The sequence below is a fragment of the Lonchura striata genome, chromosome 1A (assembly GCF_050655825.1).
Source record: "Lonchura striata isolate lonStrDom1 chromosome 1A, ASM5065582v1, whole genome shotgun sequence".
Classification (NCBI taxonomy): domain Eukaryota; kingdom Metazoa; phylum Chordata; class Aves; order Passeriformes; family Estrildidae; genus Lonchura; species Lonchura striata.
Window position 1 is genome coordinate 48,712,612 of NC_140741.1, and position 51,384 is coordinate 48,763,995.

The 51,384-nt window shown below is 37.3% G+C and overlaps 1 protein-coding gene across 10 annotated transcripts; it reads right to left on the bottom strand.

Annotated features, from left to right (window-relative positions):
- Window positions 1-8,311: 8,311 nt before the first annotated feature.
- On the bottom strand, window positions 8,312-49,728 carry ZFC3H1 (zinc finger C3H1-type containing). 10 transcript variants are annotated; one of them, XM_085569820.1, is made up of 35 exons: window positions 49,108-49,728; window positions 44,420-44,839; window positions 40,793-40,851; window positions 40,334-40,529; window positions 39,921-40,147; window positions 38,193-38,316; window positions 36,537-36,634; window positions 35,396-35,599; window positions 34,587-34,751; window positions 32,890-33,027; window positions 32,377-32,495; window positions 31,900-32,046; window positions 30,674-30,980; window positions 30,462-30,593; window positions 29,309-29,857; window positions 29,117-29,226; window positions 27,782-27,913; window positions 26,795-26,916; window positions 26,152-26,253; window positions 25,680-25,796; window positions 24,626-24,809; window positions 22,727-22,913; window positions 22,131-22,322; window positions 19,991-20,228; window positions 18,733-18,838; window positions 18,453-18,651; window positions 17,887-17,981; window positions 16,889-16,999; window positions 14,585-14,689; window positions 14,331-14,496; window positions 13,563-13,663; window positions 12,379-12,480; window positions 11,746-11,785; window positions 9,289-9,351; window positions 8,312-9,163 (listed from the first exon to the last, which is right to left on the bottom strand). In XM_085569820.1, exons 1-35 carry the CDS (start codon window positions 49,688-49,690, stop codon window positions 9,050-9,052), a joined length of 6,054 nt encoding a protein of 2,017 aa, XP_085425946.1. In that variant the 5' UTR covers window positions 49,691-49,728; the 3' UTR covers window positions 8,312-9,049. The 10 variants fall into 10 exon arrangements, 8 of the variants coding, with proteins under 8 accessions (XP_085425946.1, XP_085425945.1, XP_021384642.3 ...); XM_085569819.1 differs by having other exon boundaries at window positions 40,334-40,532; XM_021528967.3 differs by having other exon boundaries at window positions 30,806-30,980; window positions 40,793-40,857.
- Window positions 49,729-51,384: the final 1,656 nt, after the last annotated feature.

Below are 51,384 nucleotides of genomic sequence, written 5' to 3' on the forward strand. Positions count from 1 at the left end.
TTTAGTATTCTATCAGTGTGTCCAGCAGAACTGGATGCAGTATATCCAATGAAACTAGGTGTTTTTCTTGACTTTGCTTAAAGACTTTCCTGTCCACTCCATTGTCCAGTTGCCTGCAATCTAGGAAACACAAAACCCAGTGCTGGATTAGGCCCAGTCATCAAGCCTCATCAGTGTGTGCTTTGTAACTGGGTTAAGGCTTCTTCTATGGATGATAGTGCAGCCATTTCTACATCATACAGGTGAGGACTTCCACTACATCAAAAATCAGTGTTCAGTACATGGAGTGAGCTCAGGTCCTGGCATCATACCTGCATGTTCTGTGCCCCTCTAAGTGCTAGCTGAGAAAGCCAGGCTGAAACAGTTTTTACTGCTCATTTCCACAAAAGCTTTTCATTACATAAAGCCTCTGCACTGCTTAGTAGAATTGGGCAGAAAAAGAGGCAGAAAGACACACAGAAAAATAATCAATCTTAACCTTTGATCTCAGTTCATCTGATAAAGCCCTGGCACAAGACCTTAAAAAATAACTCAATATAGAACTCTGGAAGGATTATGCTGAACAAATGATAAAAGCACATGCTTTATTTTCATTGGCACTTTACAGACCCTGACCCTCTCATATGCTGATTTCAGACAAAAACACTTACTTTTTGCCTCCCAGATGAATTTCACTGATCATTTTCCTATCATATAATTATAAAGGCACATACATTATACATTGTGTGGCATCCAGAAATCCATCAGATTATGCTGAGGCTTTACAGCCAGAAAACATATGGAAGCAGGAGCTCCTACTTACAGAGTCAAAACTACTCCACTGAGCTGGTGCACAAGCACCACATGCTAGTCCTCCTTGGCATTTCTCAGCTGAAGCAAACAGATGCTCTTTAAAACCAAGTTCTTTGCAGTCTGAACAGGATTGTTACCCATAATTCAGTCTTTGGCGTTATCCAAGTCCCTTACATTTGGCTTCTGAAAACACAGCATTGTAGTCCTGCTACAGAACTTGGTCTTGCTATGCACCATCTCCTGCCTCCATCACGCAACCCTCTGCACAGACTGCATGGCAGTCTTTACACATAGCCTCAGCTATTTTCTTTTGTGCTAATAGGTTTTTTTAACCATGTAGTTTGTCCTCTGAGAGAGTCTTAGTTGATCCTCTCTCAATCACTTTAGAAATGACAGTATCATACCTGTAATTGTACAGTTTGGAGCCACAGCCCTTTTGAAAGCATTTTTCAGTCTTCTTGGTATGTCAGGTGATGTAAAGAATGTACTGCCACTCTTTCCTGCTGAACCGACAAGATTATTTGAAGTTTGACTTTTCTTGACTGTACAGAGTTTTGAATAATGTAACTCATGGTGTTAATCTTTCTACTCAAATCCATCCAATCTATCCTGGCAGAGAAAGGTGCCTTAAGGTCCCTTCTAGAAGACAAAGGAAATTCACAGAATGTTTCAATGTCCTGATTTTGGCTGGGGTAGTTAATTTCCTTCCTAGTAGTTGTGTTTTGGATGTAGTATGAGAGTAATGTTGGTAACACACTGGTGTTTTGGCTGTTGCCATGTAATGCTTATAAAAAGTCAAGGACTTTTCAGCTTCTCATGGTCAGCCAGGACAGCTGACCCAAACTGGTCAAATGGATATTCCAGACCCTATGGTGTCATGCTGAACAATAGAACTGTAACTGGTCAGGGTAAGGGAATCCCTGCTCAAGGATGGGCTAGGCATCAATCAGTGGGTGATGAGCAACTACACTGTACATCACTAGGAGCTTGGGTGGGGGGTTTTGGGGCAAGTGGGTTATTTTTGTTTTCTCCCTTTTAATTACAACTGTCATTGTAATTGTTAGCATATTATTTTTTATTTTAATTATTAAAGTTTGTGTGTTCCTAAACTTCAACTGTTCTTACACCAACCCATGCATTTTACCTCTTCCTGATTCTCCTCTCCTTTGCACCAGGGAGGGAGGGGGTGTGAGTGAGCAGGTGTGTGGTACTGAGTTGCTGGCGAGTGTTAATCCATGACAGTCCATTTTTTTTGGTGCCTGACATGGGGCAATGAAGAGTTGAGATAACAACAAATATAATTATAGCATGTCAGAACAAACCTGTTATAAACATTCATTATTAAGTCACTGATCACAATGTTGATTTACTTGCTCCCAGAGCTGTTATGCTTGCTATCTGAATTGCATCATGTTGTACTTTAATGCTGGTGTATGATATGACAGAATTGCTGGTTATGAAACTAATCCGTTATTTGTACTCGGCTCTGCTGTCATCTATGTACTTTGTGAGCCGTCCATTGGAAACTATACTATGTATCTCCTACCTTTTCTCCTCAAGAGAGCCAATCCATGGGAGAGACATCTCCACTCACCTTCCCTTCTCCTCCAGGTTAGTTACTACAGCTCTTGCAAATTTCAAATATCCTTGGGATATTCAAACCAGCACAGTTTTATTCCTATGTCTCCTCTGACTGTGTTCCAGGTCTTGTTGAACAACTACTTAAGAAAACCACCCAGAGATCTGCACTGAGATTGGACGGGTGTGTGGGACAATGTGGGCAAGTGCCTAGGACAGTGGATACCTCCAGCATTTTGGAACTTCTCCCTGAACAAGTGCAGGATCCAGAAAAACTAGAAAAATACTTGGAAAAAGGATGTCCTCAGCCTGGCAATCCAGAGAGACACAAATGACTGCAACATGCTGGGTCCTGGCCTACTGAGCCCAGCTCAACACTATTCAGGATCCTCAAAGGAAAAGAATCTCCCTGGATTTGACGACAAAGTGACAGGCACTGCAGCTGCTCCAACCCTGGCCCCAGGCCCTGCAGCTGACCCAGAGCACCAAGCCCTGCCAGAATCAGTCACCCTTTCTCACCAGAAGAAATGCATACAAGAGAGCTTGTTTAGCAAAGGAGAACAAAGCAGCACCATCACAAGAGCAGGAGGAAGAGGTGGAACAAGAGGGAACCACTCAATCCCTATCCCTGAGAGAGCTGTGGGATATGCAAAAAGATTTCAGCCATCACCCAGGTGAGCAGGTGATCACCTGACTGCTTGGATGCTGGGGAACAGGGCTAGGAGCCTGGAATTAGAGGCTAGGGAGACCAAGCAGCTGGGATCACCTTCTAAACTCTGGAACACCTGCAATGTATTGATGATGTCATCACATAAGGCACTAAGCCACAGAATATTTTGAGAATGGAAGGACAACACTAAAAACTATTATTAAACATTCTTATCTCAACCCATGGAATTTACCTTCTTTTCCATTTTTCTGCCCAAAACAACGGGGAATGGAGCAGTATTAGCAAATGGCTGTGTGGTACTTGGTTGCTGATTAGGGTTAAACTACAACACAGAGGGCGAAGAAAGCCTCAGGAAGGAAAGGTGAGAGCTGATGTGATTACAGAAAGTAGGTGCTGAAAATATATGGGCTATTTCCACATCACAAAAAATCACAACTAAAACTTTTTCTTGCAAGCTAGTAGAAGCAGTTCTGTCTTCCTACTCATGCTGTATTAACCCTGGTCAATACAAGAGAAAACATCACTGCCCTCAAGACCCATTCTTCAAAGTTCCTCAATCACCTTTCCTCAGCCAGTTTTCTCAAACTGACCAGAAAACCTAACTCCAAGCGTCACAAATGAAAGCCAGATTGACAGCCATGAAAATGAATAGAGAGAAATCAATAAGGATTATTATCTCATGGAGGAGTTTCTCACAGATCACCTGTGGCCATCGCATGCTGTGGCAGCACTGAGAAATTACTCAAATCATTACCTTTCCCACAGATAAAGAGTTTTTCCCAGCTGACTCAGAAGCAAGTCACTCACATAATTTCACTGTATTTTCTGTGGTACTTTCTGCTAGATCAAAACTTCCTGACTGCACTGAAAGGCTTCTTCCCGTTTAATCTTTGTCAACATTTTACTGAGCCATCACACAGTCACTGCTGCCAGTACCCCAGGTGCAGTAGTGCAGACTTTATGGTGGCACTTTATGCTCCTATTAACAGAGAACAAACAGACATATTGGTAATTCATTGCTAACAGCTTTACAAAGTTTAAGTTTCAGTTACAGGCCATACTCTGCTTTATCTGCTACTCTGGTGGGACAATAACAAATAGTTGTATGCAATAAAAGAGAAAAGCAGCAGTTAACGTTTATATCCTCTTTTAAGCTAAATTTTGATCTTGGGCTCCTTGCAAACATTAAGCCACCTTACAGATAAAGATAAGCTGACACTCCTGCTCTGGTCTGGGAAACAAACTTTTTCTGCTCTCACCTCCTTTTTGACTGCTCCTTAAAACGCATGCTTCCCAGTCTCAGATGAAATAGCAGTCACATAAGGACACAGTGTAGACTCCCCAGGTAAGATGCAGCTCACTGCCCTGTAATTCCGAATGACATGTAACGGGATGAGAACTGAAATCACCCATTGAGGAGGAAAGGGCTCAGTCAAGGTCTGACCAGCACAAGGAGAGATTCAGGCTCCCCAGGAAAGGGGTGGAAGCGTTCAAGAAAATGAATGGACCTGGCACTGGTTTAGTGGGCATGACAGTATGACGGCAAAGGTTGAACTTGATTTTACAGATCTTTTCCAACCTTAACAATTCAATGTGAGCTCTCTGGAGCCTCACAGAACATTTATAGCAAAATCCAATAGAAAACGGAACCAAGGAAAAGCACCCTATCTTTCATTATCAACACAATCTTACCTTGGTTATATTGTGAAATTGGATCCAAGCATCCAGTTAGACACAGTATACATGTAGGACAGCAGCACAGGCCAGTGAATGTATGGGGGTTTGGGCTGAACTGGGCTCTTCTGGGAAGCTGCAGGATGTGGAAGTGCTCACAGCCCCTTTTCACATGGCTCATCTGAAGATTATGTGAATTTATGTTTGGTGGGATATTGTCACTATGCAAAATTAGCTACCCCTTTGAGTAGTAGTCACTGAGTAGAAGTACAGGTGCACAAGGAATACATCTGAAGGATTTTGAAAGCAAGCCTGTCCTACACCTTCCCCTCTCAGAGATGAAGCAATGTCTCACCTGCTGCACAAGAGCAACATAACCTCCTTAGTCTTCTCAATTTAAACCATCCATTTTTCTGTTTCTGACAATCACCTTAACAAAAATTTACATTAAATGAATTTTTTAAAACCCTAAAATATAACTTTCATCCAGAATTAATGAAGTCAGGCAGGAAGTCTCTATCAGTAACTGCAATAAGTGCACTGACTATATAAAACAAAAGGTGCAGTGGGGGAACACCTCAATAAAAACTTTAAAGACACTATGAAGTCCATAGGTAGTTCTTCAGCTCCTGTATATTCTAAGGATAGTATTTACAAACTCAGACAAGGGCAAAATATCACAAGCTCACAGCTCTGCCACAGCCAGCGATGGTCAGAAAGGACCAACACCACTGGCCTGGCCCTGTGCTTTTTGCCTTTGACTAAGAACTAGGGAGGAAGGTGAGGTTGATAATATAAAGGTGGTGAAAACACACAGATTTATGTACACCAGGAACATGACAGCATCACAAAATCACTGAAGCTGGAAGGGATCTCCGGAAATCACCTGCTCCATACCCCCACTCAAGCAGGGACATCTAGAGCCAGTTGTCCAGAACCACAGCCAGGCAGCTTTTTAATGTTCCCACTATCTCTCTGGCCACCTGTGCCAATGTTCAGTCACTTTCACAGTTAAAAACTGTCTCCTGACATTCACCCAAAACCTCCCACATTTCAGTTTATGTCAAATGGTTCTAGCCCTGCCACTGGGCACCGCTAAGAAGAGCTTAAGAGCTTGGTTCTTTACATCCGCCTTTTGTACACATTGGCAAGCTCTTCGCAAGATGTCCAGGCTAAAAAGTCCCAGCTCCTGCAGCCTTCCTACCTATGTAGCATGTTCATCCATTATTTATCTGTGTGGCCACTCAGTGGGCTCTCTTCAGTAACTCCAAACCGCTTTTGAACTAGGAAGACAGACTAGGATGCATGGCTGCAGGAATGGCTTTGCCAGTGCAGATGAGAAAAATCACCTGCCTGGACCTGCTGGCCATGTTTTACCTAATGGAGTACAGGAGAGGGGTAATGGCCTTTGCCACAGCTGAATATATGTAAGAGCACCAGCTGTCCCATGGGAACTAGCAAGCACTAAAATAACCAATACTGAATGAAATCAGTAGATTCAATGTAGATCTACATGAAGATAAACAAAACAAATACTAATTTCCATTTATTCTTCCTAATAAATGCAGCTGAATGTTTTGCTCATACTGATGTGCCTTTGCAAGAGCCAGAAAATTAAAAATATATTGGGAGTAGTTTGGTCCAGTACTATTTAAGATCTACACTTTATTTCCAGAGACTTAAATACCAAGCAATCAATCCAACCTTCATAAAGTAGCTGTTCTGAGCACAGAACAAGTAGCAGCATAACTTTAGTGTACAAATTACTGTGCTTTCCCCTTATTTTCCCTCTTAAACAGCTAGTAGTTTTGCTTGATTGACTGGAATTATCCTTTATTTACAGATCTTCACCACCATTGCCTTTAATCAGGAATTGCTTGTAGAACAGAAGTTCTTAGGAAAGATCACTGATTTGAAAGACTAGTATGTAGATGAAATGAATACCCTTGGCAAATTTAACACTTCCTGGTAAATAATTAATGAAGTTTTGCAAATGATAACTAGAAATCCCGTAGCTTCTGGAACAGAAAGCCCTGTTACTAGAATATCAGAGCCTGGATAGGATTCTATGCTAAGTGCAGATCTGTGGAAGTACTAATTCTTTCCCAGAACTTCTACATTACCCAGCAGTGCATTTTTCTTCTTTGTTAAAAAAAAAAAAAACAAAAAAGGTTGGCACTGCTCTGAAGACCACACAGCTTCTTCATACTTTTTCATTTCAGTTTCTAAATTAACAATTCCTATTACAATTAGTCACTTTTATATATACATCAAGCAAGATTGGGTCAAAAGGCCACATGCATCAACCGTAAGTATTTTAATCAGAACAATATGGATTAAGACCAATGGAGATCATTGGCTTCCCCTTCCCTACCTCAAGTACTCTGAGAAGCCATTAAGGCAGAGTATACATGATCAATCCCTGTTGAAAATGTAAAGCTTAATGTCTCCTTTATAAAGATCTTTTGCTATAAAGTCACTATACAGTAAGGCAAGAAAGGTCACAAAATAACAGCCCTATTGAGACTAAGGTAAGGGTTGCACAGAGCAGCATTACAAGTGCTCTAGCCCTTGACATCTTTTCCATTTTTAACAGTGGAATAGACAAAATGCTATCCTGCTAAAAAAAAAAAAAAAAAAAAACTGCTGCAGAAAAAAATCAACTGCTTATCTGGAAAATTTTAAAGACAAACTATGAAAAAATATTTAGCTAATCTATGTAAGACAGCATTCATCAAACTTAAGGAGATTTTCAGTAGAAAAATTGAATACCTCATTTGTGTGGAGTGTGCCACACTATATAAAGTGTGAAAAAAAAAAAAAAAAAACAGGACACCACCCTACTCCATTAAAGAACAGGTTTGAGTCAGTTTTTGAATACTGGTTGTGTAGTCTGCAGGAAAACTTGGCCATTAAACTGAGTACTTGAAGTTTTATACTTAAGCATGAATTATAAAATTAAGTATGAGCTGTTTAAAAGGACTTAAGGTGCAGAAACACTCTCCATTCACCTGGACAAAAACTAGTACTTCCCATTTTTTCCTCCTTTAAGAGAGCTGTTTCATGTTCAGCTTCAGATAAAGTAAGGTGTTTGGCAGTTACTGGAAACAATATGTCAAACCACTTTGCCTCATTCTCTACCATGAAGAGACTACTTTGCCTCATTCTCTACTCCTTTACTGGCATCTTAATGAAACACCTATGTAACAGGTACTACAGCCACCTTTTGATACGACTTGGCACATATTTCATCTCTCTCTACAGTGTACATCTGTCAACTTCAGAAAGTGGGTCTCATTTCATTAAGGGCAAAAGAGAATATAAAATGTGTTTTCCTTTAGTGAAGTGGTATTATTAATAGGAATAGTTGTATAGTTGTTATGGGACAAACAACTGTATACCTGAGGCAAGGGGATAAAAACCCCCAAGGGGGACAGTTATTCTATATCTGCAATGGGCAGCTCAACCACATTTGCTTATCTCTTGATCAAAATAACAAAAGACAGGTATTTTTTTTAAGGTCAGCTTGTATTGAAAATATCTCTGTAAAAACACCTGTAATAGTGCAAGGTAGTACCAAAACAAAACAGATAAATATTTTTCTTTAAACTGTTAAACTTTATTATAAATTAAAATTTCTTTACAAAAAATTGCACATAATTGACCACTCTTAGGCTCTGATGCACTGGCATTTTGCAAAAGTTTCTTTAATCTTCAAGTTTAATAGTCTCTGCCATGAGTCCAATGCAGAAAAGGGCAGTAAGCAACCCTCTTAGAGCCTTCAAGTGCAAGAAGCATACTTGTGGCCACGGCAGTTACACTTTCCTTAAGAGCGGCTGCTTTTGTTTTAAATCCTGTAATGAAAAAGTCTCAAAAAAGGTTTAAAAAAGGAAAAAACCCAAAATGGACTAGTTGCTTTTTACTGTAAACACAGCCCAGTAAATTAATCCCAAACACAGATCTCTCAGGCATCAGCGAGAGTGTCAAGTGAATCAGGAACAGCAAAACAAAGAAAACAGTAAATAAAATGAAAACATAAAAAAATAAAGTCTGTCATTTTGATTAACTATACTTACGTAGATGACGTTATGAGAATCTGGCAGGGCCCAGAAGCAAGGCCAGACAGGGAGTTCATGTTTCCAGAGGAAGGTCATGTTAATTGTTTCCACGTTCAAGGAAAGCAGACTGGAGACTTGATATGCTCAGCAATACTCATCTGCCTTACATAGATCTTAGGGCATGGATCAGCCTGAAGAATCATTCAACTGATTTTGGCATTTTATAGGACTTATGGCTGACCATACCCAGCGTTCAGAGATTCTTGTTTTCTGTTCTCTAAGTGTTTAAATTTAAAAGCTCATCTAGGCTGACTCCAACCTCTTGGCACTTGGAAACTAGTTTTCTCAGGTTATCAGTTTTACCTCCTCCTGATGCTTCAAACAAGAGTTGCTGAAAGAGATGGGGAAGCAGATATAAGATTTAGCCAGAGCCTGAGCATCACCACATCTATGGATATGGGATATGCAGAGAATTTATATGAAACCTCAAATTTAATCATAAGGAGAAAACATTACATCTTTCCACAGTGTTGCACATAGAGGTAACTTCTGAAGGGCTCTCTGATATAAATGATGGACCTGTAAAACAAAGGCAAGTATTAAAAGTCAGCACAATTTCATGCAGTCAAAATGAATTATCTGAAGCACAAAAATCTCTTGCAATAATTTTTAAAATGGTTTTGAAGTCAAGCATTCAACTGGTACTAAAAGCAAAGGCAGGTTTATGTCTGACCTTAATTCTGACCCTTGTATGAATGTGATTAGTTACATGAGGACCTGCTATTTTTCTTCACAAGATTCTTGCCTCATTCATTGCACAGGATGGAACATATTCAGGGAATGAAGCAGCTTACTAAGTATTTCTTTCACCACTCAATACATAGTCTTAAGTCTTGTTTATTGCATATCATCACAATCCTACAATGAAAATAACTGTTTCATGGGCTTTTTGCCTTCAGCAACTATCTATGCTTCAACAATTAGTGCAAGTCTCTGCAACTCTCAAAAAAAAAAATCGTTTTACTATTTTATGGTTCAAAACAGGGGACCAAAATATTTAATACTAGTACTTACTCAAGTGTCCTTCAACTACTGGTATCTTAAGTCCCAACTTCAGAGTCACTAGGGGAGGTATTTGTTGGCATTTTAAATATTTGTACATATTTTCATATTCTTTTAACAAACCTTTACATGACCTCTGAAGGAAATAAATGACAGGTTCTCCAGAAACAGGAAATCCAGAATCTGTATCACAATTCCATTTTAAACCAATATCCTACTTGTTTACTAGAAAATCCACTTATCTGGAACAATCACTGATTTGTATAAACAGTTTTAAGTGCTCACTACATCTTAGACCAAGACCCCCACAAATCCCAACTGCACTGTGTGACTACTTAAGTCATTTTACCATATACAGTATAATAAGTGAGGTGGTTGCAGAAGAAAACCACAAGATTTCTTCTGGGTGTAATCCAGCTACAGTGTTTCACATATACCTTCATTTTAATTGGTTCATTTATTTTAAGGGCCCTCTTTTTATGCATTTGACATATATTTTTCTAACCAAACAAATCAGAGCTCTTTTCAGTTACCAGTCTTACTACAGGCAGTGTTTTAAGATGTAGTCCATCTAATACAATGACTGAAGCAGGGATCTGTGACTAATTATAGATTACACCAAACCATCAACACAGAGACAGAATTAAGGTTGAATAGGCAATCCAGCCTTTGATATCTCCTGACTTTGAGCTATTTGATCTAACAAACAAAGTAATTCTGCTTAGGGGATGTTCTTAAACATTCTAGGAGACCATAGAAAAGAAAAGAAAACATTTCATATACAAGTCTAACAACAGCCATGCTACCCTTTATATATCAGTTACTGCTTTAATACTGATTCAGAAGACCTCTGACAAAAAAGAAGGATGCCAAGAATAAGTCACTACAAGGTGACACAAAACCAGATACAGCAGAGAAGTAGCTCAAATACCACAACCAAAAGATGAATCACAAATCCAGAGCTTCATGACAGCCCCCACCCTCAAATACACAGCATCTTTTCACAGGTGGAAGAGTATTTTGAAGGTGACAGCAACAATACCAGGAATATTTGAAAAGTGATGCAGTTGCTGTGCCAAAAAACCTCTTTTGTGTTTCTACACAGTGATATTTCCCTACTCTAAGTACTAATAAATAAACTTACTATTTTGGAAAAAAGGGAACTGAACTCTTGTGTGTGGTCAGGAACTATGGAAACTCTTTTCATACACTAGTTTGGCAGACCCACCCTTCCGAACTACTTCACAGAATCGAAGAATGGTTCAGGTTGGAAGGGATCTTACAGATCCTCTAGATAAACCCCTTGCCATGGGCAGAGACATCTTCCACTCAACTATACCATGTTGCTCAAAACCCCACCCAGTCTGGCCTAGAAACCTCATCCCTGGAAGCAATCTACAACTTCTCTGGGCAACCTGTTCATGTCTCACCACCTCAAAATAATGCTGGTTTTTCTAATATCCAGCTAAACCTCCTCCCAGTTTGAAGCTATTTCCTCTCACCCTAGTATGACATGCCCTTACAAAAAGTTTCTCTCCAGCTCTCTTGTCCACTTCTAAAGACAGTCATTAGCATCTTCCAGCATAAGTCTTGCTTTCCTCTGCTAGAACTTAAAATACAACAAAATCCTCCAGGTAACAAACAAAATAATAAAAAAAAAGAATACAGCCTTCCCAGGCTGGGAAAGACACACAGAAAGAGCATGCACTCATTATATAATCCATTCTAACTCAATTGTCAAAAACATTTCTCACACTTGAGGCACATGTTTTGGTGTCTATAAACAAAGAGTATTTCAACTAACTAGAAATCTTGGATTTATGAGACTACCATTGCTTTGGATAAAGCCAAGAAATAAGAAGTGTTTCAGAATTTCATAATTACTCATTTTAGTACACTGTGTTGACTTACTTCTCTTTGTCCCATTAGAAAGCATTCGGCAGCAATGGCTCTGAGGAAAAGAAATATATAAAAACATTTATTCTTGAATTATTTTAAATGCCATTAATGGCAGAATACTGACTGTGGAATGGAATTACTAATTCCTTGAGAAGAAACTAACTTCCAATGAGGTTAATCTATTGTGAAAAGATAAAAATTACCATTTTTTAAAAACAACCTTACATGAGCAAGACATTTCAGTGGTTCCCCATTATGAACAAACACTGAAGAAAAAGATCAGTTCAGCATCACTGGATAATGGAGAATACTGCTATTGTGATATATAAAGGGGAGGGGTAGAGAGGGGGAGACAGAAGTCAATAGTTGAATTTTAAAAGGCAACTTGTAAATACATAATTCATATTTATCTGCATAATATCAATTCACTTATGTTTGCCCAAGAGGGAAATTTCATTTCTCATTTTAAAGAAGTGACAGTATCTCTGTCTGCGGTAATGAAGTTACTCTCAAAATAATAAACTAATGAAAGAGAAGCTTCAAGTACAAGCCCAATTAGAAGGACATTTCAGATTTACCTTTGTGAAGTAAACCTTACAAACAAAAGCAATAGCTATGAAAACAGATGTATGACTGTTGCATTACATTTTCCAGATGGCCAGGCATGTTGGGATATTATATGTAAACATCTTGGCTTGTAGTTTCAGAATCTGAATATTGCTCTCCTCCCAGTATCGCAGAAGCAGTCTGTAAAAGGCATTCATGAGAAAGGACCAGTGCTCTAATCACTTGGAACAGAAAAGCTATCCAAAGATACAAACACATTACACAAAATATATTATACCTAATCTGACTCAAGAGTTTCAAGTAGGAAAAAGCCCAAGCCACCATATACAATATTGATTTGATCATGCTCTCAGAACAAAACAAGATACACTTTTAGAGAATAACTAAGTGTGAAATCAGAGATAAAACATGATCTTGTCATATTACGAGTGGATTCACTTTTAGCATGCACAAGGTAACTGCACATTTGAAAAGAGACAAATTAGTTTGATAGTAATGGGGCTAGGAATAACAATCAATCAGTTCTGCTCACCCATTTCATGCAGTATCAACACTGTCTAAGGGAGCTGCATGTTCCATCTAGACAGAATCGCAACTTGGTTTAAAATGAAGCTATTCAACTTCATGTGCCAAAGGCAGGTGTGTCACACTCTCCCCATGCCCACAACCACACCTAAGCCTTGCTTTGAGTTCCTTGTTGATGATGAACGGTGTTTTGGGACTTCTCAGTATTACTGAAATATTCATGCATTCAGTCCACCTGAACACAGTGAAACATGGAGTCTACTCCTGGCAGAACACATTCTGAAACACTGTTGAAGAGCCAGTGTAATGCTTACATTAACTGGTTGTTTCCAATCAGATTTTCTTTAAAATATGTCAAATTAAGCCTTAAGATAGCACACTTATAGACTAGTATATCCATTATCTGTTCTGAAGCTATACATGTAATGGATCATCAAGTAGCAACAAGATTTTAATATATATCTCATGTTTCTCTACCCACTTGAAATTTTGACCATTTGAAGTCATCATGTACAATGCAGAGTTAATTTCTGTATACTTATAACCTGTCTGTAGATAGAACAGAACATGGTCAAATCTAAGATTGAGATGACGTCAGAAGGCACAATATGCCTCAAGCAACATGCAATAATAGAGGAAGTTTTACTTCTGTAGTATAAAGCAAATCATGCATATCTTGCACAAAAAAACAATAGTTATGTTAACTGCTTGCCTTAATTAAAAGTATTTACACATACCTCAGTGCAAGTCCAGGATTAGTAGGCATGGTAGAACAAAACCGTTCCAAAGTTTTGGAATGTTGAGATTTTGGAATGCAGCTCAAATAAAAAAGAATTACCTGTAGAATTTGAATTATAAACATTAATCCACTTTGTAGTCTTATTTTGCTAAGAATAATGGTATGAAAACTATGAACACTATGACTAAAATGAGTTGCCACCTTCAAACCATATCCCTCAAGAGTACATAAATCAATTTGTATAATATGAATTCAGTGTCAAGTTGCTAGCACCACCTATTTCAGTCCTTCTAGCCTGCATTTAGTGCGTAAAGATAAATGCAATGCTTGCTAGCAAAATGGGACCCAAGACTTTTCTAAGCTTTATTCTGTCCAAGTGCTCAACTTTTTCCTCCTATTTCTTCTGTTTCTCAACCATTATAATTTCTATGATCAGAACTGCTTCCATCTGCCAGTGGTATAGCTCTACAGAATCCTCTTGTGTGACCATATCTTCCTTCCCTTATATATTTTCTCTTTTATCTGTAAAAAGATAATTTTTCATTACCATGTCAAAGTTTCTGTTTGCATTACAGGACCTTTCTTTAAAAAGGTACTGCTAGATACTTTTCTGTTCAAAACACTACTACACTCAGACACTTCCTTCTTTTTTTAGCTCTCTGTGTACACATACCAGTGCTGTACCTGAACAAATAGATTACAGGTACCCACTAACAGGTCATCAGCCTCTTTGTTTAACTAAAACTGCTCACAGACACATTTTTACCTTATTATGAAACTCATAATTGGTCCAATAATCAGCAGTACTAAATGGAATTGGATATTGTGTGGGGACTGTCACCAGACATCTGTTCACTAGATCAGTAAAAAGCTTGAATTCTTGTACTTTGTTGCTGGATTCAACAACTTTGCTATTGAGAAAAACAAGGTAACTGGAAGAAAAAAAAAAGAAAAAAGATGGTTCTGGTAGTGTTCATTTAATAGTTGAGATTAATTAGCTTTCTCCCCTTAAGAACTTACTCCAACCAAATGTTCTGAACAGTTTCTTGCTGCATCACTGCCCCCAGAGCTGCTTCAAAAGCATCCAGTGCTTCACCAACACTTGCATGAAGTGACTGGCACAAGCTGTTTAAAATAAAAAGATAAAAACTATTGCGTGTCATAATGAATACATGTAATTACACATTCAGAGAAATACACAATTAAGAATTTCTCATTCCCAGATGTAACAAAAAACCAGCGTTTTCAGTTTAACTATATCATGGATTAATTTATCAGTTAATTTATTAGAATGGGTAAGTCCCAAAAGCAAGTAACAAGGAATAATAAAACAACCATGAAGTTCGAATGCAACTCTTAAAAGTAAATATTACTTTTAAGTAAAAATTGTCTTCTACTCTTGTAAAGTACCCTTCACTAATACTAGTAGGAATGCTCTAATTGCTACAGAATGGAGACAAGTTTTGAGTTTCCACTGCCAGAACAATACATTTTGAAGTCCAATTAAAACCACTTGAGAAATAGTATCAGTCTCTGGCAACAAAGTTAGTATTTTGAAACAAATATTACCAGGATCTGGGGTAGAAACATACTGATTGTGTCAGAGGAGAAAAAAACTTGACAAGAAAGGTCAAAGCCCCCCTGTAATTTTCTTCAACAGTTTTTCAAAGAAACATTCAGACCAACACACAAAGACAGGAGCAGACACATTCTTAGATCCAGACACGGTGAAAATTCTCTATTTCAAAGTGTAACATGAGAATGAAAAAAAGACTTGCAGGAAGTAATCGGGGGCAGTGGGAATCTAACAACCTCATAAAGAAGGAGTATGCAGAAATATATAAAGATATGGCTGACCTTGCTACTGAGCTCTCCTGACTAAAGTTACATAATGAGTGGGTGATTCTACTGCTTTCCCCAGGAATTAAATAAATCACCTACTTGCTACTCTTTCTAAAATAGTGTGTGTATACATTTGTGTATAAAAACACATAGGTGTGCACACACAAATAATCTTTCCAAGTAAAACATTGTTTCAAGACCTTTAAGGCTTTGTGGATTTCAATTATTTTAAATTGGTAAAAGTGAACTTTCATGTCTTTTGTCCTCCATACCTGAAGAAAGGTAATGTAGATACACAGGCCTAAGTACCTAGACACTTAACTGCAGCAAAACTCAAACAGAGAAACACTCTATTAGCTCTGAAAGTAATTTAGGTCCTTATTTCAAGAACAGTTATTTTCCCTCCTAGAAGCAGGTGCTAAAATACAGGAGAATCTGAGCTTAAGTAAGTGTACCTTAAGAATAAATGGTGACCTCAAGTGTCTTAGTACCAATACTTCTACTGTGTAAGTGCCGAACCCAAAACTGAACTTTTCAAGAAGTATTTTGTTAAATTCTAAAGTATTTAAGCTGATAGTAATAGACAACACAAAAAAAATCCCATAATCTTTAAAAATAAGGTTTCATTCAAATTTTCTTGAAAACCATACATTTTACTTGTAAGTTGTCCGCCAATTAAAAACAATAAGCAATAGTGTTGAAGATGTTCTGAGGATTCTCACTCAGTATGTGAAGCAATACTATCCTTGCCATTTTACTTATCTGAAAAGCCAAATAGCTGCTTGTGAGGACTGACAAACCCAGACCATGAAATGGTAAACTTCTTAACCAGTGTAAGCCAGCACCTCAGTAACCACAGTTAAGTAACTAGCGTAAGTTACAGACCGATAATAATGTGGTGTCTGGCAATCCTGTATACTGCTGCTATGAATAGGAATGATGGAAGAAATAGGAAAAAAAAAACAAAATAAAAAAGACTGTGTATACATGACAAAGACATGTTCCTTTACAACCTCTTCTGGAGGAATATGTCACCCTCCTGCATTACTTTACTGTGGAGCTTCTCCATGAATAGCAGAACAGTAAGTCAGAGCTGGGGAGATCAGGACTAAAGAGAATGGAAACTTCTATAAAGAAAAGCTATTGTAACATAAAGACAAGAAAAATACTACTAGCAGCAGCAACCTAAACCAAAAGTAAAACAAAAAGCATTTTGAGATGAACACGCCTATTACCACTCCTATAGGTCAGCATTCCTCAAAGATTTCTCAAGTGGAAAACTTAAGTTGACATGCAACTCAGTTTCATAAAATTATCTCCATTGTGCAGCAGGCCAGTAGGTTCTCTTAAGGACTGGCCAATCATTTATTCAGAGAATCCAAAGTGACACACCCTTAGGCAAATAATGAATACTCTGCTTTTGAAAATGCTATTTAGTCAGACACAATAGCTGTTTCTCAGAAATTCCTGGGAAAATCTCACCAGTAGATCTGCCATAGATATGGGATTTGCTGGTTAATAACATCATCTGTAAGATGTTCTTTATAGAGAGGTGATGTAAATTCAATTGGCATTGGAAAATTCAAGAGATATCTACAAGAGAAAAAAGTAGTAGTAAACAAGAATAACCTTCTACATGGAAGAATCCTACCTAGGTGTAACATTCAGTTAAGAAGTCCAGTTCATGAAAACTACTAAAAAAATGCACTTCTCCTAGATTTCAGTTTAATTCTACCCAGATAAAATCTGTACAATAAGCATTTCACAGAAATATAGAATTAATAAAGAAGGCATTCACTCTTTCATTATGTAGAAAGTTAAATGTTGCCTTATATGACAGACTCTGCCCTTCATAACATGCATCAAGTATGCAAACAAACGTAAGCAAGAATAAAATCTAACACCTAACTTAGAGATAAAAACATTTCAAAAGCTCATCTCAATAAGCTTTAGCATGGAAGGCTTTGGCTTTGAAGACCTTCACAGGCATCTGTTTTGACCACAGGGAACTTGCAGACTTCAAAACTTCTGTGTTTCAACTAGGTGCTAAAATTCCAGGGGAAAATCATCAGGCTACATATGAAACCTGTCTTTTCAACAACAATCTAATAAATAATATGCTGGACCTCTTGATGGAGGCCTTTCTCAAGTGCCTAAACAGTTTATTTTAGATATGTAATTTTATGATCCTAGCTTATAAATAAAACCAACTTTGGCATATATATATATATATATATGATTGATTTTCATTAACCAAATCCAGATATTCAACATTTTTGTTGTTTTATTTTTGGATACTCATGGCTTTATAAATTAGTGTCTATGCAAAAACAAGTGTAAACCTTATACCAAATCACTATTCACTGAAGTTCTGGCAAAACATGCCATGCTAAACAACAAGAGTTCAAAAGTTCTAGATTATCACGTAATTCAAGAAAATGCCAAGATGGCCAAAACTTAAAATCTTATTCTCAACATACCTTAAGAGATCCATGGGACCATGCTCTTGGCATGTATTCTCAAAGAAAGCTGCCACAAAATCTTGCAACAGTGGAAGAATACTGCTTGACCTTTCCTGTTTTGTAGTTCGGGGTTTGTTATTTTTTAATGAAAAAAAAAAAAAAAAATCAACCTGAATATGGTATGACTAATATAAGCAAAATAAGTAACAAGTGGTGTGTCTATCTCTGCAATGCTCCATTGTCTTCATTTTCTCACAAATGAAGTTTAAATGAGGCAGTCAGCATTAGAAAGAAGCTGAAAAAATATTACAGGTGTACTTTTAATTTCTGTTATTCTTGCTTAAGGATATTACACTGAATTAGAACAACACAAACTATAAATCTATGATTTTATGTAATTGCTAAGATTATCTTTGATCATGTCACTTGTCTTGCCAATTATACTTCTCCTACTTATAGGAAGGTGTACTAGACATTACAAAAATATCCTTAATTTGAATCAATTTTATTAGATTTTTAAACAACAAACTTGAAACTTTGCAGAGCTAGCAGAGCAGCAAGTAAATTTTGAAGTGGAACATTACCTGTGAAACAAGAAATTTACACAATCGATAAAAAATTTCCGCATTCTGAGGATTCTTCTCAAAAGCTCCAATCCACACTTTGTGGGCATTTTCACTCTGCTTCATCTGCAAATACAAGGTGGCCAAACTCTCCAAGAGCTGACAGTTGTTAGGGCAGAGCTCCAATAAAGACCTACAAAGTTGTGCAGCAGACTCCCACCTTAAAAAAAAAGTAAACATTAAGTTTAACAAAAAAAAAAGTGTCGAGTACTTAAGTTAAGAATGTCTTGCAACAACTTACCTTTCAAGAAGTTTCAGCAAAGCTATCATGTTCCTATAGAGAGGAAAGCAGGTAGCTATTCTTTTGTCAGCCTCAAGGCTTTCATCAGTGCATGTTTTGACTGCATCTTCAAAACGAAAGTAAAAAACAAAGCCTTTACATGTCAGTGTCAAAATTATGTGAAGCCTTAACATAATAAAATGTCTCCTTGAACATAAGGAAAACATATAAGTATGATGCTTCTGAGAGTGCTGTTTCTGCAAATTATTAGTAACAGACAATCAACTTTGGAAAAGCTCTCCTTACTGATCACCACAGTGCAAAGACAAAGCTTTCAGTTTCATCTCTTACTCATTTTAGAAACAGGAAATATCCTACCAATGAAACATTAAAGCAATGTTACAGGCAGAAGTATATCCCTAGATTTAAAACCACATTCCAGGATTTTCAGCATAGCTGCTGAAAGCTATTGAGGCAAAAGCTAATGTAGGATATTCTTTTTCTCCTCAGCATAATAAAAAGTCATCCAACAATGAACATCCCATTCCCATAGCTAGACTGCCTTCACTCACACAGCTGGGCTACTCCATAAATTTTTGACTATTTCAACACTGCATTACCACCAGCAGCATAGGTATTTTCTCAGTGGCAACTAAATACTGCTGCTGGCTAACCACTAAATACTGATATTTATAAATACTATATAACAGTATTTGTCTGCTACTATGAAGTCTATGTCTGGCAGCACCACCATAAGCTAAAAACTCAATTTCTTCTACTATCTTCGTTTTTCATTTTAAAAAAATTATTCAATTTACTTACACTGTGAATTTAAGATAAACACATGTATTTCCTTAAAAGAGGCAGAACAATGCACTAATATTCCAGGAAAGTAGATTCCCAATAAACATATTCTACTGAGGGGAAAAAGGGTAAGAAAGAATGACAGCTGAAGCTTGGCTTGATGCTTGCATAAGCCAAGAAAACAAGCAATGTCATACAATCACAAGCAACTGACTAGTCTTTTTCTCTGAACTATCATATTCTACCAAGATAAAGCCATGGGTTGAAACCACAGATTAAAAACTCAGTGTTGCTTAAGGAACCAAGAACATGGATTTTCCTCACTATTCTGTTCAAGTCAAAATACAATATTCACTGGATTAATTCAATGGCTTAACACAGTCATGAGCACTGACTTGAAATTCCGAAGTTGAATAATACTTCTTGAATTATGACATGTGAAGAATGTAGTAAATATTTACCACCTTAATCTTACCTTCAAACATAGCTAAAAGTGTATCAGGATCAGTCTTCACATCTTGAACTGTCTGCCATGGTATTAAAAACGGCTCTTTGTGCACAATCCTTGAAGGACTGACATTAGCTGGATCATAGAACTTGACTGGGAGAACACCAAATTCAATTAGATGTATGTAAGCCAGCCAAGCCAAGCAACGGTCACTTGCAGTAAGGTGTTCTGCTATTATCTTTTCATTTGCTGATTTTAAAGCATTCTGTAAAGGTTGAAAGAAATACATTGTATTTCAGCCAAAGTCTTTAAGATTTAAGAATGGGAAAAGAAAACAGGAAGAGTAGGCTTTAATATTCTCAAAACTTTTCCAGAGAGAAGGGAAGAACTAGCTCTTTATATCAATCAGAATCATATTCAGCTTATGTGAATGCGTGGCTATTCAAATTACACAGAGTTTCTAGTAAAGGTTCAGAAAAAATGCAAAAGATTGTTATTGCAAAAAGTGAAGAGACACTTTGAAAACATGCATCTCTCAACCTGTGTTCATTCCATTTTCCTGCTTAATTTTCCTATTACTTCCAGTTCCATAGAAGTAATACAGCAGCTCTAGATACAACTCCATCTACCACCTGGATTCAACTTGCTATATCCTACTAGGTTTTGTGCATTTGGAGTTGTTTGTTTGGCTTGGGGTTTTTCTTTATTAAATTCTAGTTATAAATTACTAAGTTACACCAATTCGAGTCTACTGAAAAGGCCAGCATCACTGGACATGTTTTTAAAAATGTTTTTAAATGTTTTAAAAACCCTTACTGAGAACAAGGATACTACTTCAAATTTTCTACTAGTCATAAACAAAGATAGAATAGTCCAGTTAAACTAGCAGTTCCCAAATAAAATAAGAGTATGCAATTAAAGTTTAAATAAATTCTTTCTAAATACAACAGAACCTCATGACTAGCAATGTGTCAACATTATTCTGGACAAACACAGTATGATCAAAGAATGCATTTTTCAAGAGAATAAATATACTTGCAAATTTATGCAAAATTCAGCAGAACACATGTCCTGAAGTTGATGAAAACTGGTGTTTCAAAAGCATTTCACTTACTAATTGAAAAATAAGTCCACAAAATACTTGAAAAAAATTGCTGTCAAGTTTTCCAATACACACTGCTATTTACTCTGATGTAGCAGTTACTTCAAAATTATTTTCTCTGCAATACAATTAAAAAATCTCTTGCCAAGCCATTATTTTGAACTACGTATTTCAGATTAATTTGGGGAAAAAAAGTTTGACGTTGTGACTGTGCTTTGCAGAAAGGTAAGGGTAACCGGTGTTATTCTCCCTGGATTTCCATGTTGATTTGACACAGTTTTTTCTCCAGAGCTCTGCTCTTTTTATTCATTTGGAACTATATTTCCCAGTACATCTGGGGAAAGCCAGCACAGCATTGTGCTGTCTTATTCCAACTGGAGCCAGACAAAAGCCTGAGGTTCTCAAACTCTGAGGACAGTGACAGGCTGCAACAAGCAACAGCTGGCACCTGCTAGCAGGAATGAAACAACCTGCAACTGAAAGGACTTTGGGAGAGGGTGATGTCCATTTCCCACTCTCAGCCACCATTTTTATCATCTACGCAAGAGTTAACAGTCACCTAAATTACTCCTACAGACATAGCTCTGGCCTGACACAATTCAATTACTTCAGAGCTGATAGGAGCAATAAAATCTAATTTAACAGTCTCCAGATTTGAGAGTAGAGCAACACTATTAGATAACTACTATGCTCTTTCCCAAGAACTATTGGCTTGATAACTTCTGTAGCAATGTTGAATACCTGAGGCAATACTCTCAGACCTTTCACTGCAAAAATCTGATTTTTGTTTTACAAGAAACCAAAAAATAAAGTATCTCCCTGGGATTTATGTTGAGATTTAGTAGTCTAGGCTATTAGCTACACAAACAAAAAAAGTAGGCAACAAAACCCCAAAGGTATATCCAGCTTTTACAATAGCATCATAGCTCAATGCAGAAGCCTGTACTTGTTGAAGAAATTCTCCTAAAGGAAGGCACAGTTCCACTAAAGTCAAACTGCCACAGTCACACACATTAAAAAGGTGAAGCAATGAAAACACTCCTGGGGTGATAACTTGGAAGTTACCTGCAGCAGAACAAGAGCATTCTGATGTCTTCCTGTAAACAGGCTTAAATGAACCCTGTAAAGGAGAGTCTCTAGCAACTGAAAGGACACAAGATTTGGGTTTTCTCCTCCTCCTGTCACTTCCATTAGGAACTGCAGCATCCTCCCACATACGTAGTCTTTTCCATCGAAGGAATTCTCCAAATTCAAAAACTAGAGAGAAATAAATAATAGTAACAATCACAATACAAGTAAAGCTTCTAGATTAAGGTTTAAAAATCACACAGATCACAAACTTCAAGTAATACCTTTTACTATCTTATCACACCAAATTTTCATATTAAACCTCAAAAGATACCACTTTCAAGATGTACAAGAACACCCCAGTTTTGCAATCAATGTAACACAATGATTCTAAATAACTTCTACAACCAGAGGAAAACTGATAATTTCTGCATATAACCTGCAAGAATTTGAATAGCTTCATTTTCAAATTTAGCATTTTCAAAAACCTACAGTGCTTTTCATTTGACACTTTCCCTGTCACACATGCTGACTTCATAGAGCAGAAAGCACACACAAGAACATTTAATTTATACTTTGAAATTTTTACTTACTGTCCACCAGATTTGATAAGAGGGAGCATATTCCACTGCTGTTTCACACATTTCCTGTATCTCCTCCTTGGTTCCTCTTTTTGAGAAAAGTCTGAGGTAATGACACCAAATTTCAGGATTTTCTTTGTTGTTCTCCAGGGCTCGAGCCAAAACATTTAGAGTAGAATCTAAACACTCAGATGACGAGCTGTAAAAATTATATATTGAAAAAGGACTCACATAAATTGTGTTGGTATTATGACTTCCACAGTATCAAATATGAAAATAGATACTTTTAATTAGAATGGAAGTCACATACAGTATATTTTCTTACACGCTTTCCTTTACTATCAAGGTCTCAAAGCTTTAGCAAGTTTCAGAGATTATGACGTACAATTATCATAGTGCACAGAAATAAGTATTCTATGAAGAGTGACAATTCAAGTAAGAGTCCAAATTAAATGAAAATTGGTAAGATTGATCCGTAAGCAAAGTTCTCAAGCTGCAAGGATATAATGGCATTTACAGCACACAAGCTAAAGAACTTAAGTAGATTATTTTAGAGGCGCAGTAAAGTTACACTTTTATTAAATATTTGATTTACTTTCTACAGTCATTAAATATAAGCCTTTATTTCAGCATATCATACAGGTTCTGACTCTAAAACATTAAAAAAATGGAAATTTTATTTTTTGACATAAAAAATCATGAGATGATACCCACCAAGTAATATAAAATTAGCTGAAATAACTAACTATACTGCAAACCACAGAGCCGAGCTTTAATTCATAAATACATCTTCCATAAAACCACAGAATGCTTCTGAGGTCCCACTTATTCTGAAACATCTTTAGAAATTATTTTGCATGGACATTTATGAGAAGAAGTATACAAGTCTCAAAAAAACCCTAACAGAAGGTCTCCCAGTCCCACTTTCACTTAACTAGAACAGCCAAATTTCTTCAGACTACTAAGGAAGTAGGAATGGGAGAGGTGGCTGTTTTAAGAAAAGTATGCATATCTTCCACTAGGTTCTCTTTTCTTGATTGTTTCCCAAGTACACTTATATTTAGAAGGCATGCTCTTCTCATGCTGCTACTTGCTGGTAATAGTCTGATTAGTGGCCTTTCCAGCTCTACCCCTTCTATTGTTTAGGCACCTAGTGATACAGTTAAACTGATTTCTTCCTACATTTTTCACTATCCACAGTTTAAACAAGGCTTTTAAAGTAGAGCTGCTCTCTCCATTCCCCTTACTTCCTGCTACAGTTGCTCAACTGTACCTCACTATTAAAACTGAAGTCAATCATAATGGATGAAACCATCAAGACAGAATTCCTATTCAAATGATCTGATTGCCAATAGAAACATGGTAGCCTGCAGAATAATTTTAAAAAAGAGAAGCTAGAGAAACTCAGCAAACTAAAGTTAAAATAAAAAAAAAAATCACAAAATGAGAAACCAAGTACTCAACTGGATGATTTCTACAGGGATAAAACCAACTATCAGACCTGTACTTATAAGACAGATGGCTGATGAAACTAATTTCAGACATCATTCCAACTGTTCACGCTGTAGAGAACAATGATTTGAGTTCATTGGCCCACTTTTACTGCTGGAAGTACAACACTCCACTGTAGTCTTACACAGAACACTTTTCAAACATGAACAAATTACTTCTCCCACATCACTTTCCATCAACTTCCATTCCAAAAAAGAATCTACCCAAAGAAACCACCAATGTAATTTATTACTCATATACTGTACTAAATACAGCAGGAAATATAACCTATTTTTTAACCTGCTTTAAAGCAATGAATTATTTGTGGCATAGTTGAAGAAAGTTTTTTACCATCAAATAGGAAACTTGATCATAGCAGCAAGGCCAAATGTAGCAAGGTCTCAAATGTAGCAGACATACCTTTCATTTTGATTCAAGTATTTATATGCAAGTTTAATCCAAAGCTGTACATCACAGGGATTTTCTTGGACACTTGCTTCCAAGTTGGAAATGTCATCAGTCTCACTTGTAAAATACCGAACATCATCTGGAGTCACCACAGTATCAAGCACTGGAACTCTTTTCTTATGTTCTGTGGGATGGGCTGTAAGTAATATGTAACTTGTTTTTAAATAGAATTTCCTTTTTAAAACAATAGTGATAGGTAACTCTCACAAGAGGTGGCATTTATATATTCCAATTATACCCATTGATCACAACTAAATAGCATTATCTCAGCATACTTCAAACTGTATTGTCTCTAGAGAACTGGTTATATTTCAAATGTGAAGGAATGAAAGAATTAGCAGGAAAGGCTGCCTTGATCAACAGACACCAACTAAGGCAGTTTATCAGGCAGCATTAGGAAAAATTTATCTCAATTCTGAGTCTCAAAATGCTTTTTAGAGATTCGATAACAAATCCTAAAGCTCCTATTTGCAAGAGTCACATGTTAAATGCTATCAGGTTACTGATTCTCTAGCAGCTTCCAAGTTTCAAATGCTGCTTAACCACAGCTTTTTTTTTAACTCCTGACTGCACACCAAATAAAAATTCTGTACAAACTTAAGGTAACTGAATACTGATGCTTTGCTATTTAAAGTTCAGCAGGAAGGGGAAGGAGAAAGCAGGGCTGTTGAAGGAAATTTTTTTTAAATCTTAATGGTCTATGGCAAAGCCTGAAACATTCTAGGGAAATGGTTCCTTATGCTCTTTCTTTAAGAACAGGTAATTAGAAATCCCACCCTAATTTCCAGTCACATTAAAGGAAAAATCTACTAGAATTACAAGTGTAGGTCAAACTTTACCCAAAAACTTATGCAAAATAAAGTCTGCATACAGGAAGTATAAAATCAAGGAAACTATTAAAAGCACTGGTTTCCTCAAAAAGCACTTTAAAAATCAAGTGTTAGAAAGATGTAGGTGGCTTTTTTCCTCTAGTATTCATTTAAAGGGTGCCACACATCCAGATTACCATATTTAATAGGTCCAACAAATTGTTCCTCTTCACTGCTGCTACTATCTAACGGAGGTTTTCTCCAGTACTTTGGTCTCCATTTCCTTTTCTCTTTCCAAGTTGTATGTGGAGGTGCTGTAAACAAAGTAGTAAAAATTATTTCACTTTTCTGTATTCAAGAGTAAAATATTTTTCCTAATAAGGATTTTAGGTAAAAAGATTCTGTGAGTTCAACAGAAGTATATAAATTTCACTACTACTTATTTAAAATTTGTTGGAGTTCCATTTGTAGAATTTATTTACGCAATGAAGCACAACTATTGTATTATTGCCTTAAGCTCTGATGACTTTAATTTACCATAATCAGAATTTATAACACTGAGATAAATAAATTATATAAAAATATATTCTTGGTTTACAAAATCATAAAGGTACTTAAATAGTTTTTACACATTTATATATATTGCACTTAATCTACCAAGCTACTTACTGTGACTTTTACTCTCGTTAACGTTGCTGGCCAGAAGAACTGCCATTTGATCCACTGACATACGATCTCTGTTTATACCAAAAAGTTTTTCAACATATTTTTCTGAAACAAGAATATGCGCAGCTTAGGTAAGCATATAGATTAAAACAGTTAAGTAACTTAACAGCAATTTAATACAATCTATGATAAATTTATGAAATATGACTGCTTTAAGAGGCATGGTAACTTAACACACTAGCACAAAGAAATGAAAAATAAGCAAGTTCTCTTTGGCAACTTTCCTATATGGCAAAGTCATTGTTATAAGATTCCAGCTCTGCTGAAACAGGTCAGTCCAGTAGTTACAGGAAGAACTGAGGAAGGAGAGAGGTAAAGACTCCATGCTCACTGCTCCCCAACACCCTGAATCCTAGCAATACTTTTCTTTTTTAATGTAATGTTCCTCAGACCAGTGATACTTTTCTTTCTGTAAGACACCAAGGTAACTACCCACTACAAAGACTGAAATAGACAATGAAAGAAATATTATATAGCTGTATCTTATATACTGTTTCACATCAAAGTCCGTGCACCAAGAGCTTTTAATGAAACACATTCTCTTTAGAAATTAATTTTTAGATACAAAAGAGACAAAATACTCAACCTGTGGCAGTGCTGATTTCCTCATCAGTGCTTTTTTCTGAACAGCCTATCAGTTCTAAATTGTAAGACAGAATATCCTGAAAGAGCTGCTTACGGCTAAGAGTGCAATCTTTCATGTGCTGCCTAAAACAAATAAATAAGCAATTAATACATTTATCGTAACAAATATTAAGAAATTTTAGTATGCTCTAGGGTAAGGCATAAAGAAAACAATAACCACAAAAAAAGTATTGTTTGCTCTGAAAGTTGGTTAAATGTATCTGGGCTTTTTCTAAAGTTATGCCTACAGCACAGTATTTAGAACTTTCCAGTTCAAGTAACATAATTATGAGAATTAGATATCACTTTGTATCTTAACGAGTCAAACAATGGTCTGATGACAGTAGCTAAAAGCTGATCCAGAATAAAGTTCACTCCTATTTTACCAAAAGTTAGGCTTCCATATTGAGTTAATTCCTAACCAATTAATATCCACTTTTAAATACACTGCAGAAGACTGGCAAACAAATTATTTTTAAATACAGTTTAACACCAGCCTTTAAGGAAACAAACTTAGCTAGCACTTTTCCAGGAAATTAGAATTACACTACAATATTACTGTTTTTTCACTTAATCATTTATTTGGTATATGCCTTTCATATCAAGTGTGCTTAACAGTATCACTATGTGAGGTCCTACAAGGTTATGCTGAAGTTGTATATAACCAGATCCATTTCAATTACTAGAAAAATGTTAAATATTCTCTATAAGGCCATACTATTTTTTTTAAATTTACATCTAAAGAGCCTCCTCTTTCTTCATGGTTTAGTTGAAAGGAGATTTTCTTCCAACTAAGTATCTGTAATAGAGTATTAAAAATAACCTTGTCTAGAACTTGCACATAGGATCACATATCCAGATCTTGCAAAGAAAAGAAAACCGTACTTATTTCAGACTCAAGGTACCTAGAGGAGAGGTTTAATTTAAGCCACAAAAATTAAGAACTTACCACTGACAGTCATCATCATTACATGTGCCTGTTAAATCAAAGCGGCAGAAACACTGTTTTGGCTCAATCATATTGCTATACGTTATTGAACTGAGGTACAGCTTTTCCTTGGTACGAAAATAAGGACTAAACCTAAAATGAAACAGCAAATTATTGCCATAAAGTACACCAGGCAAGATATCAGTTTTCTGAAAAAAGTAATTAAAAAACTCTCTCAGTATTAAATCTCATTATTTCCAAAACCCTGCTAACTAACCAAAAACATCATTAACCTACAGGCTAAAAACAAGATAAAAACAAGAGCGAGAAGAAGGGAACAATGAAATACTTCTCAACCTAATTAAGTTTTCCTCTAGCATTCTTATCTCCTTTAGGTACAGAATTTCATTAATATGAAAACAGGAGTGTAGCAAAAACCCAGCATGGAAATCAAGCTACTCGAAGTGCATTTCAGTAGTTTATAGAAAATCTCATGCTCTAATCAGTATTAAGACCAACATCAAATAGAAGTGGTAAAGAGAACTGTTAAAGATTACCTTGAAGAAACAGTAGGAAAAAAATAAATGTATCAGCCTTAGAATGCATAAACAAACAAAACCAGCCTTAGTCTAGCAGACTAACACTTGTTTTAATTTTTTAGCTGAAGTTTGACTACAACAATTTTGGGATTCCTAGCTCCTTCAGGAATTGACATCATAAGCTACAAGCTAAAATGAATACTCCTGTGAAGATGGCATCCTCCATCTTCTACTACTTAAGTCCTGAAGCACATGGATACAACTTCTCCAGTTTAAATTCAACTTTTGTTGTCTAAAATTTGATGTATAGGAACAAAGTTCTCTTTAGTCAAAAGACAAATGTGCCAAATTGATTACACTTGCAGATATTACTGTCAAGATGAATCACTGTGATTATGCCTCTTTCCACTGAGGAGGAGTCCAAAAATAGATGATTGAGCCAATTTTGACTCAGATTATGTATATCCTAGCCAAGTACAAAGAAATAAAGCTTCTTGGATTTACACTGCTTTGTACTAGATCTAAAAAGTGGTAAAGTGGATTTTTATTTTAGTTGCATCAAACAACATGCAATACAATGTAAAAGCAGCATATTGCACAAAACCAAGGGACATGTGCACAGCAGAAAAAAAACTGAATAAAAACATTAGATTTGCTAAACCAGGCAATACTATTTAGGGATAGTCAAGTTTCTCACTAAGTCTTGTCTTTCTGTACACGCCTGGGTTTCAAGGAAGACTGAAACCCAGAAGGCACTGAAGAACATATGAACAAGAATACATAAGTACAAGTCAAAGAGCTGCTACAGCCTTCACACCTGTAGGATTTAAACAGTAGAAGAGGACTACGATACGGTCCAAATGGAAATGGTTTCAGTTCAGCTTGTTTACTTTGTGATGTAAGAAAATCCACGTCCACTGGAATTTCCTAGGAAACAGATAAACAGATATATAGCAGTTGTGATACCAACTAGTAACAACAGCTTCACGTTTAACTGTAGAACATTTACCTGACCACACAAGAGATCTTCCTTAGGCACAATAAAGGCAGTACTTTTCATTAGCAGTTCTTTCAAGCTGTCAGCTTTAGCATAAAGTTTTTTCAGTTCATCAATATTCAACCCAAGGAACAGCTCAGGCTCCTCAGAAGCCTTTTTAGAAAATTTGTTTATAGTTTCTTGTTTTGGAGTGTCCATGTGTTTGAGATTTGGCTTAGTAAAAGAATTCGATTCTCTGAAAGATCTCCTTCGTTCTCTGTTTGAATCAGACAAAACTTCATCATCAAAGTAATTTTCTTCACTGTCCAAAGTCAATTTGTCCTGTGTAAGATCATGAAGTGATGGCTGAGGTAATGCAAATTCAGATTCCTCTTCTACATGAGGTGTAGTATTTGATTGTTCCTTGGTTTGAAGTGCGCGGGCCTCCTTCAACTTCTGAATCTTCAGAGCATATTCATACTCTAGTTGTTGCAGTCGTTTTTTCTCTAGTGCAATCAATTCTGCTGAAGGTTTTTTTGGACTTGATGCAGGGGAGGTATCCAATTTCAAAATTTTGCTTGGCTAAAAAGAAAAAAAAATCCCTTTATTTTAATTTTCCTCATCTACTGATCTATCAACAATAAGAAAAAACATAGGCAAAGTACTTAATTCAGTTTATAAAAATGATTTTAAACTCTTGCCTGAAGATTTCAACAAACAGTAGAAAAACACAAAAAGTTTGCCACAATTCAAGTGGCAGACTTGCAGGTTTTGCAATAAAAATTACCCTATATCATATACAGGGAGGGCTTGCACAGAAGTTCTGGCCCCAGTTAGAAGCTGAGCTATAAAGCAAGTACATAGTGATGTTGGGAGTAGGAGGACTAAAATTTAGAAAAATATTTTAGCCTTGTTTTTCAAACAGTATCAGATCCACTCTGCAGCAACTTAGCTTGATAGTTTAACAAAATCATTTATGTCTACAGACAGTATTTTCTTTTTTCACAGCCATATGGCTCCTCTTATTACTTATCTATGAATGCCATTCCCCGAGCATAGAAATGCAGGTTTTGAAGAGTTTCCCTACATTGTCTCTGAAATGTCTTCCTGAAATTCCATTTGAACGTTGTTAATTAAAATTTATACTCTTTCCCAAGTAGTTTGGTTTAAAAGCATGCTGACTTACACCGAGATGATCCTGCTCTAGCTTTCGTTTCCCAATTTCTTTACTTGCTACTGCTTTTGCTCGAGCAAGTTCTTCCCCGTATTTTAATGCCAGAGCTTTTTTTACTGTAACTCGTTGTTGAACTTTATGTATCTGAAAAAATAAAAATAAAAACTAAATGCTACAGCAAGATGTAAATTTACAGATATGACCAGATAATAAAATATAATTACATGGAATAAATGAGATCTAACTAGATGGGAATTAGTAAGTAACTCAAAGAAAAGCCTACTGCCTCCAAAAATCAGGCATCCCACTTCAAGATTTCCAGCTCTAGGAAACAAACATTTCAGAGTGCCAATTACATGTTCCTGAATCCTCCTGAGAAATGCCTTGTTAGCATTCAAGATCTTCTCTGTTGCCTGTAGCTGTTCAGCCAGTTTGTTAATTTTATTTTCAGCAATTCGAACATTCTCTCTCTTCTTGGCCTGCTGTTGCAATAAATTTTTCAAGACAGACTCATCCTTTATCAACAGCATTCTGAAACAGAAAAGGAATGTACACAATTTGTTCCAAAGGTAAACTGCTTAGAGCAACCACTGCTCCTCTAAGCCCCCAGTTATTTAAGAACACAGCTCTCCTCACTTACAAAAAGACTACAAATTAAGCTTCTCCAGATAGTCCTAACATCCATAAGACAATAAATAATGCCAATATATACAGCACATTTTAGCATCCCAAGTTCAGCATGTAAGTATAACAGAAAAAAGCATTCTAGTTACAAGGACAGGCAAAGCAAGAAAATGCTCTATCTTTAAGTCTGCTTTTAGTATAATGACAACCAAAACACACATTCTTGCTTTCTGTTAAGTAACAACCTAGTTTCATCTTAGGGCACATACACACACTACCAGATTACAAGACATAATATTATGGCACAACAATAGAGTAGACAAATTACAAAAAGCTATTCATCAAAGGAAGATAAACACTTAGGTAGATGGGCATGGATAAAGAGAGGACACAAGACTGTTCTTCAGTTCATGACTGACCACAACCCAGTTTGTTCACAAGACAATACAGAAATAATCAAGTGGCAAAAGAAGCTGAGAAGAGAATGCAAAGCACTTTACTTTCAATTACTTCGTAATTGGAAATTAGGGTGAGAAACATGAAAGAGGCATGCCACAAGAGAAAAGCCGTATTAGGTGGCAGAAGTCATATTCTTGTCACAACATAAATACAGCTGAAAACACTTAGTATGACAAATCACACTTAAAAGTTATCAAACATGACACTGGCACTACAACACAATTCCTTTTGCACAGCAAGAGAATTAAAGGCTGAATAGTTCAAGACAACAGGAAAAATTGTTGTTCTTTAAATGCTAAGCATTTGAAAATATTTACTCTTCATAATGTTAAGCAAAATGTAGGACTAAGGACAGTGAAACGCATACCTGTTTTTCTTCAGCTTTGCTTCTGCTTCTGTGACTTGTTTGGTTACTACTGCTAGTCTCCCAATTCCATCAACTTCACCATCAGAATTTGCAGGGGACAAATTGTTCTTCACTGGATCAGACTTAATTAAGCGCTGTTTCTCACGACTGAAACAAATGTTAAAAACAAAGCTGTTCAGTAGCTTCAACATTCATTTTCATGTATACTCACAAGAGTTTTAAAATCTTTGAAAAGAGCAGCAGGACAAGATTTTAAGTTAAAAGAAAAAGTACTTTCCACAACTGCAGTTACTCTTAAGTCAGTTCAAATCCCAGGATTTTCTTGACCTCTGTCATGTTACCAAAAAAGTGCATGGGGGGAAAAACCTGAAGTTGATGGCAAGTATTTTAAACTCAGATCTTCCTTCAGGTTACAAAAGTAGACTAGTTAGTAAATGGCTAAAACACATTTTATATTAATAATTAAACTAAGGTTACCTGGCAATCTCTTCTTTTAGAAGTCTGTATTCTATTTTCTTATCTTCTGGCAGAGCCTCTGGAGTTCTCATTGGATCATTCTCTTTTTCTGATTTTGGAGGGGCTTTGATTTTTGATGCCTGTTACAATTAGACTCAAGTCAGTACCAGTCACACTAGTTAAAAATACAGCTATCAAGTAGTATTTATAAGAGGAATTTCAGCACTAACTTAAAGTTGTTCAAGGCTAGTAAGATCTTTTAAGCCACTATGGTTTTGCCTAACGATGCATTGAATTTTAATTTTAAAAAATCAAACCAAAATACATTAAAGTTCTATCTTCAGGATGCCATCTTCAACAAAAAAAAAATGTATTAGCTTGTGCAATCCAAGTTACAGTATAGTTCTCCAGTCAGGACTAACATACTCTTACCCCCTTCTGGTGCAATTCAGTATTTCTTGAATTAATTCTAAAGTTTAAATTCCATATATAAAGAAAAATCATTAAAATTATGAAAAATTTTACAGCATTTACCTCAACATTTCTCCTTGCTTCTTTTATCATAGATTCTAGTCCTCCAAACACACTGCTACTTGAGTTAGAGGGCTCTCCATCAGACTCACTGTCATCTGAGTCATTTAATGTAACCACAACAGACTTGTGTTTTGGAAGCTGGGGTGAGAATGTAAAGTTTTACAGTAAGAAGACAAAGTTAGAGACATAGGTGTAACACAGGACATACTTACAAGAACAGAAAAAGAAAGTTAACTCCTTTTGTTATTATACACACCAATCCCACATTGTAATAAAAAAATAAGCATTTGTACATCTCCATGAGACAGTAATATTACACAAAATCTTGATATTTTAACATGAAAGGTACTCCAACATTTTCAACCTACTCCCAAGTATCTGTAGCACATTTATTGGTTCATGGTCATAGCATACAAATGTCAAACATCTAACTCCTATACTTTATTAATTAATTTAATTGCAAATAAAATTATCATTTGTCATTTGCAAGGAATTTTTTAAAATAACTGAGAGGTAACAGCCAATCAAATCTGCATTAGAATTGGTGTGGCAGGCATGCGGAAACTCCCTCATCTTTCTGCTACAGTTGCAATGTCTCTTGTCCCACAGATGTACTTGGCTCATCTTACAGTGAGCTGCTCAGGCAGTTTAATTGGTAGAACATCAACAGAAAATAATGAATACAGGAAATCATAATCACCTTTTGCCAACACAAATTTAAAAAGCTCACTGAAGATCAGGTAACTGGCAATTAATTCCAGCACAAAGAAAAATGCAGAAACAAGCAGACAACATAGATTTTCCTAAGCTGTAACCCCAGAGCATTTGAGGTTAAAAGGAACTTATATCACATTTCCAGGACTGCTTTTCTGATCTCCCACTATAGATCTGGACAACTATAGCTATATGTTGCCCTTTACCTCAGAACAGAACCTTGTCAAAGCTGTAAGTGTCTTTTAAAGCATTAACCCCATCAAAAAACCACCATTTTTTTTAAATTAAAAATACTCAGATTTCCACAATCAGCTCTTTTAGATACTCTGTGCAATTCTCAAGATATGGGTTCTATCTACTATTTCTGCATCAATTTTTCACCACAATAGGAGAGGCAGGTGAAATTCCAGTTTATATTGGTGCAAGGCACTGGCTCTCCTCACAAATACTCTCTTCCAGCCACGCTGAGACATACCAACTCTGACATACACACCATTCACTGAAAAAATTCAACTTCTCCTGGAAGGAAAAGTACTTTTTCCCCCACAAAAGTTAGTTTTCTAACCAAGTTAGCACATTAAGTAAGTTCAGCAGTGGGACTGATGCTCCAGACCCTACTTTAAAGGAAGAAAGATACCAACTGGCCAGGTACAGGAGGAAGAGCAAGACTGCCCCTGTTTTGGCAATAGTGTCTATGCTAGTCTGGATTAGAAAATAACTGAACTATATTTACAATTTCTTAGTTCACTGTATGATGGCATATTTTGATGTTCTACTCAGCAATAAATTCTTGCCCGAGTGTCAAGGTCTTTCTAGAAGAGCATATGGTTTGTCAAGGTGACTAATAATTCAAATGCTTAACTGAAGCTTCACTCTTCTGGGCTGTATCACTAAAAAACCTAAGTCTAAGTCTGCTCTTCACTTAAACTGAGCTCAGTTTCCATTCACAGTCTTATTAGTAGGAATCACCAGTATTTCCTTACTGTGATCACTGCTCGTGGAAGCCTTGGTACTCTAACAAACTTTGTACTTTGCACCCGTGGCTGAGACACAGTATTAATACTGACAGCAGACAGATTACTTCTTGGCACAGGCTGCAAGTTCTCTGGAACAGGAGGGGAAGGTGGACCACTGTTACTTGATGTTTCCTAAAAAAGAGAACAAAAACATGATCTTAAAAATACACACCATACATTACTATCTTAAAAAGCGTGAGTATAATAAATGAGACTGTTTTATGCATGTCTCAGAACTTGAAAATGTGATTTAGGCAGACTATTGAAATGGATTAGACAAATGTTGCAATTCTGCAGTAATATCAAAAAGGCACAGAAGAACAGGCCAGCTATTCACAGGTCAACTGCAGAAGACCCTATAAGTAAGGTCAAAACCAATCTATTTTTTTCAAAACCACAAGCTTAGCTTCTCACTCCAAGAAAACCCTCAAAACAACAACAAAAACCAGTGAACCTCTTCCAACTCCTTTTCCTAGGAGGCTGAAACAAAGTTACTTGTCTTACTTTCTAACAGAAAACTTCAAAAGTAATAAACATTTTCTGGCAGAAAACCCCCATTCCTTTGACTTACTCCATTTTCAGTACCTTGAAGTTTCCTAATTCCTTCAGAAATAACAGCAAAGGTACAATTTACAATTCCAGAGTGGCTCTTGTTGATTTTTAAGTCTCCAGAAATGCAACATAATACCCCTGTAAGCATCACTTACAGCAGGTTGCATTGAAATTCTAGTCAAGATTGCCATCTAGAGGCTTACATTCAAAAAACAATAGAGTACCTCAGCTCTGAAAGCACGCTTGTTGGCTAGAGACTTGAGTAATTCTTCTCTTAAGAGCATCTCCTCCTCCTCTTCCTCATCAGCAAATGGAGGTTTTGGTGGTTGTTCAGGCTCTTCAGGGGGAAGAGGGGGAAGGGGTGGAGGTGGCTCAAGAGAAACACAAGGAATACCCTCCATATAAAGATGGCTCAAAGACTGTACAGGCTGAGGGAAAAAAAAAACAAAGGTTTGAAATGTGAAAGTTACTACTCTTTTATGATTACTTAGAAGAGGTTGAGACCTAGATTATTCCGTGGTTTAAAAGTAACCTAAACTGTGTCAGTTTAATTAACACTCAAATTACATTTACATCCCTGTCAAAGGCTGTGACTGAACAGGAGGTTTTTTCTCACAGAGGTTAATGGAAGCAATAGTTAGATTTGGATAGTGGAAGCTATGGAGACATACAAACTAAATGTAAGTGATAATCTCAACCAGAGGTACTCCAGCCAGAGAAATATAGTTGACTAGCAGTCTTTAAACAGTTTTATGAAACTATACCTTAGCTAACAAAATTACAACTTCCCTTAGTCAAAAGTTCAGAAGCTGTCATGAGAGGAAATCGTGCCTTTCTATTGCTTGAGTAACAATCATTCAGTGAAAAAAACTGGTAATGAAAAAAGCTCTGCACTAATTGAACTTCCATGTGGACTCTTAGGTGAGAAGACAGAAAACAGTCAAAAGGCACAAAGTTTGAAGGACTGATGAGCTGTACGTCGTGGCTTTTCACCCCTCTAGGTAACAAGTCAGAGATCAAGCTTATCTACCTACATATGTGGCCTAGAGTCAAGGAGCAAAGTTGCCTTGTGCTAGCAGTTCCAATTCGCTCTTTTTCTTTATATGCTTCAGACAATTTTTGTTTTCTGTATGAAAAAGCACAGCTCTAACAATGAAGAGAATTTCAATTCAATAGCTCCATTAACCAACAACTGCATCAGCCAAGAGGCAGCTGAAATAAAGTTTTTAAAAAGCAACCACAAGTCTAACAGACAGTTCAAGAGAATCATTAAACAGAGTACAACACCAAAACCAGAATCTAAATTTAATCCCAGCTTTAGCATTAGAAATCAGACACAAAATGCAAATTATCAAGGATACTTACTGGAATTGGAGGAGGTAGTGGCAAGGAAATTGGTGGTACTGGAGGTGGAAAATATCCTACTGGACACTCAAAGAAAGGATGCTGCACTGGGGAAGAAGCTGTAATTAAAATACTGAATGTAAGATATCTGACAGGTATTTATTAAACAATAATGATGCTTTATGCTTCAACTGATTTAATGTAGCAGAAAGAGACAAATGTTTTTATGATACACTAATTTCAAAGTTAACACCAGACAGCACAGTGCTTTTTTTTTCACATGTATATATATTTTTAAAAAGAGTAGTTACATTTTCTTTTCCTGATTTACATACAAAATATAAGTACAGCTAACCAGTACTGCTAAGGTAATGCAGCCCTCAAACTGAATTTAATTTGCAAGACTATACTTTTTCAAACAAGATCTCAGTAGCCTGATTAAAGGGTATCAAAAACACAACACAAAGTAGGACAGAAGCAGACCCAAAGCACTGCTGATAAATTCTGAATCATTAAACAAGAAATTGAGATGCTTTATCAAAAGAGATTTGTGTAGCTTACATATACAAAACAGTAGGTAGAGAATTTTAACAAAATTTATATGAAAGGCTGATAAAAAAGGAGAAAAAATGAAAAAAATAAAAGACAAGAGGGTGGAAGATGAAAAGCAAGAGAAAAAAGTAGCTGATCAAGTAGCATGTTTAATGAAGTTTTCTCAACTCCCCATATGTTGAGATGGAACACAGAAGCACAACTATCTTAAATGCACCTCAGACTCAAGTCAATAACTCATTTAGGCTGGAAGAGACTTCTGGATGATGTAGGACCCAGCACAAGTGCCCAAAGCAGGACTGCCCTCAAAGTCAGGCTGTCCAGTTCTAGGCATATAGGATGATGGAGAGTCCACAACATTTAAATCTCCTCTAGTGTTTGACCACCTTCTATCTAAGCAGAATTTGTTTTGTTACAGTTTAAGTGTTGCTACTTGTCCTTCTGTGGCCATTTGACTGATGAGTTTGGCTCTGTCTTGTCTGCAACTGCCCACTAAATAGTTGAAGACAAGAGTAAAATCCTTCCTTAGCTTTCTCAACACCAGTGCAGCTTTCTCAGCCTCTTTCTGTAAGCCAAGTGCTGCAGTCTTCCAATGAACTCTATGAAAAACAAGCCTGAAACAGTTTTCCTTAGTCAAAAAGTTCCTCTGCTGGACTCATTCTAGAATGTCACTCTCTTCTGCTGTGAAACCTGAAAACTGGCAATCTCACCTGTGATTAACCAGCCACTAACCCCCAACAGTCAGTGCCACAATCCAGGCTGTGGCTTGCCTGTCAACCAAAGACATACTGCCGACCCACACATCACCCAATGTCCACTGGGACCCTCAGGCCCTTTTTTTGCAAAGCTGATGTCTGTCCAGTTAACACCCTGCACAGCTGATTAGGAATATACAAGCAAAAACCCATAGTACTGCAATGAGAAATATATACCCTGAAGACCTTAAAAATACCACTACAGCAGAGATTGAAAGAGTCAGCATTAACACAATTAGCTCATCTTAATATGTTAGTTCTATAATTCCAACAGCTCAAAACACTTCCTTTTCTAAAACAGTGGCTTAATTTCCTACATCTTACTTATTTTTACCAACGACCATGTAAGAAAACTGTAACTAAGCCTTACCTGGTGAGTTAGTTTCACTGTCTGTATCCATAGCAACTTCATCATAATTATCATACTGATATATGCCTCCCGCACTCTCTGTAGACTGCTTATCCAAAGACCATCTCAAGTCTGTATCTGATGACTAAACACAAAAAAGTATTTTATTTACCTGGTCTTACATCATTATTTCAAAGTAAACCACTATAAAATAAATTCTGGAAAAAGGCCCTTAAATTTTTTTCTTCATTCTAATAGATTTATAAATACAATTTACTTATTTTGTACAAGAAAAAGAAACTGAATATTATGTTGTAATCAAATCCACTGCAGGTAGCAACTAGACAAATCAGCGGGCAGTTTTAAAACTGTATGGCTTCCAGGATAATGGAGTGGGGGGTGTTATGATACATGGAAACAATTTTTAAATACCTTTTAGGTCATTATATATCTGGTAAATGTTCATGGTTATATATTTCTGAAAAATTGCAAGTGAATTAAATACTTTGTTATTTCTGGTACTCTGCCATGGCAACTACCAAGAATGCTTCAACTACCCTCGCTAGAAACAACTCCCGGGTGAAGAATCTTTATTGTCCCAGAAGGAGCCACATGCCACACTGAGACAAACCCAGAGACTGTCAACTCGTAAATCAGATTGTTGAACTCCTAACACTGTATGGATGCCAATCAATGTCCAGGACTGAAAATATGCAGAGTACCTCGGACTAAAAATATGCAAAACACCCAAGTATGACTTCTCACACTCTTTAACTTGTATCTTTCAGAAGCATACAGAAGACATTTTGGTAGCTTCTAAAATATCGACTGTTTACAGTCAAACATTTTTAGTCTCCGTTTTCCACTCAATATTACTATGAATATGATTCTTCTACAACATGACCTCAAACAGGGAGCCTCAATCCCCTTAGATGCTGTTTCCTCATACAGCATTAGTAGCTCCAAGCTACTTGAAGCATCCACCTGCAGTGGCTGTATTGCTTCCAGGCTGACAGAATTAATGCTATATAAACAGTATTTTTTTTCTGTAATGTACCAATGTTTTAGAGACAGACATTAATTAGTCAAGTGCCTTTTGTTAATCTCAATATGAGAGAATAAGAACAGCCACAAGGATAGCATGATGACCACTGCAGTAAGCCTATTACTTCATCAATTTGACACTATGTGAGGTTAAACTAATTACCTTTTGTCTTGGCATATCTTATGCCTCAACAAAATAGATTAAATACTACATTGAAAAAATACTACAAAGCAACCAAGCCCTCCAAGGGCATTTTGAGAGAAGCAACCCACTGAAGTTGTATACACAGACAGAAAAAGTTTGAAAATGTGGAGAAGAAAATCTTAATCTACCAGAAGAAAGCTATAGAAGTTTCACTGATTGCTTAGTGTTAAATTACAGGCTGCTCTTTGTTTACCATGTTCAAAATGTCTTTAGAAGAAAAATGCTTTGTCATTGACTTGCAAAGGTTTAACTCATAGAAAACTGATTTTCCAAATCCAAAAGGAAATGCTTATGTAGCATGGGATTAAAAGACTGTAAACACTGAAGTACACTGAGCTTTTCTTTCATTGCTGTATTTTGATTATGCTAAGGATGGGGGAAGCATGGAGAAGAAGAGGGAGATTCAGACAGGATGGTGACACAACACCAGGTGAGGCAAGACAGAAATCATTCATAAATCCTAAATGTAATGCCAGAACACCATGTAAGAAATTTGTTACCCTGCTTCTTGATCTCCTCTTTCCTCCAACTAGCTTCATAAATCGATTGTACTGCTCTTCTTGATTTGAGAGGTCCCTTATTTTTCTTATTTCTTCTTCTCTCTTTCTTCTCTCCTCCTCTTCTTCTTGCTTCCTCTGGTCTTCCTCTTTCTGCCGCCGGTCTAGTTCCTTTTGCTGCTGCATCTTCTTTGAGGTCTTTGTCTGTTGCTTCCTCAAAGCTTGCTTGCCTATAAATAAAAAAAGTATCTGATTAACACCATCTTACCTAATTGGTTCCACCTAATCCGAGATTGTTCAAGAGCTTTGAGTAAATGTGAGAGAGTTTAGAATGACTAAAGGTGCAATGCTCATATTAACTTTTCTTTTTGAGGCCACACCATTGACAGCCATTTCAGTAACATTAAATTTATTACCTGTAGTACTAGGTTTTTTTGTTGAATGGGCTTTTGTACTGGCTTTGATTTTTTGTGCTCCACTTTTTGTTTTTGTTAATTTTTCCTTGCTTTCCTTCATCACCTGTTGTTCTTTTTGCTGCCATTTTTTACTAGCAGACTGAAGTGCAAGAAGCCTAAGTTGCAATTCAGACATCTCCTCCTCATCATCAAGCAGCTTCTTGAGAAGAAAACAGAAGAAAGGATAAGACAAAAAGTCAAGAAACGTAATTTAACAACTTTTTCTTTACAAGGTCTTTTGAAATCTTTCCCCAGTATTTTTACTAAAAGAAAGCTCAAAATCATTCTTTCTTGGTTAAGTGTCATTTCTTAAAAATTGACTGCTCCCATTACCAGAATGTTTCTGGACTGCCATTTGGAAAAAGCTATCAGAGTATCATAATGCAATCATGCCTCATCTAGGGAGAAGTATTTTCTTACCTTTTCAGATGCAACATCTGAACTGCTAAGCTTTCGCACTGATGTTTGCTCTTTGTCTTCTGTACCTTCCAAGATAAAAAAATATCGTATTTTTGAACAAGCTGTTTCTCATGAGTCAGAGCTACATTAAAATGATACGTGAATTTCAATCTATACAACCATATTTTATCAGTATCACTGATACACACTATAAAACAATAGCAGTACTACATGCAAGATCAAATGTACAAACATTCATATAAATTTGGCATGTCTGATAAAATTAAGACTAAGGCAAGAGTTGTCATTTCTTAGTAACTCTGTCTTAAGGTTCAAATGTACTTCCTCAAGAAACAGATTAAAACAGATTTGCAGACAAGGGGAATAGACAACTTCTTGTCATGTGTTTTATACCACCATCTCATATCAGCTACTGTCCTGAGCATCTCATATTTCACTGGCAGCTATTTTGAGCAACTCGTCATTCTTTTGTAGAGTTAAATATGAAGGCCCAAAGCTGCAGTAAGAACACACTTGCTCCATTTCACACCAAAGGAAAATAGAAAAAAGTTCTTGTGGAATGAATAGTGGAAATGAATAGTACACTGCTGTTTTCCCACTATAAACATTTAGATGCTAAAATATTAATTTCTTAGACATAAAATATAGCCAATTTTCAAAATGTATATATATACACACATTCACATAATTTATTTTACACATGTATACATAATGCATTACATATTGCAGTATTACATACTTTATTATAGCAAATAATTAGTAATATAATTGGCTGAAAAAACAATTATGCATTTTTAATCAAATCATACATGTTTATATACATGAGACAAAGGAATTAAATGTTTAGAGAAGCTTGGAGTACTTTTGCTATATTAGTCTTTCTGCCAAGAAAGATTCCCTCCCACAATTCAAAATAGGAAAAATAAATTCAGATTTATTTTTCTCTCCTAGCATTTCATTAACTTTTCCTAACATTTCATAAAAATTACATTCAGAAAGGCATTGTTTGAAGTACACCAAGACCTTATACAAAAATGAAACTTAAAAAATGCTGAAGGTCTTCTTTGCACATGCATGTATTTTTTTAATGCACGTAAAAAAATATTAATATCTAATACCCATATGAACTATAGAAAAAAATTCAAAAAGTTAGTATACTATGTGAAGTTCCTCACCATCAACTTCATAGGATGAAAATAGGAAGACATGGTACAGTAGTTTTTTCTGATGTGAGCATATGAAGGGACATTCTATACAAGTTCAAATGATCTTTGAAACCAGACGGGGACAATGTGGACATGACAGGCTAATGCACAACGTGAGAAGTACAGAATACTGTCAAGCCTGTCAGAGCAGCTGAAGCACAGAAAATTAATTTGAGAGGCTGAAACTTTCCTGAGTTTTAAGACCATTTTAAGACCATTTCCTCAACTTCTATAAACCTGCAGAAATATCCAGTACACTATTTAAAAATAAATAAAATGTAAAAATCAAATTTTGCTGATTTTCCAATACATGCAGCATGTATTGTGGCAGTAAGGAGATTAATATATTGTATAAATTTACTTAATAAATATATATTACTTAATAAGTAATATATGTATATATTTACTTAATACACGTGAATCTGAAATAACTCCAATTTAGCTGAATTTTTATTTGGAAGCTTGTCTTACATTGTAATAAACATTCATTCATACATAATCTGTCTGCTTTCAAATTATTCATACATCACAGATTTGAGTATCATGCAAAAATTAAATGCTCTTAATATGCATATTACAGCATCTATTTTTCATTATCATATGATCTGTATTAGCAACTTCAGTGCTTTTCAGTTTGGAAATTGGATTTTTGAGATTTAACTTTTTAAATAGCAGTTTTACTCCGTTCCTATTATGTTCTCTTCACACAGACTACTAGCTTTTACCACCAAAATTTGTTTTATTTGTATCTGTCAAGAGAACGTGTATGAACTCCTAAAAACATTAAAAATTATATTATTCATGGGAAACACATATGGGGGAGAAATTACCTAGAATGAGGTGGTTTGACTACTAATTATCAGTTTTTTCTTTTGTTTTCTTTACAAGATCTGTCTTGTTCTGAAGTCACACATAAATCATTCTGACTTGCAGTGCTCTAGTCCTACCTTTCTTCATATTCCTCCCAATTACTCACCTGCATTCTTATTCAATCCATTAACTGCTTTCTCTTCCCACTCAAATTGATAGTTTACACACACTGGCAAATTAGTGAACACTAATTGATGACAAGTGATAGCCTCAAGCACTACCCTCAACCACAGCAATCACTTACTAGAACTACATGCAGCCTTAAGAGTAGGAAGCTTAAGTCAGCTGCCTTATTTTGCTGCAGACTTAGAAGTAAACTCAAGTGCTTTTAGTACAACCCAGGTGGACATGATCACTTGTTTTTCAGTAACTGGCTAATGCATCTTAGCAATTACCCTCTTTAATCAGCACTCCAGAACTATCTTTGACAAGACTTAATATTCTAATCAACAAGAATTAATATTCTATTCTTTGCCTTCATTTTGTCTACAAATCCTTCCCATTTCTGCCCTATGATTTCTTGATTATTCATGAATATCAACAATAATCAAAGTAATTATTGTGAAAATCTTTTATGGTCTTAATAACACCAAGGTCTTGGGTTTGATCCCTGTATGGGACATTAACTTTTAAGAGTCAGACTTGATGATCCTCGCCTTCCAACTCAGAATATTCCATGATCTTGTCTTATACTTAAGAAAACACACAAAGGTGAAATGCAGGAAAAGGGTTCTCTAAGTGTTCTTTTTCAGCTAAAGAAAATCCCCACATTTTGCTCCTGCAGAAAAGAACAAGGCAAAAGCAGAAGTAAAACTTTCAGTAGAAAGTCAATGATTTCTACTGTGAAGAGCAATTAAAACCTTCACGTCTTGTCCTCATGCTTTCTGCCAAACAATGCCTAAGAAAATTCATTCTTTAAAATACAAATCCAAAGCAAAAACATGCTTCCAAACATGTTTATGTAATTCAAGTATTTAAAAAACACAAGAGTTAAGTACATTAAATCCTTAACTTGTAACATTTTACTTAAAGTTTAACCCAGCACTTAATAAATATAACAGGTAATAGTGATGCCTTAATTTTTAGCTTTGATATTTTCCAGATCCTGTACTGCATTAGTATATAACTAAAATTTATATAAAGTGTTAGCAGGTTCTCTTGACAGTTTAGTTAAGGCAAAACAACCCTTTTCCAACCTGAGAACCAAGGACACCATTGCAGCTTCAGGCCCAAAAACTATAAACGACAGCAAATTGAGGAGAGCAATCTGGGAGTATGGGATTTCATAACTTGAAGCTGTAATTGGACAATTGACCCAATTCACAAATGGACCAAAAATCAAAGTCTAACACTCGGGACCAAGTGTCCATCTTAGGTAGAGCCATGGCCAGGCACTTGTACTGCCCAAGGTGTATCCTTTGAAGACCTTTTTAATAAATACCTACTTTATTCCTTTAACACTGTCTAGCCTGTTCTAGGTAGCCTCACAAGGCATCAATAGCAAGCAAATAGAAGTTCACAAGGTAAAATAACTTTACAAGTATTTCTTTACCTTGGCCAGATTCCGATGGTTCAGATTTTTGGGAGGACTGCTTCATTCCTTCTTTTCCTTTTTTCAATCTGCTCCTCTCAGCTGGAGTAGGCAGTTTTTGTCTGAGAGGTTTCAATTCAAATGCCTGAAAGCCCATAAGCGGATTTTTCTCCTCAGGAGGTCCTTCTTTTACAGCGTCTGTTTTAATACTGTCATTTTCTACAGTTTTTTGGTCCTCAGTGTCCACTGGTTTTTCATCATCTTGTTTCTCATTTTCTTCCCTGTTGCTCAAAGCCAGTCTTTCATCTTTATTAATGTGTTCAAGTTCTAATTGGATCTGCTTATACTTCAAGAGCAGATCCTCAAAGCTTTCTTCCACAGAGCTTTCATTTTTAGAAGAGTGGTTCTGCTTTCTAGATGGGGACCTTCCAAAAGTTTTAGCTGAATTCTAAGTCAAGAAATTCAAAACAAGAACTTGTATAACCTTAAAACAAGACTAATTAAGACAAACGTAATTTATGATCATTCTCATATATTTTACCTTAAGGCTAGTTTGAAAAATATCCTTAAATACAAGAAGCATGCAAAAGCTGTAGCCATTATTATATATTGACAAACATTTTCTCAAACCAACAATTTGAAACATCCTATTTATGACAAGAAGGTCATGAATTGCTGAGAAGCCTCATCCCTTACTCACACCACCCTCCTGGAAACAACAGCTATAATGCTGAGATGGTTCTCCATCGTGGAAAGTCAAATTTCCAGAATTCATAACTCCAGTACTGACTTGCCATCTGACATTCTGAAAAAGGTTAAATTATTTCTCACTCATTTTAGACTTTCATAAAATGTCACATCTAGCCAATATTTAGTCTGGCCACAGCACAATTACACACCACAGTAAATGCAGTTCAGCAAATGAGGTAAGGCACAGAAGAATCAATGAACAACTGAAGGGAATAAAAAAAGTAACAAAGACTTGCAATCAAAACATTCAGAAATGCTGAAGACAACTGGTAATTACTAACTACTCAGAAAAGTTTACTTATGAATGCTCAAGGCAAGCAGTGGAAATATTCTTAGGCACCTCTACCCAGAACAAAAGTTATCACTACTATATCACTATCAACTCCTCTTACCTTAACCCGACCCTTGAAAACAATCCTGTAAAATAATCATGCTCAAGGGGAAATATTTCAGGATACCAAGTCAAGTTTTACTCATTTTACTCACAGTATCAACCCCACTGTGATAACAGCTGACTCACACACCCAGTTATGCAAAATGCTTTTTCAACAACATCATCTCTTAAAACAATGAACAGAGTAAAACCAGAAGCTAAAACAGGTGCCCTCTGAATGAAGACATACTGAATCCAAAGGAAAACATATTTGTCTGGTGCTCACAACAAGCATCAACTATTTGGATAGTTTTGCTATGTTAAGTTCCAACATTAGTATGAAGAATCTCAGTATAGAGCCTGCAAAAGCTACTTCTGTAATACCAGGAAATGTTTTGCTATATGGTGCTTTCTCAAGTGTCAGCACAAAAAGCAGAAACTAGCAAAGAGAAACTACATAAATCCAAAAAGCAATCAGTCTATAAATATGCTTAAAATGCTAAAAGCTGTATGCAGTATAACACCAAATCATGCAATAAACATATCTGCGAAATTCCCTTTCAACACCTATCTACTTCCAAAGAGCCAGCTACGTTTGTCCTTTCGTAAGACACAAGGAATTTTGAAGCTAGTAAGTCTACCTACTAGCTGCTATTTGAATACTTAAATAGCTTCCAAAGTTATCTGGAAATGGATAACAAGATAGTTTTGTGCTCAGGATAACACAATTGTTAGAAGCTCCACAATGGAGTTAAGCAGAAATTCTGTGGTTCACAAATGTAGAAAATTTTTTTTTGTGCTTCTACACATAGAATGCAAGACTCCATGAAGTGCTGTGAAAGGTAGACTGGCATGTACTTATTAAAACAACTGTGCTTCAACCAACTCAAGAGAAACTTCATCCAAGAACCAAAAGAAGAAACTGTGAGTTAGAAATGAAGAAAAATGTACACTCTGAAGAGTTCAGAACTCAATGGAAACAGGAAGTTCCATAATGGTTCTGTATTTCAGACTGAAATTCCCCAATTCTCTATGCAAGAATTTCTGGAGAATGACTATATAACAGCTTAACATTAAAGATGCCAAGAATTGAAAGAGAAAAGCTAACTAAAAGCTAACATCCCAAAAAAAAAAAAGGAATTTAAGTGTTCCACCTTAAAGAATGTCCCTTACTCCACTTACTTAAGTATTCCTACAAAACATGGTACAAAGCACAAGCTCTAAGAATAAATCAAGTAAACAATCTCTGTCTTACCAGATTATCATAGTTTATCCCAGTCAGCAACTTATTATCCCACACTTTCATTCCTCCCTCCCTTCCATGGTGGGATGAAGAAAGAACTTGGAAAAAGGTAATGGGGGCTGAGGGAACATGGGCTGAAAAAATAACAGTTTAATAATGGAAATCAAGTAAAATAGTAATAATAATTAAAAGGGAGATAACAAAAAGTGAAAGTGGAATAATGCCCAAAGAAGAAGAGTGATACACAATACAATTGCTCACTACCCAGCCCAGCTCCAAGCAGCCATCAGTGGCTCTCCGCCAACTCCTCACAGTTTATACACCAGGCATGATATTCTGTGGTATGCAACACCACTTGGGCCAGGTTTGGGTCTCAGTTTTGCACACTACCAGCTTCTTGTGCACCTCCTCACTGGCAAAGCATGGGATGCTGGAAGTCTATGACTTAGTGGAGGCACTTCTCAGCAACAACTAAAATACCAGTGTGTTAACATTTTCACATTACATCCGAAAAACAGCACTGTACTAGCTACTAAGAAGAAGCCAAAATCAGGACTCAAGACACTTAAAACATTTTATTTTCCAGGGGGAACTCAAGATACCATTCCAGGCCACAAGCCTCCTTGTACTAATTGATATGAAAGTCTGCTCTGAAGTCACATACCAATGAATTACACCAGTACTCCATTAATGTTAGCAACATGGAGGTACCTTAGTATTTATTAATTCTCTAATATAGACTGTATTAGGTGGCGAGGATGTTTAAAAAATCAGGAAGTAACTCATATTGAGAGAAAATCATGGACCTTCCTTACCTATACGATCAATAAACAAGAGAATGTTCACTTATTAAAGAGCAAGAGTAGGAACATCCTCCATCTGCCATGTTTCAACGGATGCATAAATCTTAAGTGCCAGGAATAAAAACACCTTAAACATTTTCTACTTTTGGTTTGAAAATGGTATTATTTGTTTCTGAATGCTCTTTTAATTAAAAGAGAGGAGGAGACTGCATCAGTCTCATAAAGAAACATTTTAATTTCTGTTTAGGACAATCTCCACATTTGCCCTGCAAATTATTCCTCACACAGAAAGTAACCACTTTCAGGTACTTAGAGCAACACTGCAAAAAGACTTTAAAATTATTTTCAGCAGTAGAATTGTCTTACTGTGAAAACTTGGGCAAATCACATCTCCACTTGCTGCCTCCCAAGACAAAATGCGCCCTTCAATGAAGGGCGGCAATGAAGCCTTCAATGATGCTGTAACTTGAGACTAAATAAGAGCGTCTCTATTGCTAATTTACATTCTCCATCTACATTAAAAAAAAAAAAAATTAATGACATAAAAAATAATCTTGTCTATAAAACAAGATCCAAGAGACCCAAGAAATCAACCCACACTGTTGGTTCTAGCAAAAACACATCCTTTGACTATTGATATGAAGGACAATAGAACACGATTTAATCACCATCTCTTTTGCTGAGTGTTTTTTACATTCATCTACATTTTCAGTTAGATAACAATGCAGTTACATCAAGTCACCAGGCTGCCTCAAGCTACACTCAGCATTATTAGCTCTTTATGTTACTTCCTATAGCAAACAAGAAAAGTTAGGGAAGCTTTTCCCACCACTTTCACAATTCCTGCTCCTAAAAGGATGAAATAGCAGAATCCTCATACTGAGTGAGTCACCTAAACTGTTAAGAGCAATCAGTGGAGAACATCCTACAAGAAATGGTGGGTATGGCTTTCATCTGAATGCCCATATAAACTACAAATTGTGTATGCAGACCCACTCAGCAACTGACTAAAGCTAAACCTATGTGCAATAGCCTCTGAAGAAATCAAAGTGAAAATGAAAAAAAACAGCAGACCCTTCATTGCCCATTACAGTAAATTAACAGGCTTAGGGTTTTAGCTTTACAGTTGTGACACTAATTACACATATTAAAACTGCCGCACCGAAGGCTGACCCCACTTCTTAATATTCGCACTTGGGGCTAGAAAAGCAGCCGCCCGGAATCCAACCGACAAAACCTTCCTTTCAGGCTATGCTTTTCCTTTTTCCCTACACCGGACAGATCGGCCGAGCCGCAAGCCACGCCACGGCAGTAATCCAACTTCCCAGCAGCCTCTCCTTAAGCAGGGCCGGCTGTCCCGGCCAACCTCCAGGATTAGCTTGGGAGCCTCCCTCTCCGTTACCGCTGCGGGAATCTCACTGCCGGAGCGGGAGGGAAACGCGTCCCTTCCCACGGCTTTCGGCCACGTCGCGCGGCACGGCCACGCCCAGGCCCACCGCAGCAGCACGGGCCCCCCGCCCCGCTCACGTCTCAAGGATACATTTTCGAGGCGAGGGCTCCCTCCAGCCTTGGCTGCTACTGAACCCGGCGCCGCCTCCCCCTCCGGGCGGCCTCCCCGGAGGGTTGCCTGGCCGATCGCTGCAGCCTCGGCTCCGGCCCCAGCGCCCACCGCCCCGGTAGGGCCGGCCTCGGAAGCGGAACCGATCCAGGGCGTTGTGGCTGCGCTCCCAGAAGGAGAGCCTGGGGCCCGTGTCGGAGTGCGAGCCCGGCGGCATCCGCGGCGCCGGCGGGTGGGAGCGGAACGAGTCCTTAGGCCGGTACCCGCCGTGGCCGTGCACGTGTCCCGAGTCGGGCGGGGGCTGGTGCCGCGAGCGCGGGAAGGGCCGCCCGGGGGAGGACATGGAGCCGCTCCCGTGGAGCCCGGGGGGCGGACGGCGCCTCGAGTACGGCCTGCTACTGCTGCTGCTGCCGTTACCGAGGCCCCCGGTGGGCTCGGAGCCGCCGCCATAGGGCCCGAAGGCGTTGTTGTCGTCGTCGCTGATCTCGCCATCCTCCAGCTCCCCTTCCTCCTTCGGGGACAGCCCGCTGGGGTCGGGCGCGGCCGCCGCCTCCGCGGCCGCCATGGGCGCACGACAACGGTCTCAACGCGCCCTGCGCCCCCGCCGCCGGCCGCGCGGACTCTCGCGAGACCACGCCCCGCCCCTCCCGATGGGAGGAGACAGAGTCGCGTGCGTAAGAAAAGAAACGGCTCGGGGCAACGCCCCTATTGCAGGGTATCCTGGGTAATGTAGTTCCCCGCTCGGGACGAGGCTGCGCGAGGCACGACCGGGGGAAGCCGGCACCTCAGCCTATCGCGCGCGGCGGCGGGCGCCAATGGGCGCGCGGCCCGCCATGTTGGTAGCGAGGCGAGGGAGGAGGCGCCATCTTGTCGCGGGGCACGGCGCTGTGTGGGGACGAACTGGTGGCATGGCGGCGGGCTGCGCTGCCCTGCCCTGCCCTGCCATCCGCCGCGGGATGATCAGTGGTAGCTCCCTTTAGCGCCGTCCAGGCTGCGGGGGCTTGGGCCTCCTGGGTGCTCATTGGGAGTGCTGGATGCCATTTCTCTGTTGGTGCGGCCTGTGCCCTGCTTCTCTCCCCAAACAGTGCACAGGCTGCTAAAGAAGGGAAAGCAGTGGGTGTTCAGGCATACCCCCAGAACCTTCCTAGTAGCTAAATTAATGTTAAAATTTTTAAGAAGGTTTCTGCAGAGCTTTCCAGAGCTGTGATTGCCTAGACGTTCAATGCCCTAATGCCTTCAGTGATACAAGTGACAAGTGAGCATCAGAGAGTGTAAAACAACTGCATAAACACTTTCAATCATCTATTTTATTTTCATATCTCTTAAGTAGCATTCTGTTGCTACCTAGTTGGTTGTTAAGGAATGCAACATCCTACCAAAACTGCTGACTGGAGAGCAGTAATGCCTTCCTTGTGGGGGAAAAAAAAAAAATAAAGCCTTTCTAAGTCAGATTAGTGTCTCCTGTAGAACTCACAAACCCTGACTTTGAGAAACCTGAGAGATTCCTTTGAATTATACATGATAAATACCTTTGCAGATTTGCTGGGGTTTTCAAGCCTGGGAAAAGATGGCTACATCTTCATGCTTTTCCCGAGAGTGAATTATTAAGATGTTTTGTAGGGTATTTTTTAGTGAGTAATGTGCTATGAAATCACAAGCACCAAAATAAAACTCAGTATCATGTTACTGTTTACTTTCCTCTCTAGACTTCTTTAAATCCAACAAGAATAATGAGTGGATAATGCATATGCTTTTTAAAGTCAAAAATGTTGTGCCAAACAAGCTTACTTTTCTTTGCTCAAAACACTTTTCAACCTCTTTTTTTGATCCAATGGGACAACTATATAGAAAATATAAAAATAGATATTAAAATAGATACCACTGCAGTGACTTCATACAAAACAGGGTACAGTCCTTTTTTTAATCTGTTTAAAACAGTGTGCATTCTTTAAAGACGTTTACAGGGGAGCAAGTTAAAGGTTTGCTTTTTCACTCCCCCTCCCCACCACAAATATACATCATTCTACATTAGTGTGCTATTTGTGTCAGTACTTCTATTCAAATTGTTGCTATCTCTAGGAATCAGGCTTACATTATTTTACATATCCCACAGTACTAAAAACATGAAAATATGACATAGAACATACTGAAAACTTTGTCAAGTAGCAGCTGGAGGTCAAGCAGGTTTTTTAAACATTGCTAGGTGCCTATGCCCAAGTCTGAAATCTAATCCACTGTAGCTACAAAGAAGTTTCAGTA

Coding starts and splice junctions, on each gene's coding strand:
- ZFC3H1 (XM_085569817.1), bottom strand. CDS start 49,690: ATGGCGGCCGCGGAGGCGGCGGCCGCGCCCGACCCCAGCGGGCTGTCC. Junction 25,797..26,151: donor TAACGAGAGTAAAAGTCACA/GTAAGTAGCTTG, acceptor CTTTGTTTACAG/CACCTCCACATACAACTTGG. Junction 14,497..14,584: donor GTTCAGAACATTTGGTTGGA/GTAAGTTCTTAA, acceptor TTTTTCTTCCAG/TTACCTTGTTTTTCTCAATA.